Raw genomic sequence first — 72,089 nt, 5'->3', positions numbered from 1 at the left:
TGTCCTGAGTCCCTCCTGAGACAGTGGGCATAGACGACTGTTCCACATGGTGAGGTTCTCCTTGGGTGTGGTTGGGACACAGGAAGGGGCTATGTTGATTCTAAGCATTAAACAGCATATTTTCCACTTTCTTGATACGCCTCTGAAGACTCCTGTTGCCTGAGGATGCCCAGAAGAGGAGGGAGAGGAAAAAGCAGGAGTCAGGAATGGCTCTTTCTCAAGTAAGGTCATATTCTCAGTGGATTCTCAGTCTGTCCTTCGTGAAATACACGTATTTGGACTCGCTAATCTTGTCTGACTCTGGAGTATTCTGTCTCACACCTTTACATGCACACTCACCAGAGACCTTCCCTCAGAGTCTGTCATCCTCACTTAGATCCCATCTCCACATGATCCGGTGACCTGGCCCTTGTGAGGACGTTCCCCTGGGCACTGTCCTGGGCAGGGCTTCTCACGCACGGGTTGGAGACGGGGTCTCAGTGCTGTGGGGCAGCAAGGATTGCTAGGGCCCATCTGGATGTGCTGTCTGCTCTCTGTCAACCAGGGTAAGGAAGCTGCAGGTGGACGTCCAGTATTAACATGCACAGTACATTGTAAAATACGGATAGAGACCACTAAGGGGAAATCAGTTCTGACTTTGTGTAGTACATTCAAAAGTAATTGAGCCTCCTTGAAAATCTTAAGGATTTGGGAATGGAATGGAAAATTCAGAAAGAGACTTTGGGGCTAGGGTATGTTTCATTATACCATCTAACTGAAACTATGAAATCAACATTTTTTTTTTTTCCTGGCCATATGATGCAGCTAGTGGAGTCTTAATTCCCTGAGTAGGAATTGAACCTGAAACCCTGCAATAGAATATGAGTACTTAACCACTTGACCTCCAGGAAATTTCCCAACTTTCCTAATCTCAATGCAATATTTTGTTCATGGAATAAAAAGATAAACTTTGGTTTTTGTTAATAACTGGATACCTAACATTAAGGATTAAATCGTATTACTGTTTTTTAAATATATTTATTTCTTTTACTGGCTCTTCATTGCTGCAGTGGCTTTAATGTAGTTCTGTGTGGTGGCCACTCTCTAGTTGCAGTGAACGGGCATTGTGGTGGCTTATCTCATCTTGCAGCACAGGCTCTAGAGCAGGCTGGCTTCAGTAGTTCTACCTTCTGGACTCTAGAGCCTGGCTCAGGAATTGAGGCTTATGGGCCTAGTTACCCCTTGGCATATGGGATTGTACCGGAGCAGAATCAACGCTGTTGTCTCTTGTACTGGCCAATGGATTCTTTACCACTTTGCTACCAAGGAAGCCCTCATATTATTTTTAAATATAGGTATGTTATAAAGATTGTAGTTGGAGTCTTTTGTATGTTACTTTATGCTTATACTACTTTTTATTATTTTGAATTAGTATAAAATAATGTTGAGAAGGATTCCTAGTCCAGTGGAGAAGAATGTGCCTGCCAATGTAGGGTGCACGGTTCCACCCCAGGTCCAAGAAGATCCCTCAAAGCAACTAAGCCCATGCGGCGCAACTACTGAGCCTGTGCTCTAGAGCCCAGGACCATCACTCCTGAGCCCGCACACACTAGAGCCTGTGCTCCAAAACAAGAGAAGGCACCGCAGTGAGAAGCCCATGCACTGCAGCCTCAACTGGAGAAAACCCGCTCACAGCAACGAAGACCCAGCATAACCAAAATAAATAAGCTTTAGGGAAGAAATAGAATGTTGACATACTTAATGAAGTACAGTTGATTCAGTTTTTATCTCCCAGAGATGCTGAAATATACATGATTAAAATGTAAATGGGAGTGTCATCCCAGAATATGTCAAAAGGCAACTGGAGATGGGAATGGCCACCCACTCCAGTATTCTTGCTTGGGAAATCCTGTGGACAGAGGAGACTGGCAGGCTACAGTCCATGGGGTTGCAAAGACTTTGACATGACAGAGTGACTGAACAGCAACCTCCACACTCACCCAAGTGAGCTCTTAAAAACAAATCTAACCATCTAACTTTCCTCCTGCAGATTCTTCAGTGGCTTCCAGTAGCTTTTGGAATAAAGTCCTAAATCTATAGACCTTGCAGAACCTTTCAGAAATCAGGTGGCATCTACCTGGCATCACCTCTCCTTATTCCCTACATTGCTGTCACACTGGCTGACTTTCTGTCCACTAAATATCTTCCTGCCTCAGAGTCAGCACACAGGCTGTTCTCTCTGCTTGCCTCACTTTTCTATTTGCCATCTTGCCAATCCTAAGTGTTTCTTCCTCACGGAGACCTTGTCTGACTTCTCGATGTAGGTCAAGACTTTCTGTTAAATCTTCCCTTAGCACCAGGCCAGTTTCAGAGCACTTATTACAATAGGACTGTTAAAATTACGGTTGTAATTGGCTGACTGGCTGGTAGATTATAAGCTCCATCATGTTCACTGCTGTATTCCAAGTTCGGGGCACAGAGTTGTTGCTCAATAAATTTTGATTGAATGAAAGAAAAAACTATAAAGACAGATCTTCCTTTTATCAACCAATTGTGTGTTTACATGTGCATGCATGAGTGCATGGATATGTAACTCCATGGTTTTATTACAGAGCATCATGTCTAAAATATGTTTTATGCTTTGTAGCAGTTGCACTTGTATCTTAAGTATATTCCATGACCTTAAGTTTTTTCTACCTCATCACATGATTGATGGAAATAGTAGTAAGATTATTGACATGTTGTGGGTTCAGGGGGAGAGGGTGACCCTAAACAGTGACTATTTATACTGATCCATTGCATTTCAGTTTTCTTTTACTTGTTTAAGGTATTCTCAGGGAACTCTCTGTGGATGCACTTTCCTGCTCTGTTACTTAGCTTTTTATTCTTTGTCAGGCTTAACCACCTGACCTCAAGGGCTGTTGCCTCATTTCTTAACTTGTTGATGAGCGGTTTCTTACAGTGACAGAGTTTTCTCCCCATAAGTTGGACACAGATCTTTCTCTAACGTGGTGTTATGTTGATGACAAGTTCATATGTGTAAAGTGTTTAGAATAATGTTTAGTGTGTAGGATGTGTTGAAACCCCTATGGTCAGTGTGACAGTGTCATCATCTTCACAGTGTATGATCTCCTGTTCTTTTAAAGCCACTGTTGACTTTGTCATCTCTAAAGATACCGTTCTTGTTGTAACTCAGCTAGATAATAAATGTCACTCAATGTGTAAAATGTAACACTTCTACAGGGGCAACTCATTGTTGAATTTTATTTGTATGTTTTTCATGTATTGTCCACACAAATGACAAGTTCATGTCAATTGGAGTATATCATAGTCTTAGGAAAAAATAGGAAATTAGAGACCAATAGTGTGTTCCAAGTAGCTTTTAATAGATCTATCAGAATATTACTTCCACTGAATTGATCCTTACTCCTCTCACTTCTTCTCCTTTTGTGTGAAAATAAGAACCCTCCTCAGCGTCTATTAGTGAAATGTACTTTCATTTCAGACAGAGTTAACTGTCGAGGATGTGGACATCAAGTTCACTCCAGAAGAGTGGGAATGCCTGGACCCTGCTCAAAGGGCCTTGTACTGGGATGTGATGGAGGAGACCTACAGGAATAACCTGCTGTCTGTGGGTAAGGATCACTTCCCTGTGAAGTTGGAATCTGGTTTGGGGTATCTCTGCATTTTCCCTCTGTGTCTCTTGGGAGCCCCTGTTTTGCTTGACTGAGTTCACAGCCTTGTAGATTCAGAGGTGAAAAAGCTTCGTGATTGGCATCAGGAGTATAAGCTTGTCATTTCTTCAGGTGCTCTGCCCACTGTGTGATACACAAGGAGTTTTTCCACAGCTTGAGCATTTGTTAAGCTGATTTCAAACTTTGAAATACCCAATTTCCTTTTCCTTCCCCTGTGTTCTTGGTTCAGTAGTTCTTGGAAAGAAATTCGATATCTTCATGTGTGCGTGGTCTGTCACTGTGGTCATATCTGACTCTTCGGAACCCAATGGACCGTACCCCTCCAGGCTGTTTGTTCGTGGAATTCTCCCAGCAAGAATACTGGAGTGGGTTGCCCTGGCCCCGTCCACGGGGACCTTCCCCATGCAGGGATTGTCTGCATATTCCTGTATATTATAAGACTGATAGTGAATTAATTTGTGAAGAGTTTTTCTCTCTGTCTATAATGTCCTCATTTCTTGGCTAATAAAAGAGCTGGGATTCTACCCCTGCCAATTCAGGAGACAGAGGTTCAATCCCTTCTCTGGGAAGATCCCACATGTCACAGAGCAGTTAAGCTGGTATGCCACAGCTACTGAACCAGCACTCTAGAGACCAGAAGCTACAACTACTGAGCCCACAGGGGACAATTTCCAAAGCTCATGCAACCAAGAGAAGCCACAGCAAATGAGAAGTGGAGCACTGTAACTGGAGAGTAACCCCCACTTGCCAAACCTTGAAAAAAGCTCAAGCAGCAATGAATACTCACCATAACCAATATAAATAAATGAATAAACAAAAGTTTTTAAAGTAAATACATTTATTTTAAAAGGAGAGGTTGGATTTTGGAAGAAGCCACAGTACATGGCATTTCTTCTGAGCAAGAATTTCTGTTTCTGATCTGAATCTTACCTCCATTTTGGTAGCAGAGGAAGATCTCTGGATTGTGGAGAATGAGGTGCAAATGTCTGGAAACCAGATGAGTTGTAAGGTATCAACAGCATGATCAGAGGTCAGATCTCACAAGGAGAGAGAGGAAGCCACACCATTCATAGTGTTTGGGAAACTCCAAATGGGAAGTTCTGTGGGAAAACAGATGTTTAGTGTTTGGATTTTCCTTCTCCCCAACTTCCTCCTACATTCTTTAACATGTGAAATGTATACCACCTTCCAGTGGTGCTATATCACCCAAAAACCCAAAGGCAGGGTCTTTTCTTTTTGCTCTACTGGGTTTTTATTGTTCTGTGTTCTTTTCTCAGTTTGAGGTGAGGGAGCACATGGCTTCTCACTGCAGTGGCTTCTTTTGTTGTGAAACATGGGCTCTAGCCTGTCCATCATCAACTCCCGGAGCTTGTTTAAAGTCGTGTTCATCGAGTTGGTGATACCATCCAACCATCTCATCCTCTGTCCTCCCTTTCTCTCACCTTCATTCTTTCCCAGCATGAGGGTCTGTTCCAGTGAATCATCTCTTTGTGTTAGGTGGCCAGACTATTGGAGCTTCAGCTTCAGCATCAGTCCTTCCAATGGATATTCAGGACTGATTTCCTTTAGGATGGACTGGTTTGATTTTACTGTCCAAGGGAATCTCAAGAGTCTTCTCTAACACCACAGTTTAAAAACATAAATTCTTCGGCACTCAGCTTTCTTTATGGTCCAAAGTTCACATCCGTACATGACTACTGGAAAAATCATAGCTTTGACCACACAGACCTTTATCGGAAAAGTAGTCTGTTCATTTTAATATTCTGTGAAAATTGGGGCTGGTCTTGATAACTGCCTCCTGTACAGTGTCACGAACCTCAGTCCATAGTTCTTCAGGCACTCTATAGGATCTAATCCCTTGAATCTGTTTGTCACCTTCACTTTATAATTGTAAGGGATTTGGTTTAGGTCATACCTGAATGGTCTAGTGGTTTTCCCTACTTTCTTCAATTTCAGTCTGCATTTGGCAATAAGGAGTTCATGATGTGAGCCACAGTCAGCTCCTGGTCTTGTTTTTGCTGATTACTATATAGAGCTTCTCCATCCTCGGCTGCAAAGGATATAATCTATCTGACTTTAATATTGACCATCTGGTGATGCCCATGTGTAGAGTATTCTCTTGTGTTGTTGGAACTGTGCGTTCTCTTGGCAAAACTCTTGTTAGCCTTTGCCCTGCTTCATTTTGTACTCCCAAGTCCAAATTTGCCTGTTACTCCAGGTATCTCTTGACTTCCTACTTTTGCATTCCAGTCCCCTATGATGCAAGAGAAATTTATTTTTGGTGTTAGTTCTCAAAGGTCTTGTAGGTCTTCATAGAACCTTTCAACTTCAGCTTCTTTGTTATTAATGGTTGGGGCATAGACTTGGATAACAACGATATTGAATGGTTTGCCTTGGAAATGAATGGAGATCAATGCCTTTAGTGTTCCTTATGTTTCTAAGATCATCTTTGGGAATGTTCATGATTCTGTTCAGGATAGGTATGAGTTTTGGTATGATATCATATATTCAACATAAAATAATTTATTTATGAATTGTAATCAGTAGGATACCTGTGGTTCTTTGTATCTTGTAGATAAGTCTCAAATACATATGGTGAAGAAATTACAAGCAAAAGGAAACAGTGCAAAAAGAGAAATTGCTCAAAAAGTGATGTTTGGAAGAGCTGAAAGCCATGAAATCAAAGATGACTTCCTTGGGATGATACAGGAAGCTATTCGTGATTTTGAGAGTCTGTGGGCAGATAATGAAAGAAATGACAAAGGAATGTCTATATCCCGTAACAAAAATCTCACTGATGGAAGAGATCAGCAGAGTAGAAATGATACAGGAAATAAGCCTGTTGAAAGGCAAATCAAGCTTTCAAGATGAATTGCAGATAGTTCAATCTGAAGGAACAATTTTTAAATGTAGTCACGTTGTGACAGATATCAACAGTAGCACCTCAGTTTTGCCACCTCAGAATTCGTAGTGTCTGCAGAAGTGTTTCTCAGAAACATGAGAGTGCTGTCACACATCTCTCAGAACTGGCACCAGACCAGGAAGCACACAAGAAAAACCCTAATGAGTGTGACCTAACATTTCTTCAGGACTCAAAACTCTCTAGACATGAAAGAATCCATACAGGAAGGAAACCATATAAAGGTGACGTATGTAACAAGGCCTTTAATGACAATGCAACCCATGCAGTTCATCAGAGAAATCATACAGGAGAAAAACCATATAAGTGTGATATATGTGGCTGCTGCTTTAAACGAAATACATCTCTTCAAGTTCATCACAGAGTTCACACTGGAGAGAGACCATATAAATGTGATGTATGTGGCCACTGCTTTAAACAGAATACACACCTTCAGAATCATCGGATAATTCACACTGGAGAGAAACCATATAAACGTGATGTGTTTGGAAAGGCCTTTAGTCGAAAATCAAGCCATACAGTTCATCAGACCCTTCATACTGGAGAGAAGCCATATAAATGTGAAGTATGTGGCTGTGGCTATACTCAAAAGTCACAATTTGAAATACATCAGGGAGTTCATACTGGAGAGAAGTCATGTACATGTGATATATGTGGCAAGGCATTTAGTGTAAATTTAAGTCTTTCAGAAAATTTACATTAGTGAGAAGCCATATAAATGTGATGTGTGTGTCAAGGCCTTTAGTTGAAAATCAAGCCATACAGTTCATCAGACCCTTCATGCTGGAGAGAAACCATATAAATGTGAAGCATGTTGTCATGGCTATATTCGAAAGTCACAACTTGGAATTCATCAGGGAGTTCATACTGGAGAGAAGCCATATAAATATTATGTGTGTGGAAAGGCATTTAGTGCAAATACAGGCCTTGCAGTTCATTAGAAAATTCATACTGGAGAGAAGCCATATAAATATGATGTGTGTGGCAAGGCCTTTAGTGTAAATGCAAGCCTTTCAGTTCATTGAAGAATTCATACTGGAGAGAAGCCTTATAAATATGATGTATGTGGCTGTGGCTTTACTCAAAAGGGATATGTTGGAATTCATTGGAGAGTTCATACTGGGCAGAAACCTTACAAATGTAACGACTGTGACAAAAGTTTCAGTACACGGCCATCCTTTACTAAACATCAGGCAGTTCATACAGGAGAGAAAGCATGTAAATGACTTTATATGGCAGTCTTCAGTTCCAGGCATTACTTTGCAGTTCTTCAGAGAACTCATACTGGAGAGAGACCATATAAATGTGATGTGTGTGGAAAGGCCTTTTCTGTCTCTCTCTTTAGTTGGAAAGCAAGCCATGCACTTCATCAGATTCTTCATACTGGAGATAAATCATATAAATGTGATGTATTTGGCCGTGGTTATAGCCAAAGCACAAAACTTGCCATTCATCAGAGGGTTCACACTAGAGACAAACCATATCAATGTGATGTATGTGGCAAGGCCTTTAGGATAAATGGAAACCTTCCACTTCATCGGGAAATTCATACTGAAGAGAAACCATATAAATGTGTTCTATGTGGCAAGGGCTTTAATCAGACTGCAAAACTTGCAGTTCATCAGAGTTATCATACTGGGGAGAAACTGTACAAATGTGTGTGTGGAAAGGCCTTCAGTCAAACTTCAAGCCGTGCAGTTCATGGAAGAATTCATACTGGAGAGAAACCTTACAAATGTAACAATTGTGACAAACGTTTTAGAGCATCATCATCCTTAACTCGCCATCAGGCAGTTCATATCAGAGAGAAAGCATAGAAATGTAATTTTGTGGAAGAGTCTTCGGTTCCAGCTCTTACTTTGCAGTTCATCAGAGAACTCATATTGGAGAAAAATCATCTAAGTGTGATGTATATGACAAGACATTTCATCAAACTGCAAAACTTGGAATTCATCAGAGAATTCATACTGGAGAGAAACCATGTAAATGTGATATGTGTTGCAAGGCTGTTAGTCATACTGGAAACCTTGCAGTTCATTGAAGAAGTCATACTGGAGAGAAACCATAAAAATGAGATCTCAGTGGCAAGTCCTTTAATCTAAATGCGGTCCTTGCAGTTCATTGTAGAATTCATACTGGGGAGAAACCTTAGAAATTTAACAATTATGACAAACATTTTAGTGAACAGTCAGCTTTAACTCACAGCTGTGCAGTTCATGTAGGAGAGAAAGCATAGAAATGTGATGTATGCAGCCAGTGGTATATTTGAAATGACCGTATTAAAAATCACCAGATAATTCTTAGTGGAGAAAAATATTACAAATGGAACATTGGAGAAACATTTAGTGAAAACGTAATGAGTGTGGCAACACCTTTAATCTTGAGTTCAGGCATTATAATTCAACAGAATTCATACTGTATAGAAAGCATACAAATGAAATGAATGTGGCAAAGCTTCTAGTGCTTGCTCTACCTTAGACTGTTAGGCTGTTCCTAGAGGAGAGAAACCACATAAATGTAATTTATATGACAAACCCATCAGTCACAAGAAATGACTTTGCAGATTGTCTGAGAATCCATACGTCAATGAAAACTTAAAAGTGTAGTAAATGCGGTAAAGTATATCAACTTTTTGACACTCAGAAAAGTCAAATGAAATGTGCTAGGTGTGGCAAAGCTTTGATTCTTTGTAACTAACCATCACATAATTAATTAGAACTGAATTCTTACCTGCATAGTGCATGTGTTAAGTATTTTGGAAGCCATTTGGTTTTTACAAAATTGATCCTGGTGAGAAGCCATACATTTAAAGCGCAGTCAATCCCTCCAGTTTAGAGTGGAGGGGGTCATATAATGTGTGTGGCCAGAGCTTCAGTAACGGGCTGATCATTCCCATCATCAGATTATTCATAATATAGAGAGACCTTACAAGTGTACGAGGGTGGCAAATCCTTCAGGTGGCATTCAGGCCTGAAAAGACATCAGGTGATCCATACTGGAGAGACCATCCAAATGCAATCAATGTGGCCAGGCTTTTCAGGTGTTTACACCTTCGGCTTCTTGAGAAGATTCCCTGTGAAGCTATATGAATGAAATGAGTGCATCAGGGTTTTTAGACAATCTGAAGTTAGGATTCAGTAAAGAAGTCATTCTGGATAGAAAGCTTACAAGTGACAAGAGTGTGTAGAACCTTTACTCGGGGCTCACATCTCACCGACCATCAGATAATCCATCCTAGAGAGAACTTTCCAGTGTACAGAATGTGGCAAGGCCTCTAGGTACTGCTTCAAACTCAGGGTTCACTGAACACTTTATACTTAGAAATGCAATGACTATGATAGTTTTCGAAATTGCCTCTCACTCTTTAGGTATCTGAGAATATGTATTCTGGAATTAAATCACACAAATACAGTTATTTATGAAAAGGATTTTACTCAAATGTCTAAGTTGGGGAACATAAATGGAGCAGTGCTTTACAAATGCAATGGGAGTGGGAAAAGTTTAACCTTGGATTGAAGTATTAGGTAAGAGTCCATAGTGAAGAGGAGTCTTGGAAATGGATGGGCAAGGGCTTTCTCTAGGGTTCTGAGTGCACTAGACTTCAGAATATATGTCTTTCAGAGAAACCACACAAAATGTGCACACTGAAGCTTTAACCCAAAGATCAAAACTGTGGAATGTGAGAGGATTTATATGGAGAGCAAGCTTGCACAGGTAATGAATATTGTGTAGTTTTTTATATCAAATATTCACCTTGGACATAATGAAGTGATTCATGCAGGTCAGAAACTGTACAGATACACCAAATTTGGAAACACATTGAAGAAAACTGTATTTCCTCAAGATTCCCCCCAAAATTCATATCAGGGAGAATCCGTACAGCTGTAATGAATTTGGTAAAATTTTGGACAGTTCTTACAACAGATCACATAAGAGATAATTCATTTTAGGAATAAATAAGTCCTTTGTTTTCCAACAATTAACCTACTATATTACTACAGAATAATTATGTTAAGTATGTTCAAACTTAAAAACATGTGTGGAAATGACCCATTATCTTCAGTGTGTATTTAATTACTTGAGTTTTCTTGAGAAGGTGACATTATTTTTTATGACATTTCTGCAAGGTTTGAAAGCTTTTATAGCTTTCTTTGAGATTTTCATGATGGTCTCTGCAAAGAAATGAATAAGATGAAGGGGCAGACTTCCTTAGCTGTGGTTCATTCATATCCATCTTTCATGGATAAACAGGGCCACTAAAATATCAAATTCAATGGTGTGTGAATTAGAATCAGTGAGGGACAGAGAATCATATAAAAAGCTGACATCATTCTTAAAATGTTCAGGGTACCCTTCCATAGATAGGCCACCTTGGGTTATAGGACTGAATGCTGTACCATCTGACCATGAAAAGAGCAGGCTAGACATTCTGGGACTTGGACTTTTCTTGGGAGGAGAGTTGACAGGTTATTGGGGACTGACTATGTAGGAGAAGTTATACCAGGGAAATGCTGGTCGTTTTCTCCCTTAACTGGGAACTGCTGTTGTATATAAATGAACTGGGAATTCCTGTTGTATATGAATGATTAATGGAAACTTATTCTTTGACATTGAAAAGAGCAGTTTTCTTGAAGAAAATTTAGTCAAAAGAACCAGAAAAGTATGTGCGTGTATCTGCTTCAAATTAATTGCTGCCATTTACATTGTGCCTCTTCTTTATTCAGAATGTATCATAAGTCTTGTGCTGTAATAAAGTTTGTATCATTTGTTCCATAACTCTGAATGGATCATGCTTCTTTCTACAACACAGCTTTATGCTCAGTTCTTCATAACAGAAACTAGCAATGTACCAAAGGCTCTCAAGGTTGAAAGAAGGTAGAAGAATTTCTTTTCATGATGAAATCAAAGAATAGACAATTTTGGGACTATATACTAATAATTTGCACTTGAGTTATTCTGTCCATTCTGTCCATAGTGGAGCAGTTATATTTCCCCATGTCCTCTTTTGTGCCTGCTGCTGCTGCTAAGTTGCTTCAGTCGTGTCCGACTCTGTGCGACCCCATAGATGGCAGCCCACGAGGCTCCCCCCATCCCTGGGATTCTCCAGGCAAGAACATTGGAGTGGGTTGCCATTTCCTTCTCCAGTGCAGGAAAGTGAAAAGTGAAAGTGAAGTCTCTGAGTCTTGTCCGACTCTTAGCGACCCCATGGACTGCGGTCCACCAGGCTTCTCCATCCATGGGATTTTCCAGGCAAGAGTACTAGAGTGGGGTGCTTTTGTGCCTAGTTGAAACTAATAGCATGTGCCTAATTTACATGAAGTGAAAATAGGAATAATAAACGGGCAAAAATTAGGAAATAAAAAACTTTGGAAATGAGGTTAAAATGATAGGTCTTTTTGAGCTTGGAGCGTTCTGAAAGTTTTTTTTTTCTTTTCTTTTTTTGACTATTTGCTTATCATTGGCCGAATAGTTGTGGCTCACAGAGTCAGTAACTCCACAGCATGTGGGAATTTCCCCATCCAGGGATGTATCCCATGTCTCATGCACTGGCAGGTGGATTCCTTACCACTGTGCCACCGGGAAAGCCACGGAAATAATACAGAATTCACACTATATGATGGGAATTTTTTTGTTTGATAAACTGGAAATTTCTTACATTCAGTTCCCAACATATTGGTTCTTGTTACTTTGCAGTCACCTACTGGAAGAGGATGGAACCAACCCAAAGTTTGGCTTGGATATTGAGACAGATATAGCCGTATGCTAAAATGTTATGAGAATGTTAACTGCTGAAACTTTCTAGTGGGAGCAGGGTAGACTTCCAAGCTGTTGGGGGGAAAGCTTGATTAACAAGGAATGGTGACATTCGTGGAGTGTTAAGATGATTACTGATGGCAAGGAGGAGAAGGTACCTGCTCTGGTGAGTTACCAGTTGGTATCAAAGAAAGGAGGCCTTAGTCTTTTGTCTCAGCCTGCCCAGAGAGGCAGCACAGGAAGCGGTTGTTTTAAAGTCTAAAGGAAAGTGAAATTGAAGTTGCTCAGTCGTGTCCCACTCTGCGACCCCATGAAGCCTACCAGGCTTCTCTGTCCATGGGATTTTCCAGGCAAGAGCACCAGAGTGGGTTGCCATTTCCTTCTCCAGGGGCTCTTCCTGACCCAGGGATCGAACCCCGATTTCCCACATTGCAGGCGGACGCTTTACCCTCTGAGCCACCAGGGAAGTCTAAAGGAGTCAATAGTCAAACATGGAAAAACCACAGTGAGACTGTTTAAGAAAACACTTGAATATTTACTCATGCTGTGAATTTATAACATTCCTTTTCCTGCTGTACACATATGTTCCTTTGTTCTATACAGTTTTGAAGATAGTAGTAGCTTACTATTTACTAAACAGATAAATTACTATTTACCATCTCTTACCTAAGGAATTTATACAGTAGCCTAATGAACATTAATGTTTGGAAATATTTATTAGATCAGTTCAGTTCAGTACAGTCGCTCAGTCGTGTCCGACCTTCGTGACCCCATGAATCACAGCACGCCAGGCCTCCCTGTCCATCACTAACTCCCGGAGTTCACTCAGACTCATGTCCATCGAGTCAGTGATGCCATCCAGCCATCTCATCCTCTGTCGTCCCCTTCTCCTCCTGCCCCCAATCCCTCCCAGCATCAGAGTCTTTTCCAGTGAGTCAACTCTTCGCATGAGGTGGCCAAAGTACTGGAGTTTCAGCTTTAGCATCATTCCTTCCAAAGAAATCCCAGGGCTGATCTCCTTCAGAATGGACTGGTTGGATCTCCTTGCAGTCCAAGGGACTCTCAAGTCTTCTCCAACACCACAGTTCAAAAGCATCAATTCTTCGGCGCTCAGCCTTCTTCACAGTCCAACTCTCACATCCATACATGACCACAAGAAAAACCATAGCCTTGACTAGAGGGGCCTTTGTTGGCAAAGTAATGTCTCTACTTTTGAATATGCTATCTAGGTTGGTCATAACTTTCTTTCCAAGGAGTAAGCGTCTTTTAATTTCATGGCTACAGTCACCATCTGCAGTGATTTTGGAGCCCAAAAAAATAAAGTCTGACACTGTTTCCACTGTTTCCCCATCTATTTGCCATGAAGTGATGGGACCGGATGCCATGATCTTTGTTTTCTGAATGTTGAGCTTTAAGCCTACTTTTTCACTCTCCACTTTCACTTTCATCAAGAGGCTTTTGAGTTCCTCTTCACTTTCTGCCATAAGGGTGGTGTCATCTGCATATCTGAGGTTATTGATATTTCTCCCGGCAATCTTGATTCCAGCTTGCGTTTCTTACAGTCCAGCGTTTCTCCCAGTCCAGTGTTTCTCATGATGTACTCTGCATATAGGTTAAATAAACAGGGTGACAATATACAGCCTTGACGTACTCCTTTTCCTATTTGGAACCAGTCTGTTGTTCCATGTCCAGTTCTAACTGTTGCTTCCTGACCTGCATACAAATCTCTCAAGAGGCAGATCAGGTGTTCTGGTATTCCCATCTCTTTCAGAATTTTCCACAGTTTATTGTGATCCACACAGTCAAAGGCTTTGGCATAGTCAATAAAGCATAAATAGATGTTTTTCTGGACCTCTCTTGCTTTTTCGATGATCCAGCGGATGTTGGCAATTTCATCTCTGGTTCCTCTGCCTTTTCTAAAACCAGCTTGAATATCTGGAAGTTCACAGTTCACGTATTGCTGAAGCCTGACTTGGAGAATTTTGAGCATGACTTTACTAGCATGTGAGATGAGTGCAATTGTGCGGTAGTTTGAGCATTCTTTGGCAGTGCCATTCTTTGGGATTGGAATGAAAACTGACCTTTTCCAGTCTTGTGGCCACTGCTGAGTTTTCCAAATTTGCTGGCATATTGAGTGCAGTACTTTCACAGCATCATCTTTCAGGATTTGAAAGAGCTCAACTGGAATTCCATCACCTCCACTAGCTTTGTTTGTAGTGATGCTTTCTAAGGCCCACTTGACATTCCAGGATGTCTGGCTCTAGGTCAGTGATCACACCATCGTGATTATCTGGGTCGTGAAGATCTTTTTTGTGCAGTTCTTCTGTGTATTCTTGCCATCTCTTCTTAATATCTTCTGCTTCTGTTAGGTCCATACCATTTCTGTCCTTTATCGAGCCCATCTTTGCATGAAACGTTCCCTTGGTATCTCTAATTTTCTTGAAGAGATCTCTAGTCTTTCCCACTCTGTTGTTTTCCTCTATTTCTTTGCATTGATCACTGAGGAAGGCTTTCTTATCTCTTCTTGCTATTCTTTGGAACTCTGCATTCAGATGCTTATATCTTTCCTTTTCTCCTTTGCTTTTCCCTTCTCTTCTTTTCACAGCTATTTGTAAGGCCTCCCCAGATAGCCATTTTGCTTTTTTGCATTTCTTTTCCATGGGGATAGTCTTGATCCCTGTCTCCTGGACAATGTCACGAACCTCCGTCCATAGTTCATCAGGCACTCTATCTATCAGATCTAGGCCCTTAAATCTATTTCTCACTTCCACTGTATAATCATAAGGGATTTGATTTAGGTCATACCTGAATGGTCTAGTGGTTTTCCCTACTTTCTTCCATTTAAGTCTGAATTTGGTAATAAGGAGTTCATGATCTGAGCCACAGTCAGCTCCTGGTCTTTTTTTTGCTGACTGTATAGAGCTTCTCCATCTTTGGCTGCAAAGAATATAATCAATCTGATTTCAGTGTTGACCATCTGGTGATGTCCATGTGTAGAGTCTTCTCTTGTGTTGTTGGAAGAGGGTGTTTGCTATGACCAGTGCATTTTCCTGGCAAAACTCTATTAGTCTTTGCCCTGCTTCATTCCGTATTCCAAGGCCAAATTTGCCTGTTACTCCAGGTGTTTCTTGACTTCCTACTTTTGCATCCCAGTCCCCTATAATGAAAAGGACATCTTTTTTGGGTGTTAGTTCTAAAAGGTCTGGTAGGTCTTCATAGAACCGTTCAACTTCAGCTTCTTCAGCATTACTGGTTGTGGCATAGACTTGGATTACTGTGATATTGAATGGTTTGTCTTAGAAACGAACAGAGATCATTCTGTCGTTTTTGAGATTGCATCCAAGTACTGCATTTCGGACTCTTCTGTTGACCATCATGGCTACTCCATTTCTTCTGAGGGATTTCTGCCCACAGTAGTAGATATAATGGTCATCTGAGTTAAATTCACCCATTCCAGTCCATTTTAGTTCACTGATTCCTAGAATGTCGACATTCACTCTTGCCATCTCTTGTTTGACCACTTTCAGTTTGCCTTGATTCGTGGACCTGACATTCCAGGTTCCTATGCAATATTGCTCTTTACATCATCGGACCTTGCTTCTATCACCAGTCACATCCACAGCTGGATATTCTTTTTGCTTTGGCTCCATCCCTTCATTCTTTCTGGAGTTATTTCTCCACTGATCTCCAGTAGCATATTGGCCACCTACTGACCTGGGGAGTTCCTCTTTCAGTATCCTATCATTTTGCCTTTTCATACTGTTCATGGGGTTCTCAAGGCAAGAATACTGAAGTGGTTTGCTAATCCCTTCTCCAGTGGACCACATTCTCTCAGATCTCTCCACCATGACCTGCCCCTCTTGGGTTGCCCCTCGGGCATGGCTTAGTTTCATTGAGTTAGACAAGGCTGTGGTCCTAGTGTGATTAGATTGACTAGTTTTCTGTGAGTATGGTTTCAGTGTGTCTGTCCTCTGATGCCCTCTTGCAACACTTACCGTCTTACTTGGGTTTCTCTTACCTTGGGCATGGGATATCTCTTCACGGCTGCTCCAGCAAAGCACAGCTGCTGCTCCTTACCTTGGACGAGGGGTATCTCCTCACCGCCGCCCTTCCTGACCTTCAACGTGGGATAGCTCCTCTAGGCCCTCCTGCGCCCGCACAGCCACTGCTCCTTGGACATGTGGATGGTCCTCCTGGCCGTCGCCCCTGGCCTCGGACTTGGGTAGCTCTTCTCGGCCATTCCTGCTCCGTTGCAGCCTGGCACTCTGGGCCGCTGCTCCTGACTTTGGACGTGGGGTAACTCCTCTTGGCTGCCGCCCTTCGGGTGTGGGGTCCTCCTGGCTGCTGCCCCTGACCTCGGACTTGGGTAGCTCCTCTCGGCCGTTCCTGTGCTGTCGCAACCTGGCGCTCTTGGCCGCTGCCCCTGACCTTGGACGTGGGGTAACTCCTCTTGGCCGCCGCCCTTCCGGCATGAGGTCCTCCCAGCTTCTGCCCCTGACCTCGGTCGTGGGGTAGCTCCTCTCGGCTGCGCTTAGTGTGCCAGTCACAGCCGAACGGGTTTAGTGTGCCGGTCGCAGCCGCCCGTGCTTAAATACTAAATAGAAGTACAGTTTTCCAGAGGATATTAAAGTGTTGATATCATATTATAGAAATAAATAATATGCTCCATGGTTCATTGTCAGCTGTAGTAAAATTCCTGCCTTTTTTTTTTTTTTTTTTACGGTATTGTCATGGTTTTTGCCACACATCAACATGAATTGGACATAGGCATACATAGGTTCCCTCCCTCCTAAACCCACCTTCTTCCCCAGCCTATCTCTCCAGGTCTTCACAGAGCAGTAGCTCTGGTGCCCTGTGTCATACATCAAACTCCCACTGTGTGTCTATTCTGCATATGGTAATATACATGTTTGAATGCTAGTCTCCCAAATCATGCCACCCTATTTCTTTTGTTTTCTCAATAGCTTTTCCTTAGTATTCTTTTTTCCTGTCCACATGTTTTGAGCTAGATTTAATGTTTAATTTCTATTTCTTCCCTGCTTTACACTAACCAATACGTTAGTCTATAGGTTATTTTGAGACTTGTAAGATTAAAATGCACATAGGGCAATGACAGGGGACGTAGTACATGCCTTATAAATATGAAGAAAGTTCCTTTAGGACTTGAGTTCAGTCAGTTAATACATGTAGAAGTATTTATAAATAGTGCAAGTTGATAATTTTGGTGAAAATAAACTCTTCCCAAGACTATATTTTACAGTCTTCTTTGTTGTTCACATCTGACAGCTTTCTGGAACAACAAAGAGAAGAGAGAAAATACATTAAAATGTTTAAACAAAATGTAAACTACCTAATTACTGTCATTTGGCTGAATTTCTCTTCCATTGAGGAAGTATTGATATAAGTTTTACATATTATGATGTATACAAGTTTTTCTCAAAAATATTTGAAGCTATGTCATGAAAAGCATGGAAGAGAAACACTTTTTATAACGGAGAATGCAGTTCTCATTAAAGGGCTTTTTTTTTTTTTCCCTCCTTAATAATTTTTAAATTTATTTCTGGCTGTGGTGGGTCATCATTGCTGCACTGGCTTTTCTCTCCTTGCAGCGAGCAGGGCCTATGAATTATGTACATAAAATACATAAACCTGGCTGGGGCTTGCTTGGAGACGGGAGTCCTGACGCTCCTTATTTTGGTCAGTGCACAGCACTCAATGTCTTCTCCGTTTCCGGCTGTGCTGATTTGGTTTTGCTGCACGTGGACTTTCTCTAGTTGCAGCCAGCAGGAGCCACTCTCTAATTGCTGTGTGCAGGCTTCTCATTGCTGCAGCTACTCTTGTTGCAGAACACAAGCTTTAGAGCACAGGCTCAATACTTGTGTTGCACAGGCTTGTTGCTCCTAGACACGTGGTATCCTCCCAGACCAGGGACCAAACCCGTGTCCAGTGCATTGGCAGGTGTAGTCTTTACCACTAAGTGTCTTTCAACTGAGGAAATCCCAGTATCTTTCAACCAGGATCCTCGTGTAATTTTCACTGGGGGCCTATGTATGTTAATACATTGTCATATAAAGTTTGGTGTCCTCAACCAATAACTGGGTGATCTGAAACCAGGAGAGAATCGCCCAAACTTATCTGGACTTCCTGAGGAGGAGGACGGGCCCAAGCAGCCCTTCCTGGTCTACCAAGGCCGGAATGTCCAAAGCACAGAGCAGTGCCTGCCTTTCTCCGTCCTGCATTCCCCTCAGGGTGCACTGTCGCTGGGCCACTGCAGTGACTAATAAGCTTGATCCTTGAAGAAGTGGAATGTTAAGACATTTTTCACCTTAGGACTGTTAGTATGAAGTAGCCCATTCTAAGAGTTGTGTGTTTTACACTCTAGCCTGCCATTCCCACACAAAACTAGTTCTTATTTACTTAAACTGCTAACTTCTAATTCCTGGAATATTCCTGGGTGCAGCCACCACCCTACATTAATCCCCACCCCACTCCCACCTACCCCCAGCCCTGTGGCCACGCCTGGTTTTAGTTCCCAGGCCTCTGAATCGCTTCAGCCTCATCAGCAGGAAACCTTACTTTTGACAGTTATTATCCCACAGAATTTCCAGCTTTTATTTTGAAACTGTTACAGATAGTTACTTAAACTAATGAAGAATCAGTGGTGCAACTCAAGACGTGAAACACTGTGTGTGTGCTTAGTCCCTCAGTCATGTTAACTCTTTGGGTCCACATGAACTGTAGCCCACCAGGTTCCTCTGTCAATGGGGTTCTCCAGGCGAGAAGACTGGCGTGGGTTACCATGCCCTCCTCAAGGGGATGTTCCTACCCCAGGGAGTGAACCCAGACTTCTGCATTCTGGGTGGATTCCTTTACCATCTGAGCCACCAGTAAAGCACCAAGTACTTCTAAAGGCTGACAAAAGGCCTCGGCAACTAAAGGATGGAACATGCCAGTATCTGCTCTGGCCCACTTGGGCCCACCCCTCATGCCCAGAAGCGGAGTTCAAAGCAAATGGTAGGTGTAGTCACTGTTGGAAATGTGTGGTACTGTTTTTGTTCTTTTTTTCTTGTTAAACTGCGCCTCTGCTCCCTATCTGTGGTCCTGGGTCACTGGACTTTCCTACTCATCCACCCGTTCCTCCACCCCAAGTAAATTCAACTGTGGACATGAGAGGTTTGATTCCTTTCTGTGTAAAATCCTGACACACATAGTGCACAAAATATACAGTAAATTTTGGGGAAAATCATTTTAATTAAGACGACACTTAATAATTTTACAAATATCCTGAAATAAGTGTTCAGGAACTAGTTTAGAATTTCAACTTTCCAGACCGGTGATGGAGCTGGAGTTTTTTCTCCCGTGTTAGGGAGGCTTATTACTGTCCTTTTCTGGTTTATATGACCAGAGTAATAAATTGACTACAAAGACTCTTCATTTTAGGAGATTATTTTCAGTGATGCTAGGTACTTGTATCAGCACTAGAGTCCAAGAGAAATGTAGAATGGTAGCTGTGCTCTGTCGCCTCTGACTCTTTGAAACCCCATGGAGTGTAGCCTGCCAGGCTCCGCTGTCCATGGGATTTTCCAAGCAAGAATACTGGGGTGGGTTGCATTTCCTAATCCTGGGGGTCCTTGACTCAGGGATTGAAGCCCCATCTCTTGTAGCTCCTTCATTGGCAGGCAAATTCCCAACTGAGCCACTGGGGAGCCCTATTGTCTGATACTAGTGTAGAAAATTTTCTTTGAATTAAAGAAGTTGGTTTTTATTGGATGTTTTCCAGTCAGTGAAACCCAGTGGGGATAGGGCTGAATTTTGGACTGCTGACAAGTGTGGTGGATAGTGCTGTGTAATAGTGGGGAAAGATCCTAAGAGATTGGAGAATGTGAAGACATTTGAGGGATAAATTTACATGTTGTGCATTAAGGTTGATTGCCAGTGCTAGACTCAAGCCTGAGATGATTTTATGGGATGGGTGGGGCGAGGAGCAGTTATTGTTCTGTACCTCAGTCCTGTTCGGCTCTTGGCGACCCCATGGACTAAAGCAGCCAGGCTTCCCATCCTGCATCTCCTGGAGCGTGCTGAAACTTGTCCATCCAGTCGGTGATGCCATCCAACCATCTCGTCCTCTGTTGTCCCCCTTCTCCTCCTGCCTTCAGTCTTTTCTAGCCTCAGGAACTTTTCTGAGTCAGGTTTTCCCATCAGGTGGCCAACGTACTGGAGCTTCAGCTTCAGCCTCAGCCTCACTCCTTCGAATGAACATTCGGCACTAATTTCCTTTAGGATTGACTGGTTTGATCTCCGTGCAGTCCAAGGGACCCTCAAGACTCTTCTCCAGCACCACAATCCAAAAGCACCCGTTCTTCTATGCTGAGCCTTCTTTATGGACCAACTCTCACATCCCTACCTGACAACTGGAAGAACCATAGCTTTGAGTATAGGGACCCTTGTTGGCATAGTAATGCCATTTCTTTTTAACACTTTCTGGTTTTATCATAACTTTCCTTGCAAGGAGCAGGCCTGTTTTAATATTCTGGCTGCAGTCACCTTAAGAGGTGATTACAGGAAAAAAAAAAAAAAAGAAAGAGGTGATTACAGTAATGAATTGTTTCGCGCCGCCCCGCCCCGCCCCACCCACTGCCTCCGGAGGCCGGGCACCGCACGCCTCGAAGCCCCTCCTCACACTCCCGATGTCCCCACGCGTGTTCGGCTTTGCTCAACGCCCCGCCCCCCAACAACGCCCCGCCCCCAACAACGCCCCGCCCCCTGACGACCTGGCTCCTCTGAGTCCCCACCCCCAAGCCGCTCTGCCCTTTCACTGAGCGTGCGCGCAGAGTCCCAAACCCGGAAGCGGAGCGCGGCAAGTGGAGGTCTCTCAGCTCAGCGTGAGTATTTCTGTTTCTAATCGAACCTGCGCCTTCAGTCTCCTTTCCTCGTTACCCCGATTCTCAAGTTCGCTAGTGACTCTAAATCCCTGCGCCCGTTCCACCATCCCCAGCAAGTTCAGACGTCTTGGTGAGCGCCAAAGGGGCGCCTCCATTTTGCTTTAAAGTCGCTCTGAAGCCGCTTCCAGCTTTTGGTCCACAGAGATGCTGCGTTTCGCACCTCTTTCCTGCTTCACACCATTTCCTGACCCCTCTGCCCTTCCTACACCGCATACAATTCTCTTCGGCGAGGTGGGTTTATTAGCTCCGCGGTCCCTAGCCTCATCCTCTCGACCCCTGGCCGCGCCGACCGCCCCGACCTCTCCTCTCCCGGAGAGGCCGCGTTGTCTCCCGGGTCCTGGGATTCTGGAGAGCCCGCCCCGCTGCTGAGACCCCTTCTCTCCCAGCCCCTCTGTCCTCGCGTCTCCTCAGGCCGGTGTTTCTGCCCCGTAGGCTTTCTCTTCATAGTGACGTTGCCGTGACCGGTGTCGGGGGGAGGTGACCTGCGGCAGCCACGTGGCACCCGAGGTTCCGTCCCAAATTCCACCCGTTGCTGGTTGGCTTTTGCGGGAACCGGGCTTCTTAATCAGTCGCCATCCGTGTAAATAGTGGGCGAGGGGTTGTCAGGAGAAGCAGAGACAGCGACTCCTAGAGAAATAGAAAATGAAAAACATGAGGGAGGAGGGATGGCAATGAAGAGGATTGTGAGGAACTTGTGAAGAGACAACAGCATGAAAAACAATGGGCCTTGAAGGTAGAGGTTAGGGAAAAAGTTTAGAGAAAAGCAGGATTTCCTGAGAGTTAAAGGTGAGGAAGATAGGGAGGTGTTGTTCCGTCTCAGTCTTTGCGAACCCTGTTTCTTCCAGAGTTTGCTCAGATTCGTGTCCGTTGAGTCAGGGATGCTCTCTGACCATATCGTCCTCTGCCGCCCCCTTCTATAACCTTCAAGGGAGAGGGGTTGTGAATCAGGGGTCCCAAAGAGGGCGACAGTGGAGAGGCAGTTCACACAGAGAGCCCGCAAAGGGGATAGAAGAGTTGGGACCTTGACCTACAAACAATATCCTGCTGGGAGAGAAAGGGGGCTCCTAGAGGTTGGAGGAGCTGAGAAAGGAAGCTGAAAGGAAGCACAACCACTTGGGGGTGCCAGAGAGTTGGGAGAAAGGGAGGCCAGAGATGGAGGAAGAAAGGCTGAAATACAGGGAGATTGAGGATCACCAGGGAGGTTGGAGAGAAAGCATCTTGACGGTGAACAGATGGCAGAGAGAGGCCGGATGGGAGTCAGGGAAGAAGTAGAGAGGAGGACAGGCACAGCAGGAGAGCAGAGGGGAAGAGAAAGGGAGACGGAGAAAGAAGTAGGGAAACAGATAAACCAGATGAAGTGGAAACAACTATTGTGCAGGTGTGGCAGGGGACTAGATCCAGACGAGTGCTGAATTGATTGTATAAGAATTATTAAGTTGTGATACATTGATTTTTGGCTTTAAAATCTACTAAGTTTAAGACATTCTTTTTTAAATTATACAGATGAAAATGAGAATTGCAAAACTTCTGTCTGTGCATTTTGTAATTATCTGTATTAAAAGATAACATCCATGTGCAGAGGCTATAGAAGTTTAGGCTGCGGCAGTGTCTTGATTCTGTCAGAGGTGGATCAGCCCCTTTCCTTTTCCTGGTGTGGAGTAGAGCTTAAGAGTCACGACATAATTTAAGCAGTTAGTCTGATACTCCAATTTCCTCTCTTTTATGTGATCTCACATGTAGTGAGCTGAGTTGATCTGATGATGTTTCCCTCAGGTCCAAAAGTTGAGCAACAGTGACCCCTGAGATGATTGGCCAAATTGGGTGTGTGGCAGTTCTTGGAGGGACTGCCCAGTTAGTATTAGAATTTGAAATGGATCCCAGTCTTGCAACATGAAAAAGGACAATAGTAGGATGGAGGTGGGAGCATAGGCTCAGAAAGAGAATCATGAACCGTCTTCTGTGAATAAAGGTCGATGTGAAGGGAGGACTCTCACCTCTGCTGGCTTCCCTGTGTCCTCAGGGAAGCATCCTAACTCCTTAGGTGGCTCCCCAGCCCTTTGTCATCCTCAGGTCTCTGCCAGTGTCTCCAGCCCCATCCTGGGAGCTGACCCATTCTCATGGTCAGTCTGTCCTGGTCACATTCACTTAGTCCTTGTTCATAGACACCAAAACCTTCTCCGTCTCGGATCTTAGTTGCTAACGTCTAGCTTTGGTCATTGTATCACTGTTGCCCTTGCTCTTTCTCTTCGTCAGGTCTAGGCCAGAGAGGTCTCCCCATCTCCTTTGATATTTGCTGTCATGTTAACCAGATTTACTGCCTCTATATTAATCACCTTCATCAGAGATGGCCTTCTCCTTTGATTATTTGGAATGTTTCCTCTTTTCCCTTCATTGAAGGATGCCCCATTTTCCTCTTCCTTCCAGGATGTGTGCAACATCTCTCTTACAACATCTCACAGACTATGAATGTGTGTTTGGCTGAAGAATTCTCAGGGGAGATGGAGGTTACAGGGTAGGTGATGATGGTTCCCATATCTGTTCTGGACATTTCAACTCTAATTGATCCTTACCCCACGTGGAGACTTATTACTCAAAGCAAAAAGATGTGAGAGTCCTAAGAAGCCTGATCTAGTGTCTTGAGGCATCCCCATATTTTAGTCTGCAGTGTCACTGCTCACTGCAGCCCCCAGGTCTTCTAAGCTCTGTCCATCCAGGGGCCAGTGTCCATCTTGGACAGCAGCTTTGCCTTCCAGCAGCTCATCTGCCCATTGCAGCGGATGCTGAGTTTACTGTGGTTATCTTACATTTAGCTGTGAGCAGGTAGAACAGGAGCCAGTGAGATTGGGGCCTCTCTCATTTTGTGACTTCTTTATTGAACTCAGTTTGTGTATCTCTGAGCTACATAATGTCCACAGTCGCTGATAGGTTTTCCCAAGAGGACCAGGTTCTTCTTCTTCCATATTCAGTCCCAACGTCTTTGGATTTGCAGCTTGGGTGGATTTCTGTTGCAATACGCTCACCTAGTGGTCTCTGCTCTTTTTCAACCACGCATGGACAAGAGGTAGAAAAATGGGAGAAGGTGAAGGGAAGCTTCGTCGAGGTCTCCAGGAGGATTGTGAGAGCAAGAGTGGACCTTTTGATGAACCCAGTGAATGGGTGTGTGTGAGACAAGCGTTGTTGTGGGAGATGTTGGGCAAAAAGTACAGACTATGAGGTGTGAAATGAGTAAGTCCTGGGGAGGTATGTGCAGTATGCTGACCGTAGTTAATCCTATTCTGTTAGTGCATACTGGGAATTTGTCAGGAGAGTACATCGTCAGTGTTTTCACACACAGAACATGGGATTTTGGAGGTAATGGATGTGTTCGTTTGTGGATTGATAAATATTGCACGGTGTACACATATGTCACATGGTCACGTGGTGTATGGTATATGTACACATACCCCTTTAGTTAGTTGGTTCTCCCCCATCAGACACGCTCCTTGGGTTCTCATGTGGGGCCTTGCCCCAGGAATGTGCACAGAGGCGCAGATGATTCCAATTTGGATCCTGCATTGAGCACCAGGGCTCTTAGCCTCCACTTCTGAAACTGAGATCAGGCCCTGGGAGAGGGGAAGGCGCTCTGCCCTGAGTGGGGCTGGACCAGGGCCTGCTGTATGACCTGATGGGGATCGTGGGGTCACCAGAGGTGCCCCCTGCTGCTGTGTGCATGAGACCTCACCAGGAGGGGAGTGTGATCCGAGGGAAAGTGTGGGAAAGTCCCGTGTTGGACTCTGTGTGGGAATTGACCGTCCTGAGTCCCTCCTGAGACAGTGGCCATAGAAGGCTGTTCCACATGGTGAGGGCTTCCCTGTGTGTGGGGTTGGGGCTCAGGAAGGGGCTGTGTTGACTATAAGCATTAAACAGCATGCTTTCCACTTTCATGATAGACCTCTGAAAACTTGTGTTGCCTGAGGAAGAAGCCAAGAAGATGAAAGAAAATGTGTCAGGAATCCCTCTTTCTCAGGTAAGGTCATATTCTCAGTGGGTTCTCAGTCTGTCCTTCCTGAAATGCCCTTCTCTGGACTTGCTAATTGTGTCTGACTCTGAAGTGTCCTTTCTGACTCCTGTACATGCACACTCACCCGGGGCCTTCCCTCAGGGCCTATCATCTCCACTTAGATCCCGTCTCCCCATGATCTGGTGACCCAGCCCTTGTGAGGAGGCTCCCTTGGGCACCGTCCTAGGCAGGGCTTCTCACCCATGGGTTGGAGACGGGGTCTCAGTGCTGTTGGGCAGCAGGGATTGCTTAGGGCCCATCTGGATGTGCTGTCTGCTCTCTGTCAACGAGGGTAAAGAAGCTGCATGTGGAAGTCAGGTATTAGTGTGCACAATACTTGTTAAAATCTGGAAAAGAGGGGGAATTAGATCTGACTTTTTATAGTACATAAATGCTGGAGAGGGTGTGGAGAAAAGGGAACCCTCTTACACTGTTGGTGGGAGTGCAAACTAGTACAGCCACTATGGAGAACAGTGTGGAGATTCCTTAAAAAACTGGAAGTAGAACTGCTATATGACCCAGAAATCCCACTGCTGGGCATACACACCGAGGAAACCAGAATTGAAAGAGACACATGTACCCCAATGTTCATCGCAGCACTGTTTATAATAGCCAGGACATGGAAGCAACCTAGATGTCCATCAGCAGACACATGGGTAAGAAAGCTGTGGTACATATACACAATGGAATATTACTCAGCCATTAAAAAGAATACATTTGAATCAGTTCTAATGAGGTGGATGAAACTGGAGCCTATTATTACAGAGTGAAGTAAGCCAGGAAGAAAAACACCAATACAGTATACTAACATATATATAAAATTTAGAAAGATGGTAACAATAACTATGTGAGACAGCAAAAGAGACACAGATGTATAGAACAGTCTTTTGGACTCTGTGGGAGAAGGCGAATGTAGGATGATTTGAGAAAATAGCATTGAAACATGTATATTATCATATGTGAAACAGAATGCCAGTCCAGGTTTCATCCATGAGACAGGGCACTCAGGGCTGGTGCACTGGGAAGACCCAGAGGGATGGGATGGGAAGGGATGTGGGAAGGGGGTTCAGGATGGGGAACACATGTATACCCATGGCTGATTCATGTCCATGTATGATAAAACACTACAATATTGTAATTAGCCTCTAATTAAATAAATTTTTAAAAAATAATAAATAAAACTAAATGCACATCTCTTAAAAATCTTAGTGTTTGGCAATGGAATGGAAAGTTGAGAAAAAGACTTCAGGTCTATTGAGTGTTTCATTACCTTTTCTCATTTAAACTGAAATCAGGTTTACTAATTTTTTTTCTTTTTTTGGCTGCATGGTGAGCTTGGGTGGTCTTAGTTCTGTGAGTAGGGATTGAACCCAAAACCATGCAGTGGAAGTGTGGGATCTTAACCACTGGACCATCAGGGAATTCCCCAACTTTCCTAATGTTAATTAAATATTTCATTAATGGACTATAATAATAAAATTTTGATTATGTACTCATACACATACATAACTACATACCTCAAATTAAGGATAAAGTCACTTTTTTTTTTTAATATATTTTTTTTTGTTGTACTGGATCTTCGTTGCTTCAATGGCTTTTCCCTCATTCCGGCAAGTGGTGGCCACTCTCATTGCAGTGGGGGCTTCTCCTTGCATTGGCTTCTCTCATTTTGCAGCACAGGCTCTAGAGTGCACTGGTTTCAGTAGTTTCACCTGCTGGGCTCTAGAGCTCTGGCTCAGGAATTGAGACTCAGGGATCTAATTGCCCCTCAGCATGTGGGATCTTACCGGACCAGGCAACAAACCATGTTTCTTGCATTGGCCAGTGGGTTCTTTGCCATTGAGCCACCAGGGAAGCTTTGAAATTATTTTTAAACACAGGTGTTTTATACACATTAGAATAAATCTTCTGTATATTATGTTCTGCTTGTATTACTTTTTATTTTTTTGAACTAGTATCCTTTTATTTTTTTGAACTACAATAAGATAATGTTGAAGACTTCCCTGGTAGTACAGTTGATAATAATGTGGCTGCCAATGTAGGGTGCATGGGTTCTATCCCAGATCCAGGAAGATGCCTCAGAGCAACTAAGCCCATGTGCCACAACTACTGAGCCTGTACTCTAGAGCCCAGGAGCCATAACTCCTGAAGCCCGCACTGTCTAGAGCCTGTGCTCCAAAACAAGCGAAGCCACTGCAATGAGGAGCCAGGCACTGCAGCTGCAACTAGAGAAAGCCTGCTCACAGCAACGAAGGCCCAGCATAACCAAATAAGCTTTAAAAAAGACATAGAATGCTGATAAACTTATTGACGTACAACTGATTGATTTTTAATGTCCCAAAGATGCTGAAATATACAAGTAAAAGAAAATGGGAGTATCATCCCAGAATGTGTCAAAAGACAACTCTTTGGAGTACGAAATGGCCACCCTGGCAGGCTACCACGGGGTCGCAAATAGTCTGACACGGCTGAGCAATTGAACAACAGTGACCTTCACACACAACAGAGTGAGCTCAAAAAAACAAATCTAAACCTGTAACTTTCTTCCTACAGATTCTTCAGCGACTTCCAGTAGCTTTTGGAATAAAGTTCTAAACCCTAGACCTTGTAGAAATCAGCCTCTACCTGGCATCACCACTCTTTGTTCCCTGTGTCCCAGTCACACCGGCTGGCTTTCTGTTCACTAAATATCTTCATGCCTCAGAGCCAGCACTCAGGCTCTTCTCTCTGCTTACAAAACTCTTCCATTTCCCACCTTGCCAATCCTAAGTGTTTCTTCCTCACGGAGACCTCGTCTGTTTTCTTTATGTAGGTCAAGACTTTCTGTTGAATCTTGTCTTAGCACCAGGCCTATTTCAGAGCACATATAACAATAGTGATGTTAAAATTCTGGATGTAACTGGCTGGTTGGCTGCTGTATTGTAAGCTCCGTCATGTTCACTGCTGTATTCCCAACTTGGGACACAGAGTTGATTGTCACTAAATTTTGATTGAATGAAAGAAAAAAGACAACTGTTCTTGTTTCAGTCAGCTGTTTGTTTACATGTGCATGCAGGAGTGCATAAATATATAACTCCATGGTTTTTATTATAAAACATCATCTGATAAATATGCTTTATGCTTTGTAGCAGTTGCACTTGTATCTTAAGTGTATTTCATGACCTTAAGTTTTTTCTACCTCATCACATGAATGATGTAAATAGTAGTAAGATTACTGACATTGTGTGGATTAGCAGGCAGAGGGGGTGATTCTGTATAGTGATCATTTAACTGTTCCATTGCAGTTCAGCTTCCTTGAACTTGTTTCCTGTATTCTCTGGGAACTCTCTGTGGATGGTCTTTTACACTGTTACTTAACTGTTTATTTCCTTCAGTTCAGTTATCTCTCCCAGCCACCTGAACTCAAGTGCTGTTGCCTCATTTCTTAACTATTTAACTTGAGTAATTTCTTAGAGTGACAGAGTTTTCTCCTCAGTAAGGTGGACACAGATCTTTCTCTAATGTGCTGTTACGTTGATGAGAAGTTCATATGTGTAAAGAGTTTAGAGTAATGCTTAGTGTGTATGAAGTGTTGAGACACCTCTGGTCAGTGTGATGATGTCAGCCTCATCACAGTGTGTGTTCTTTTAAAGTCACTGTGGACTTTGTTGTCTCTGAAGACACCAGTCTTACTGTAACTCATCTAGATAGTGAATGTCACTCAGTGTGTTGAGTGTAACACTTCTGCATAGACAACCCACTGTTGATTGTAATTTGTTTTTCATGTCCACACATATGACAAATTTCATGTTGATTGGAGGATATCATCATCTTATGAAAAAACAGGAAATTAAATTAGACACCACCAATTTGCTCCAAATAGATTTGCATGGATCTATCAGAATATTATTACTTCAGCTGAATTGACCTTACCTGTTTCACTTCTCCTTTTCTGTGAAAATAAGAACCCTCCTCAGGGCCTGTTGGTGAAATGTGTTTTCATTTCAGACACAGTTGACCTTCAAGGATGTGTTCATAGATTTCACTCCCGAGGAGTGGGAATGTCTGGACCCTGCCCAGAGGACCTTGTACAAGGACGTGATGGTGGAGACCCTCAGGATCCTGCTGTCTATGGGTGAGGAGCACTTCCTTCCAAAGTGGTGATATACTTTGGGGTACCTCTGCATGTTTCCTCTATGTCTCTTGGGAGCCTCTGTTGTTCTTACTGAGATCAAAGCCTTGTTGACTCTCACATGTAAGCCTTCGTGATTGGCATTGGGAGTTCAAACTTGTCCTTTCTTCAGGTGATCCGCCCACTGTGTGATATACAAGGAGTTTTCCCCATGCTTGAGTGTTTATAAAGCTGATTTCAAACTTGTGAAGGATTGAACCCATGCCTCCTGTATTTGCAGGCATAGAGCCACCAGGATGTTAAGGAAATTAAATAAATAGTCTTGTTTAGGCTTCAAAACAAAGCAGTGCATTTCTCTGACCTTCCTTCTAACCTGTCTGGACACACCCTGACTGTGAGTGTGTGACTCACACACTCTGCTTGCTGTGAGTGCAAGGCTTGTGGCACCATAAATAAGTTAGGGGACAAATCTTGAGTTTGTTCAGCCCTTGGAGGTGCTCTGACCAACCAAGCCCCAGGCTTAGCAGCATCCAAGTTTTATAAGACAAAACAAACAGCATTAAGGTGAAACCAGAGCTGCTGTTTCCTCACAGATTGATGATGATATCAGTTCATGTCCTGGGATTATAAGCAGTAACCTCAAACTGCAATCTTTGAAGTCTCACCCATGGAGTGGACACACTGCCTGGGACATTTTCCCAATTGAGACTCCAGATGTGCTGTGTCCTGGGACTTCCCAGCACTGTTTGAGTCTGGATCTTGGTCAGAAGCCAATTTGATGATGTATCCTCTGCTGTTTCTATTTCTCTTTGCTTTAAATGGTAGTATATTGAGAGTCAGCTAGATAATTCTATCTATATTATGTATTATTTATTTGTATAGGGATTCCGTGGTTTCTCAGATGGCAGAGAGTCTGTGTGCAATGCACAGACCCGTATTTGATCCCTGGGTTGGGAAGATCACCTGTAGAAGGAAATGGCAACCCACTCCAGTATTCTTGCCTTGAAAACTTCGTGGCTGGTTGAGCCTGGTGGGCTACAGTCCATGGGGTCACTAAGGGTCAGACATGAGTGAACACCTTCACTTTCACTTTTTTCATTTGTATAGCACACATGGCTTATTTTATTAATAAATCCTTTGACCCTGAGATGAATGTGAAAACTTTTGGCAAAACATTAATTGGTGCTGTGAGTAGGATTTGTGAGACAAAATGCCACTCTGTAGGAAAAGAAGAGATTAAGATTGATGAAGTTTTTATCCCAAGATGAAAGTTCATCTTTACTCATTAGCTAATAAATGGGATGTATTCACTGGATTATGTGAGAATTGGGACCTTAAATTCAGTGGGCTGAACCCTTAGAAGTTACTGAATGTTCGTGACTCTCGCCCCTTGAGAAAGGATAGGAATCTGCTCTGCTGGATGAGAGGCTGGATCTTCCTCTCTCCTAGTGTGAAGTACATAAGGCTAACTTAAAATTGTCTGAAGAGAAGTTACAAGTGGAAACAGAATTATGTGATTAGTGAGGATGATTGTCCACATTACAATGTCAAATTATATTTTAGCTGATCAAATCTTCAGTTTTTAGGTTGGCTCTCTATTGAGCTGGCCCACAGCTCCAATAGTGTCGCCTACTGCCCTTTCTCTCTCCATTCTCTGTCCTGTTGTGGACTTTCACGCCTCCCAGCCCTTCTGTCTCCCTCTTTTATCAGCTAGTCCGCTTCTACTCCCCCTGCCTCTCAGTGGGGAGGATGAACCCAGCTTCCCCCACTCCTACCCCCACTCTAGGAAGTTTCTTTACCCTTCAGATTCTTCTGATCAAACCAATACCCCCGTCTCCCCAGAGCGAAAATCCAAGATTCTTATCAGCCCATCTGTCCCTGTTATCACAGTCAATTTGAGCACGATTTGGTCAGTATTTTAGCCATGAAGCTATGACTGTAGAAAGGAAAGTAGCTTTTTTGATACAGGATGGCCTTGCTATTCTTTAGACTCTGGAGAAAACATAACTCCTATGAGTCTACTGCCTTTATTTGTCAAATTGGAATATTAGTGCTGTTAGGTTGCGTAGAATATTGCCTCTTTTACAGGAAAGATCAGGAATTTTTTTTTTTTTGGCTGCAGCATGCGACAGGCAGTTGCATCTTAGTTCCCCATCCATGGACGGAATCTGCGCCCCTACAGTGGAAGCACAGAGTCCTAGCCATTAGAGCACCAGGGACTTTCCCTCAAAGATTACTTTTGGGTAAAAATACATTAACTTTTTGTCATGCTTATTGTGACATGTCCCTTTGTCTACATTACATCATGTATGTTGTTAATTTGCATTTTATTCCTGACAGTGTTATCTCTGACTCTGGGTAGTAAGTTTTCAAAGTATATTCCTTTCTTGTGATAAGAATACATTTTTAAAATAATTTATTTTTTATTCATTTTTGGTTGTGCTGGGTCTTCGTTGTGATTCAGGCTTCTCTGTACTTCTGGCAAGCAGGGTCTACTCTCTGGTTACAATGCACAGGCTTCTCACTGCAGTGCCTTCTCTTGTTGCAGTATGTGGGCTCTAGGTGCCCAGGCTTCAGTAGTTACAGGTGCCAGGCTCTAGAGCATAGGCTTAGCTGCTCCGAGACCAGCACTTGAACCTATAGGCCCTGCATTGGCAGGTGCATTCTTTACCCCTGAGCCACCAGGGAACCCCAAAGCATGTTCCTTCACATGTATGTTGGGGCCAGTGAACTGGATAAGTTAAGGTTACTGTATAGATATGGAATGGCTGTATTGAATGGCTGTTGTGTAAGTAGAGAATATTTCATTTACTAATTTTTTTAATTTAGAGATGATGGTCTTTCTGAATGTATTATCCAATGTAACTGGTATGAACTACTTGTTAATGTCATAAAATGGCCTATATGTCAATATACTGATAGATTTATAACAGATATTTATAAAAGTGTGTTTTGTTTTGGTTTTAAATCATATGAGGGAACTCCCTGGTGGTCCAGTGGCTAGAATTCAGCACTTTTAACTACTTGGGCCTAGGTTTACTCCCTGGTCATGGAATTAAAATCCCACAAGGGACGTGGTATGACCCCCCCAAAAAAATTGTTTTAAATGAATCCTTTATTTCCTAATGCTGTGTTTCTTGTGCAACTGTAAACTGCCCTTTTGTTCCTTTTTTTGTTCCATCACTAAGTCATGTTTGAAACTTTGCAACCCCATGAACTACAGCACTCCAGGCTTCCCTGTGCTTCACTATTTCCCTGAGTTTGCTCAAACTCATGTCCATTGAGTCAGTGATACCATCCTACCATCTCATCCTCTGTTGCCCCCTTTTCTTTCTGCCCTTGACCTTCCCCAGCATCAGGGTCTTTTCCAGTGAGTCATCTCTTTACATCAAGGAGTCTATGTATTAGACCTTCAGCTTCAGCATCAGCCCTTCCAATGAATATTCAGGGTTGACTTCCTTCAGGGCTGACTGGTTTTATCTCCTTGCAGTCCAAGGGACTCTCAAGAGCCTTCTCCAGCACCACAGTTCGAAATCATCAATTCTTTGGCACTCAGCCGTCTTTATGATTCGACTCTCACATCCATACATGATGACTGGAAAAACCATAGCTTTGATGTTGGCAAAAGTGATGTCTCTGCTTGTTAATATGCTCTCTAGGTATGTCATATCTTTTCTTCCAAGGAGTAAGCATCTTTTAATTTCATAGCTGCAGTCACCATCCATGGTGATTTTTGAGCCCAAGAACATAAAATCTGGCACTGTTTCCTTTTTTTCCCCATCTATTTGCCATCAAGTGATAGGACCAGATGCCATGGTCTTAGTGTTTTGAATGTTGAGTTTTAAGCCAACTTTTTTTACTGTCTTCTTTCACCCCATCAAGAGGCTGTTTAATTCCTCTTTGCTCTCTGCCATTAAAGTAGATTCATATGCATATCTGAGATTGTTGATACTCCCCTGAAAATCTTGATTCCAGCTTGTGTTTAATCCAACCCGGCATTTTGCATGATGTACTCTGCATATAAGTTAAATAAGCAGGGTGACAATATACAGCCTTTACATACTGCTTTCCCAGTTTTGAACCAGTTAGTTGTTCCATGTCCGGTTCTAATTTTTGCTTCTTGTCCTGCATACAGGTTTCTCAGGAGACAGGTAAGTTGGGTATTTCCATCTCTTTAAGAAACTGCTCTTTATTTTTTACATTATTCATTATTTAGTTTCTTTTGGATTATTTACCATTACAATATATTGTCTAGTCTTTGCATGCATACTTAGTCTTTCAGAGGTATTGGACTCTTTGTGACCCCATGGACTGTAGCCTGCCAGGCTTCTCTGTCCATGGAATTTCTTTCAGGCAAGAATACTGGAGTGGGTTGTCATTTCTGTCTCCAGAAGTTCATCCAGATCCAGGGATTGAATTCTAGTCTTTTGCATCTCCTGTAGTGGCAGGTGGATTATTTACCACTGAGAAACCTGCGAAGCCCTGTCTGTTCTTTAGTATGTAATTATGTATAAATATGTGTATATTGTGTATAATGTATTTTTTTCCTCCTCAATTATGAGACAGTAGTATGTTTACTACCAATTAAAGCCAAATAGAGTGTGCTTTGGGGTCATGGTGTGATAATACCCTTTTCTTTGAGAGCTGACATAGATTTGAACTATATGAATGTTTTTGTCATTGTGTATTTGAAACTAGCCTACTGTAAAATTAATTTGAATTACAGGTGATCACTCTTTTTTAACTTTTAAAATTTTATTTATTTATTTGGCTGTGCTGGGTCTTGGTTGCTGCACGAGGTTTTCTCTATTTGTATAGAGCAGGTGCTACTCTATAGTGCGATGTGTGAGCCTGTCATTGCCTTGTCTTCTCTTATTTTGGAACACAGGCTCTAGGTTGTGATGGCTTGTGTAGTTGTAGTATATGGGCTCAATAGTTGTAGCTCCCAGGCTCCCAAGCATAGGCTTAATAGTTGTAGCTCATGGGCTTAGTTGCTGCACAGCATGTGGGATCTTCCCAGGTGAGAGATTGAATCCATGTTTCCTGCATTGGCAGGCGGATTCTTTTCCACTGAGCTACCAGGGAAGCCTGATTACTCTTTCTTTATTAAACACTATTCCTTTAGTGTTTCTTTTATTTTGAAAATCATCACTGGGAAGATTCATAATTCTGTTCAGGATGGGTATCACTTTTGGTGTAAGATCATGTGTTCAACATGAAAGAATTTATTTATGAATTATAATTAATAGGATACCTATGGTTCTTTATATCTTGTAGATATGTCTCATACACATATAAGCCAGAAATTACCGACAAAAGTAAACAGTGATAAAGGAGAAGTATTTCACACAGTGATGTTGGGAAGACCTGAAAGCCGTGAAATCACAGATTTTTTCCTCAGAGAGATCCAGGAAAATTTGCATGAATTTGAGTGTCAGGGGAGAGATGATGAAAGAAATTACAAAGGAATGTCTATAACCCAGATCAAAAATCTCACTAACGAAATTGATCGGCACAGTAGAATTGCAGTGGGAAATAAGCATGTTGAAAATAGGCACGGATTAAGCTTTCAAGATGAACTGCCGATACTTCAACCTGAAGGGAAAACATTTGAATGTATTCAAGCTCTGAGGAGTATCAACAGTAGCACCTCAGATTTACCACTTCAGAGAACTCCTAGTTTCTGCACCAGCATTTCTGATATATGTGAGAGTGCTGTTATGCACCCTTCAGTACTGGCACAAGACCAGGAAGCACACACAGGAAAACCTTACAAATGTACTGAGTGTGTCATGACCTTTGTTCAGGACTCAGAACTCCCTGGACATCAAAGGATCCATAGAGAGAAACCATATAAATGTGATGTATGTGGAAAGGCCTTTAGTCAAAATGCAAGACCTATAGTTCATCGGAGAATTCATACTGAAGAGAAACCCTATAAATGTAATGAATATAACAAAGCTCTCAGTGCACATTCAGCCTTTACTGACCATCAAGCAGGTCATACAGGGGAGAAACCATATAAATGTAATTTATGTGGCAAAGCCTTCAGTCACATGTCGTATTTTACAGTTCACTGGAGAATTCATACTGGATATAAACCTTACATATGTAATGAGTGTGGCAAAGCTTTTAGTGCATATTCAGACTTAACTAGACATCAAGCAGTTCATACAGGAGAGAAACCATATAAATGTGACATATGTGGAAAAGCCTTTAGTCAAAATGCAACACTTACAGTTCATAGGAGAATTCATACTGGAGAGAAACCATATAAATGTGATATATGTGGCCGGTGCTTTACTCGAAATGCACACCTTGGGATTCATCGGAGAATTCATACTGGAGAGAAACCATATAAATGTGATGAGTGTGGAAAAGCTTTTAGTGCACGTTCAGACTTAAGTAAACATCAAGCACTTCATACAGGAGAGAAACCATATACATGTAATTTATGTGGCAAAGGCTTCAGTCTCAGGTCTTATTTTACACTCCATTGGAGAATTCATACTGGAGAGAAACCATATCAGTGTGATGTATGTGGCCAGTGCTTTAGTCGAAATTCATACCTTAGGAATCATCGGAGAATTCATACTGGAGAGAAACCCTACAAATGTAATGAGTGTGGCAAAGCGTTCAGTCAGAGTTCAGGCCTTATAACTCATCAGAGAATTCATGCTTTAGAGAAACCATATAAATGTGATGAGTGTGGCAAAACTTTTAGTGCACATCCAGACTTAACTAAACATCAAACAGTTCACACAGGAGAGAATCCATATAAATGTAATTTATGTGGCAAAGCCTTCAGGTACAGGGCTTCCTTTGCAGTTCATCACAGAACTCATACTGGAGAGAAACCATACAAATGTGATGAGTGTGGCAAAGCTTATAGTGCACGTTCAACCTATATTTACCATCAAGCAATACATACAGGAGAGAAACCATATAAATGTACTTTGTGTGGCACAGCCTTCAGGTACAAGACCGACTTTTCAGTTCATCAAATAATTCATAATGGAGAGTAACCTTACAAATGTCCTGAGTGTGGCAAAGTCTTTAGTCAGAGTTTAGTCCTTACAGTCAATCAGAGGGTTCATACAAAAGAGAAACCATGTAAATATGATACGTGTGCCTTACTCAAATTGCACACCTTGGAATTAATTGGAGAATTCATACTGGAGAAGAATCTCACAAATGTAATGAGTGGCAAAGCCTTTAGTGCATGTTCAGCCTTAACTGACCATTAGGCAGTTCATACAGGAGAGAAACCATAGACATGTAATTTATATGCAAAGCCTTCAGTCACAGGAATCACTTTTCAGATCTTCTGAGAATCCATACTACAGTGAAAACTTACAAATGTGATGAATGAAGTAAAGCATATCATCTGTTTGACCCTCAGAAAAGTCACACTGGAGGAAAACCACACAAATGTGTTGTATGTGGCAAAGCTTTGATTCTATGTTCAGACTTAAGTAACCATGAGGTAATTAATTCTGAATTGAGATCTACCCACATCGTGAATGTGGCAGGTGTTTTGGAAGGCATTCATTTCTTACAAAGCAAGAGAAAATTCATGCTGGAGAGAAGCCATACATTTAGAGTGCAGTCAATCTTAAGTGGCCAGAAGGTAATTCTTATGGAGGGAACCATATAAATGTAATGTGTGGCCGGGTCTTCAGTAACAGGCCTCATCATTCACATCATCAGAGAATTCATAATGCAGAGACACCTTACAAACATAAGGTGGGGCACAAACTGGAACGTACTTTACAAATGCATTGGGGGTGGAAAAAGTTTCACCTTGAGTTGGATGCATTTGACAACAAGAGTTCATAATGAAGAGGAGTCATGGAAATGTGTGGGCAAGGGCTTTATCCAGGCTCCACGTGCACTAGACCTCAAATTACACGTCTTTCAGAGAAACTACACAGATATAATGTGCACACTAAAACTTTAACCCTAAGTTCAAATCTGTGAAACATGAAAGAATTTATATTGGAGAGCAAGCTTGTACAGGTAATGAATGTTGTATAGTATTTTTCATCAGATATTCACACTTTGGGCATAATGAGGTAATTTATGCAGATCAGAAACTGAACAGATATACTGAATGTGAAAACACTTCTAAAAAAACCAGTATGTCTTCAAGATTCACCAAGAAATTCATATTGGGGAGAATCCTTATAGATATAATGAATTTGCTAAGTTTTTAGACCAGTTCTTACAGCAGGCCACACATCAGACAATTCATATTAGGAATAAATAAATCTTTAGTTCTCCAACATTAACCTCCAATACTGTTGCAGAATAATTATATTAAATATGTTGAAACTTATGGCATGAGGTGTATATTAAATATGTTGAAACTGAAGGACATGTAGGAAGATAGCCCAATATCTTCAGTGTGTAAAGTATTTAATTAGTGGAGTTTTCTTGAGAAGGCCATATTACTATTGAGAGGGTAACAGGCAGGAAGGCCAGGGGTCTCCAAACGGAGGAAATAAGCTGCAAGTGTCAGACATTTTTATCTCTTTTAAGCAGCAGGAGGAAACAAACAAGTGATATTTTTTTCCTTCTCTATACAAATTTAAAAGGTTTCCCTTAAAATACTGAGTTGCTATAATGACACCTGGTTTCACCTGAAGTTAACTATTCTCAAACCTTGAGTTAACCAATGCATTTTTCTTATGGAAATGTTTGTCTTAAGCTATGTTAATGTACTGTGCGTTTACCCCAGACTCTGTCTTCAAGTCGGTTCTGCCTAATGGCTCAGAACCTACTTGACAAACCAGTGTGTTATACTCAGATATTGTTCCCCTAATCTATGTAAACGAAACTATTTGTATAGTATTCTGCCCTTTCTACAAGATTCAAGTCAATCGTTTTATGGCTCGGGATGACTCATCTGGTGCCAGGATTATCCCAAAATACATCTTATGGATGAGGGGCCTGGTGCCATTCTGAGTTTTAAGACATTCCTTTCTTTCATTAACAGACTGCTGGTGACTATATAACATCCAGCTGAAGAGTAGCAGGGGGGTACTCTTTCTGCCCCCTTCTGATGCCTATGTCAGAAGGTTTCTGTATCTCCTTTATACTTTAATAAAACTTTATTACACAAAAGCTCTGAGCGATCAAGCCTTGTCTCTGGCCCCGGATTGGATTCTTCTCCTCCAGAGGCCAAGAACCCCGGGGTCTTTTCGTGGTTCAGCAACAGCCTTTCACTATGACTTTTCTGCAGTAGTTTGAAAACCTGTAGCTTTCTTACAGGGCCTTTCATGATGGTCTCTGCAGAGGAATTAGTAAGACGAAGAGGCTAACCTGATTAAGTGTGGTTCATTCATATCCATCTTTCCTGAGAAAACAGGGACACTGAATTATTCAATTCACTGTTGTGTGAATTGGCATCAGGTAAGGGCAGAGAATAATGTAAAACTGTGCCATAACTTATCATGCTTGTTATGTTCAGGGCACCCTTCCATACATAGACCACAGCGTGTTGTAGGACTGGGTGCTATACTATCTGACCATTGAGAGAGCAGTTATCTGAGTGGAAATTTAATCAAAAGAAATCAAATAGTATGTATATGTGTATGATTGACATTTAACTGCTGCCATTACCATTTGCTACTGTTTTATTCAGAATGTATCATGGATGTCCTCTTGATTCATAAAATGTAATCACTTTCTCCACAACCCTGGATGAATCATGTTCTTCCCACCAACAGGGTTTTATCCAACCTCAGTATTTTGTAACATATGGTAACAATGCAGTGTTAGGCTCTTGGGGCTGAAACAATCTATGAGAATTGCTTTCCACAATGGAACCAAAGATCACGCACTTTGGGAATTACATATTCATAATTTGCACTTGAGTTACTCTGCTTCAGAACATTCAGACAGCTGTAATTTAAATACCATAGCAGTGCATTTTCAGACTCAAAATATATTTAAATAGAAAAACTGTGGCGTTCCCCAGCAGTCCAGTGGTTCAAACTCTACACTTCACTGCAGAGGGGACAGATTTGATTCATGGTCAGGAAAGTAAGATTCTGCAAGATGCCAGGAAGCCCGCCCCACCCCCCACCCCCCCACCAAAAAAAAAGTACAAAAATTTGAACTTAGAAATTTTAAAGATCTAATTGAAGTTGAATGTTTCATGAATCAGGCGGCACCCTATCTAGTTCATTCAGAGGTGCTCAAAGGAACTGTGCAACATGGAAGGCTTCCGTAGGTAGAAACTAGATAGGACAAGAAAATTATTTGCAAACATATTGCTTCAGGTTTGGTCTCCTGTGCAGGGGTGTAGGCAGGAGGAGGGTGTAGCCAGTGTCTTGCCCTGCAGATTACTGCACTAGTGTCCTGAAATTCCAGTCAGTGACTCCTGGTCACATTTTTAAGCAGGCAGACACCGCAGTGAAGTGTTGATTTGCCCTCCTGGAGGCAGTGGCTCCACCTTGGGCCTGTCTCTTCTTTTTAACACAGCCTGAACCTTGTGATGCATCAGTGAGTGTGCCCTGTATGAATAGGTGTCTTCATGTTCTTTCTGTATTGCTTGACATGAAGAGTTCAGTCATGAAGGTGTGTCGAACTCTGTGACCCATGGACTGTAGCCCGCCAGTCTCCTCTGTGGAATTTCCCAGGCAAGAATACTGGCGTGGGTTGCCATTTCCTCCTCCAGAGGATCTTCTTGACCCGGGGATCAAACCTTTGTCTCCTTCATTGATAGGCAGACTCTTTACTGCTGAGCCAGCTGGGAAGCCCCAAATAACAAGGTGAGTCTTTAAATTTTAATGATAGATATTCTAAATCTAGTATCAAGGCAGGAAAATGAAAAATACCCATTTTTGAAATGTCATTTGTACCACTCTACCTGAAAGTGAGAGATAAAGGCTTGTAGATGGGAAATTATTTTAAAATTTTATTATGTAAACTTTTTTAGGTTTGTTTTGAAAGACATGAAACAGTTTTTTCTTACTATCTTCAATTTTTACTTTTTTATTTCCACACATAAATGTTCAGTAAAGATCACTCTAATGTAATGACTTCCTTCACTCTTATGATAACTTCACAAACATAGCCATGTGTATTCTTAATTTCTCAGCCACTGTGCAGCAAGGCAAGGCCATGAGACCAGTTTTGCCAAATACAGTGTGAGTGCAAGTGATGCATTACTCATCTGAATGATGTTATAAATAAATCACCCAGGCAACTCCCTGGTGAACCAATGGTTTGATTTATGTGCTTTCACTGCCTGGAGGGCCTGAATTCAAGCTTTGGTCAGGGAACTAACATTCTGCAAGCTGCATGGCATGTCCAAAAAAAAAAAAATCACTAAGACCCTTTGTCAATCTCCAACTGGATTAATTGACCCAAATGTGGCCTAGCTATTGCTCCAAGCAATTACTGATGCAATATCAGTGTAGTTTTCTACCAGCCTGTAAATTGTTTTTTTTAACTTAAGGTCTGTTTAATGTGAGGATGATTCACTTGTTTATTTTGGGCTGTGCTGGGTCTTATTTGTTGGGCTCAGGGCTGCTCTCCAGTGGTGCTCGGGCCTCTCATTGTGGTGACTTTTCTTGTTGCAGAGCACGGATCTAGGTCATGTGGGCTCAATAGTTGTGATGCTTGGACTTAGCTGCCCTGTGATATATGATGTCTTCCTGGACCAGGGAGTTAACCTGTGTCCCCTGACAGGTGGATTCCTAACCACTGGACCCACAACAAAGTCTCTTATCTAATGTTTGTATAGGCACCTGTGAGATCCATTGAGGGGAAGCTGAAACCACAAATTCTCCCAGACTGAATGTTTTGTTTGTTTCTTTGGTTTTAAATTACGGGGGTTCTTAAGGTTAACCATTATATGTCTTTGTAGTCACCTTTTAATTTGATCTTTTCAGAAATACAAATAAAACTATTTATAAGAAAGCTGTTTCTGTGTGTGTGTGTGTCTGTGTGTGTGTTTGTGCGTGGGCGTGCACGTGCGCACTAGGTCACTTCAGTCCTGTCTGACTCTTTGCGACCCTAAGGACTGTGGCCTCCCAGGCTCCTCTGCCCTTTTGTCTCCTGCACTGGCAGGCATTCTTTACTACTAGTGCCTCCTGGGAAGCCGAAAGCTGTTGCTAATGAGCTCTAAAAAATGTCACAGTTTAGAGGTTTCTCTTATTTAAAGGATCCACCATCTGGCTATTGAGAAGTAATAGCCCAACAGCCCCTCAAGGCGATAAGACATGTCACCACAAGAGGGTGCAAAGAATGGACCTTCAAAATAGTCTAAGAAAGTGAAAGCCCTTGTCCAAGCAGACAAAAGGAAGGTTAAAATAATGGCAGGGACCATTAATGGCTGGGACCCCTTATGACAAATTCCCCTGAGAGCTGGTCCAGTCTATTTGGCTGCCAAATATAACCCTGTGTGTACCTTCCAGACCAAGTTCTCAAAACAGAACAAAATGCCTAAAAAGATCGGGTAGAACATTGATATCACAAAGGTACAAGGAGAGAAATGCAGGTTCCTCTTGGAAGGACTTAATCATTTAGGGTCAGAATTCTGAAAAGATGTTTCACAAAACTGGCTTTCTGTAGCCAGTTTTGGAATGTCAAAAAGAGCTCTCCTGTTGGCCAGACATAATTTAAAGCAGCTCCCATTTTTAAAGCAGAATTTCCTTAGTACCCAGTTAAGTACCCCCAACTATAAATTCCATACCTACATAAAGCTGGCTCAGGTTTGCTTAGAGGTGGGAGTCCTGATGCTTCTTATCTTGGTCAGTACAGATCACTCAGTGTTGGTTTTTCTGCTGTGCTGGATCTTTTGCCTTGCATGGGCTTTCTTTAGTTCCAGCAAATGGGGGCTACTCTGTAGTTGCTGTGTGCAGGCTTCTCATAGCTATGGCAGTGAGCCTACTGTAGCCCACTAGGCACTAGGAGAAAAAATAAAAGTCACTCAGTCGTGTCCAACTCTGACCCCATGGACTGTAACCCTCAGAGGAGCCTGGTGGGGTTGCAAAGAGTTGGACATGACTGAGTGACACTTTCACTTTTTCTCCTAGTTTTCAGATCTCCCAGTTATTGGTTGATCACCCTGAATTTTCCTTGGCAGTGTATTAACAGACTTAGTTCAAACACACTGAGTGGGACTCTCAAACTTATCTGGACTTGCTGAGGAGGTGGCTGGCCCCATGAGGCGCTTACTGATGTACCAAGGTCAGTATCTCCAAAGCACAGACTGGTGCCTGTTTTTCTGCACTGTCGGTGGGTCACTGTAGTGTCTAACGAGCTTGATCCTTGAAGAACTGGGATGTCAAGACACTTTTCTCCTTACAGGTGTTAGTAGGAAGTAGCCGGTTGTAAGAGTTGTGTGTTTCACATTCTAGCTTGTCATCCCTACACAAATCCAGTTCTTTACTTAAACTGCTTAAATTAATTCTAATTGCAGTAATATCTGGGTTTCGAGGTCCACCCACCACCCTACATTAACCCCCAGCCCCACCACCACACCAGGTTTCAGTTCCCAGGCATCTCAATCCCTTCAGCCTTATCAGGACTCCTGTTAAGAATAAACCTTACTTTACAGCGTAATGATCCCACAGAATTTTAAGTTTTTACTTTAAAACTGTTCTGTGACAGTTACCTAAACCAGGGAGGAATCAATGGTGCAACACAAGACACGGAAGACCCTAAAATATTTCTAAGCAGGTCAGGAAGCAACAGAACTAGACATGGAACAACAGACTGGTTCCAAATAGCAAAAAGAGTACGTCAAGGCTGTATATTGTCACCCTGCTTATTTAACTTATATGCAGAGTACATCATGAGAAACGCTGGGCTGGAAGAAGCACAAGCTGGAATCAAGATTGCCAGGAGAAATATCAATAACCTCAGATATACAGATGAGACCACCCTTATGGCAGAAAGTGAAGAGGAACTCAAAAGCCTCTTGATGAAAGTGAAAGAGGAGAGTGAAAAAGTTGGCTTAAAGCTCAACATTCAGAAAACTAAGATCATGGCATCTGGTCCCATCACTTCATGGGAAATAGACGGGGGACAGTGTCAGACTTTATTTTTTTGGGCTCCAAAATCACTGCAGATTGTGATTGCAGCCATGAAATTAAAAGACGCTTACTCCTTGGAAGGAAAGTTATGACCAACCTAGATAGCATATTCAAAAGCAGAGACATTACTTTGCCAACAAAGGTCCGCCTAGTCAAGGCTATGGTTTTTCCAGTAGTCATGTATGGATGTGAGAGTTGGACTGTGAAGAAAGCTGAGCGCCGAAGAACTGATGCTTTTGAACTGTGGTGTTGGAGAAGCTTCTTGAGAGTCCCTTGGACTGCAAGGAGATCCAACCAGTCCATGCTAAAGGAGATCAGTCCTGGGTGTTCTTTGGAAGGAATGATGCTAAAGCTAAAACTCCAGTACATTGGCCACCTCATACAAAGAGTTGACTCATTGGAAAAGACTCTGATGCTGGGAGGGATTGGGGGCAGGAGGAGAAGGGGACGACAGAGGATGAGATGGCTGGATGGCATCACTGACTCGATGGACGTGAGTCTGAGTGAACTCCGGGAGTTGGTGATGGACAGGGAGGCCTGGCGTGCTGCGATTCATGGGGTCGCAAAGAGTCGGACACGAATGAGCGACTGAACTGAACTGAAACCCAGACAAGCTGTCTTTTGGAACCAAAGGAAGAACGTGCACCCGCTTGGCCCCGCCCCTCTCGGCAGGAACCTTCTCAGTGGCCTCTGCTCAGGCCCAGCCCCCAGCTCCTCTACCCTCTTTACCCAGGTCCGCAAGTTTCAAGCAAGTTCCAAAACCGTGACTGAGGAGCTGAGGTCACTTGTTGGGAACATGAGGTACATTTTTTTCCCCCTAAACCGTGCCTGGGTGTCCCCTCTTCTCCATTTGGGAGGTCTTTGGACTGTAAAATTACCCTCACCTGCTTCTCCACACCGAGTAATTTCAGTTTTGGCCCTCAGAGGCCGGACTCATGTATGGATGTGAGTATGGATGTGAGAGTTGTGCTACAAAGAAAGCTGAGCACCGAAGAACTGATGCTTTTAAACTGTGGTGTTGGAGAAGACTTTTGAGAGTCCCTTGGAATGCAAGGAGATCCAACCAGTCCATCCTAAAGGAAATCAGTCCTGAATATTCATCAGAAGGACTGATGGTGAACCTAAAACTCCCAATAGTTTGGCCACCTGATGCGAAGAGCTGACTCACTGGAAAAGACCCTGATGCTGGGAAAGATTGAAGGCAGGAGGAGAAGGGGATGACAGTTGATGAGATGGTTGGATGGCATCACTGACTCAATGGACATGAGTTTGAGTAAACTCCAGGAGTTGGTGATGGACAGGGAGGCCTGGATTGCTGTAGTCCATGGGGTCACAAAGAGTCAGACATGACTGATCAACTGAACTGAACTGAACTGAACTGAGCACCATGGGAGAAACTGGTCACAAAATGCCTCCCAAACACTAGCTGAAATGAAAGTCAAGAGGGAAGGGATGGAAAAATAGCTCTTTGCATCAGGTGGCCAAAGTATTGGAGTTTCAGCTTCAACATCAGTCCTTCCAATGAACACCCAGGACTGATCTCCTTTAGGATGGACTGGTTGGATCTCCTTGCAGTCCAAGGGACTCTCAAGAGGCTTCTCCAACACCACAGTTCAAAAGCATCAATTCTTCCGTGCTCAGCTTTATTCACAGTCCAACTCTCACATCCATACATGACCACTGGAAAGGCCATAGTCTTGACTAGACGGACCTTTGTTGGCAAAGTAACATCTCTGCTTTTTAATATGCTGTCTAGGTTGGTCATAACTTTCCTTCTAAGGAGTAAGTGTCTTTTAATTTCATGGCTGCAGTCACAAAATACAGTCGGAATCCATAGTCATTCCCTTCACTGTCTGCTTGTTCAACTCTACTCACTTGACCTTCAAGCACCTGATCACAGCCAACTCCCAAATTAAACATTTCATTTCACCATTTTGCCATTTCAGTTTTTTTCATGGAAGTGAACCCCACCCCTAAAGAAACTCAGCTTCTTCGTGTTTATGCTGCACCTACTTTGTGCACGTCATGGCATTTATGAGCATCATGTCACGAAAGTTTGAAAACAACCCACTGATTCATACGTGCCTTGGTGTAAAGAGGACAGACAGCTTCTGGGAGCACCTGTTGATTTACCAGATGGGATGCTGACCAACCTATGAATCAATGAATAAGGGCAAAGAGATCTTTAACATTTACTTTTGAAGACCAGTGGGCCCTGACTGCAGGAGCCCCACAGCGATAGGGAAAACAGAGACTTCACTCTTAACAGGTGCAGATGAAGGCTCATGCACACTGAGACAAAGCTGAGATGAAGGGCAAAACAATCGTTTGCTAGGATCCTGGATGGTGAGACCTGCCTGCTGGTCTTGAAGGATCTCTGGGGGCTGTGGGGTGTGCTGTGGCTCACTGTGGGGACCCAGATCCTGAGGGCAAACTATGAGAGAGCACTCATCTGCGTGAGGTCTCCATCTTAGCCTGACATTAGCTCCACTCAGAACCTGTAGGCTACAGCAATGGCGCCCCTAAGGCCAAAGGATGAAAGGGCCAGGATGCAGCTCTAACCATCAGCAGACAGGCTGTCCAAAGACTTCCTGTACACATGCCTTTCAACGTAACTCTACCCACAAAAGGGTCAAGACCCAGTTCTAACCACCACTGTGTAGGCACACGCCTCCAGACCAGCCTAAGCCATCAAGGTTGTTCAGCCAGTCAGTCGTGTCCGACTGTTTGTGAACCCATGGACTCTAGCATGCCAGGCTTCCCTGTCCTTCACCATCTCCTGGAGTTTGCTCAAACTCATATCCATTGAATCGGTGATGTCATCCAAGCCTCTAGTTCTCTGTCGCCCCTTTCTGCTCCTGTCCTCAGTCTTTCCCAGCATCAGGGTCTCTTCCAATGAGTTGGCTCTTCACATCAGGGGGCAGACACCAAAAGCAAGAAAAGTAGGGCCCCACAGCTTGAAAACAGAGTCCACAAATAACACGTGGGACACCACCCTGGGATTAGATGTCCTCTGGCCCTTGGATTGGGAGAAGGGTTCCTGGGATATCTCCTGCAGGGGGCCATTTCTCCAAGGTCAAGAAACGTAACTACGCTACCAGATAGATTAAAATACAAATAGAAATTTACACAAAAGGAGGTGACAGAGGAATATGTTTCAGAGGGAGGAACGAGACAAAACCCCAGAAGAACTAAATAACATGGAGATAGACAATCTACCTGAAAGAGTCCAGAGTAATGATGGTAAACATGATCAAAGAACTTGGGAGAAGAATGCACGACCTGAGAAATGGGAAGTCTTTAATGAAGACTTAGAAATATATAACAACCAACCAAACAGAACTGAGGAATATAGTAAATGAAAAAAAAAAAACAAACCCAAAAAAACAGAAACTAAAATGAATCAGAACAGGCTAAATGAGGCAGAAAACACATCAGTGAGCTAGAAGAAAGAGTACTGAAAATCACCACTACTGAACACAATAAAAAAGAATAAAAGGAGGACATTTTAAGAGACCTCTGGGACAACAAGCCACTAATATTTGCCCTGTAGGAGTCCCAGAAGAAGACAGGAAAGATAGAAAACAGCTGAAACCACTCTAATCTGGGAAAGTAAACAATCACCCAAGTCTAAGAAACACCAAGAGCCCATATCTAAATAAAAACTTCATAGTAAGGAGAAGCCAAAAATCTGTAATAGATACACAATCAAAATGCACATGAAAAAACCCTCAACATCCTGAGACTGTCCACTGTGTCAGGCTCCTTGGTGCACCCATTTACCAGGTTGAATTCTGCCCAATGCATCAGTCATTCAATAAAGCTAATTAGGGACTTCCCCAATGGTTCAGTGGTTAAGAATCTGCCTGTCAATGCAGAGCATATGGGTTTCATCCTTGGTCTGAGAAGATCCCACATGCCACAGGGCAATTAACAGCGTGTCCATGCTTTAGAGCCTGTGAGCTGCAACTACGGAGCCCTCGTACCTAAAGGCTGTGCTCCCCAACAAGAAAAGCCAACACACAGCAACTAGAGAAAGCTTGCATGCAGCAACGAAGACCCAGCACAGGCAGAAAAAATAGAAAAAGAAAATTAGTCCTTCAAGTTTATTTGATGCAATTTTTATACATTAATGGAAGTTGGTCTAGAATGCACTGCTGTGCTATTTGGATTACAGTCACATGAATGTTCTGGTATAGAGTGTAGAGAGAGTAACTTTAGTTACAAATTATGACTATGTAACCCGCAAATTTTATGTTGTTTGATTCCATGGTGACAAGAAATTGTTCTAGACTATTTAAACCTGAGAGCCGAATGGTGCCTTCTTAGCTGCTGTTATAAAGTACTGAAGTGAGACAAAACTGTGTTGATGGAATAAACATGATTCATCCAGGGTTGTAACACAATGTTTATATTTTATTCATGGAAACAGGAAACTGATACATTCAGAATGTAGTTCTTTGAATACAACAGTAGCAAATGGTAATGACAGCTGTTAAATGCGATTCATACACATACACATATTACCCTGGTTCTGATCAAATTTGATGCTCAAAATAATTGCTCTGTGTCAGGGGATGTTCAACTTTAAGGGATCCAATATGTTATTTTCTTCTTTTGTGTGCCATTTCTCAAGGACTCTCTATTCCTTATCAGTTCCTGGAAAACAGTAATGAGCAGAGCTGCACACAGTTCTCAGGACTGAGATTGTGAGAAAGGGCACCTGCTTGGATTCCTTTCAGTGACTCCCTTCAGTGACCTTTTACTTAAAGGTAATCTATTCAGTTATGCCCCTCTTCCTCAGGATATGGAATGCTTTCTGGCCCTTTGAAGATTGTTATTTGCTTGGCTTTGTTTTTGCTCAATTTTTTTTTTACTGCCTAAAGCTGCTTTGTATGAAGATATATAAACATGCGTTTCTGCAAATAAAGCACTCTTGTTTCACTCGAGACTTGGGTCCCCTGCTTCCTTCTCGTTGACTCCATTTCCCAGGTCCCAGTCTACAAAGATCGTGACAAGTGGTGCCCAAACAGGGACCTGGTGAACACCCTTGGCAAGTGGATGGAGTGACTGTTAGGACCTATGGAGGTTGGTAAGTGAGGGGTTATAGAGCAAACGGCGGGAAAGCCCCACCACTTTTCTACTTTACTTCATCATTTATTTAAGGTTCAAGGACTTTTGGTTTTGTGTCAATGGATAGAGGCTTGTCTCCAAACAGTGGTTAAATATAATCCCTGGTTCCCTGATGAAGGCAGTTTCGATTTAGAAATTTGGAACTGGGTTAAAGAAAATGTTGAACAAGCTGCAAGATGGGGAGAAAATATTCCAATAAATTTCTGGCCCTTGTGGACCAGCATTAAAGCTGTGATCTTGCCATTTCAAGGCAATTCTAGCCCCCCTGATATTCGTCAACAGGCGGAATGCTCATTATACGAATATGAATTAGATGATAAGACTTTACAGAAGGCCCAATTAGAGCAACATAAAATGTTTCAAAACTGTCCCACCATCCCTGCTCCGGCTGTCCCAAGCGCTCCTCCTCCTCCTCTTGTAACGGTCCTGAAACCGAAGGTCCCCTCAATTAGAGGACAAAATTAATCTGATGATGATTCTTCTGATGCTGTCTGACACTAAAGCCAACATTACTTTTTTTGATGACAATGATAAGCCCCTAACACACACTCATATTTATGAAAACAGACGATCCACTCATTCTCCTTCACGACGAAGGCTTTCTGATTTACTGGCTTTGCAATCTCGAGTCTCTGAAGCTGATGATCTTTTTGCCTTTCCTGGTTAGGAAATGTTTATGCTCAAGGGCAACAAATACTGCAATATGAAGGCATTGATTTTTCTCACATGCAACAATTGAAAAATGCTGTAACTATGTACGGCCCTCATTCACCTTTTACGAAAGAACTTCTAAATGCTATGGCATCTTCTGTTGGAAATTTTATTCCTTATGATTGGTGAATTTTGAGAAAAGCTCTTCTTAAACCACAAAAGTAACTTCAATGGATAATGTGGTTTCATGATGTGACCCGAGATCATGCCAATTCTAATGCTTGAGCTGGCACTCCCCCAAACCAAATTACTTTAAAAATGTTAACCAGTATGGGGCAATTTGATTTGGTGAAAGCTCAGATACAATGCCCTCCTTTGTTGCATGAGCAATTGAAAGAAGTTGCCCTTGAAGCTTGGGATCGAATTACTCATCAAGGGGAACCTAAAAGTAACTACACAAAGATATTACAAGGGCCTAATGAAGCCTATGCTTATTTTTAACCTAGACTGGGAGTTGCTATTTCCCATAATATTGTCGGAGAAGAGACAAGAGTGCAATTAGAAAAACTACTTGCATATGAGAATGTGAATCAGGAGTGTCAAAGAGCCATCACTCCAATTCATGAGACCAGGAATGTTATTGATTATTTGAAGGATTGTCGCAACTTAGGATCAGAAACTCAGACAATGCAAATGTTAGCTGAAGCAATGGCTGCTGCCTTTAAAAAGGGGAATGAAGGTTGTTTTGTTTGTGGAGATAAGAGCCATTTAAAAAAGAACTGCCCTAAAAACACACACACACAAATAAAACTACTAAAAAACTTCCAGGAGTCTGCCCTCAATGTCATAAAGGGGTACATTGGGCTAAAAAATATCGATCTAAGTATGTTGAAGGGAACCCTATTTCAGGAAACTCAAAGATGGGAACTCCCCGGGTCCCCATCAACAAAAACCAGGGGCAAACTCCATCTTTTCCCTCAACCTTCAACATCCAGCAATGCTGCTGTTAATATACCAGCCCTAAATGATTTTCTTCTTTTTCCTCAAGCAGTCCCTTCTAGAATACCTACCGGACTTATGGACCCCTACCCCCACAAACCTTCGGCCTTATACTTGGCCAAACTAGTCTGACTTCTAAGGAAATGGGTATCCACCCTGAAATAATTGATTCAGATTATAAGAAAAAAGATTCAAATTATGATGTCCTCACAGATACTATGACAATTCAAAAAGGGGGACAGAATTGCCCAATTACTTCTTTTACCTTACGTTTGTATTAACTCCTCTAATGGTAATCGAAAAGGTGGATTTGGGAGTACAGATCAAAAGCAATCCTTATGGACATCAATAGTATTTGAATATGCACGACTAAATATAAATATCAAAATTAATGGCAGAAGATTTTCTGGTTTTCTTGATACTGGATCTGATATTACCATTATTTTCAAACATTTATGGCCCAAATATTGGCCTATACAGAGACTTTCTCGCCAAATTGCAAGGATTTCTCAAACCAAAATACAAGAGGTTTATCAAAATGTCCAAATATATGCATATGAGGGACCAGTAGGCCAGCCTGCAACATTACAACCTTATGTGATAGATGAACCCCTTAATTTAATAGGAAGAGATTTACTTATGCAATGGCAAACTCAAATATATATTCCACATTTTTCCTAGGGGCTACCACTCATTTAACAAACAATACAATTATTAAAATAACTTGGAAAAATGACGAGCCTATTTAGACAGAGCAGTAGCCCTTTACAAAAGAGAAATTTGAAGCTGCTAAAGAACTTATAGATACACAATTGAAACTAAAACATATTAAGGAATCTTGTTCCCCTTGGAATTCTCCCATTTTTGTAATAAAAAAGAAACCTGGCAAATGACATCTTTTAACAGATCTTCGAAAAGTTAATACATCTATGAAACCTTTGGGTGCATTACATCCAGGAATTCCATCACCTACCACTATTCCTCAAAACTGGTATATTATTATTACAGATTTACAGGATTGGTTTTTTACTATACCTTTACACCCTCTAGACCCAGAGAGATTTGCTTTCTTTCTTATCATAATCATTTCGGGCCTCATAAACGGTATCAGTGGACTGTGTTGCCTCAAGGAATGATGAATTCTCCCACCATGTGTCAAAATTATGTAGCCAAAGCCCTTGCCTGTGAGAAAACAATTTCCTGACTTTCTTATTATTCATTATATGGATGATACATTGTTTTCAGCTCTATCTATTTTAGAAACTCAACAGATGTTTGACATAGCTCAACAATGCTTAAAAGCTTCTAAATTAATCATTGACCCTGAAAAGATTCAAATATCTACACCTTACTATTACTTAAGATTTGTTGTTAATAGACAACATATTACTCCCCAACTAACACAGATTAGTGTTAATAAATTATTAACCTTGAATGATTTTCAAAAACTTTTCAGTTCAGTTCAGTCGCGCAGTCGTGTCCGACTCTTTGCGAACCCATGAATCACAGTACTCCAGGCCTCCCTGTCCATCACCAACTCCCGGAGTTCACTCAGACTCACATCCATTGAGTCAGTCATGCCATCCAGCCATCTCATCCTCTGTCGTCCCCCTCTCCTCCTGCCCCCAATCCCTCCCAGCATCAGAGTCTTTTCCAATGAGTCAACTCTTTGCATGAGGTGGCCAAAGTATTGGAGTTTCAGCTTTAGCATCATTCCTTCCAAAGAAATCCCAGGGCTGACCTCCTTCAGAATGGACTGGTTGGATCTCCTTGCAATCCAAGGGACTCTCAAGAGTCTTCAACACCACAGTTCAAAAGCATCAGTTCTTCGGTGCTCAGCCTTCTTCACAGTCCAACTCTCACATCCATACATGACCACTGGAAAGACCATAGCCTTGACTAGACGGAAGTTTGGTGGCGAAGTAATATCTCTGCTTTTGAATATGCTATCTAGGTTGGTCATAACTTTTCTTCCAAGGAGTAAGCGTCTTTTAATTCCATGGCTGCAATCACCATCTGCAGTGATTTTGGAGCCCCCCAAAATAAAGTCTGACACTGTTTCCACTGTTTCCCCATCTATTTGCCACGAAGTGATGGGACCAGATGCCATGATCTTAGTTTTCTGAATGTTGAGCTTTAAGCCAACTTTTTCACTCCCCACTCTCACTTTCATCAAGAGGCTTTTGAGTTCCTCTTCACTTTCTGCCATAAGGGTGGTGTCATCTGCATATCTGAGGTTATTGATATTTCTCTTGGCAATCTTGATTCCAGCTTGTGCTTCTTCCAGCCCAGCGTTTCTCATGATGTACTCTGCATATAAGTTAAATAAGCAGGGAGACAATATACAGCCTTGACGTACTCCTTTTGCTATTTGGAACCAGTCTGTTGTTCCATGTCCAGTTCTAACTGTTGCTTCCTGACCTGCATATAGGTTTCTCAAGAGGCAGGTCAGGTGGTCTGGTATTCCCATCTCTTTCAGAATTTTCCACAGTCTATTGTGATCCACACAGTCAAAGGCTTTGGCATAGTCAATAAAGCAGAAATAGATGTTTTTCTGGAACTCTCTTGCTTTTTCAATGATCCAGTGGATGTTGGCAATTTGATCTCTGGTTCCTCTGCCTTTTCTAAAACCAGCTTGAATATCAGGAAGTTCACGGTTCACGTATTGCTGAAGCCTGGCTTGGAGAATTTTGAGCATTACTTTACTAGCATGTGAGATGAGTGCAATTGTGCAGTAGTCTGAGCATTCTTTGGCATTGCCAAAAACTTTTAGGCAATATAAATTGGATTAGACCCTCTTTAGACATTACAAATTATCAACTGACTAATTTAACACTTTAAAAAGAGATCCCAATTTAAATAGCCCTCTTTCACTTTCACAAGAGGCACGAGAAAAACTCTGTTTAATACAAAATAAATTGCAAAAAGAATTTCTTACTCATATTAGACTTGATTTACCTCTAGAATTATTTATACTCCCCTCTCTCCATTCTCCCACAGGACTTTCTACCCAACAAGAATACCCAATGAATGGATTTATACCCATTTTAGAGGGACAAGGTCACTTACACCCTATCTTGATTTGATCACTCTAATCATTATCAATGGAAGAAATAGAACTAAGACTCTAATTGGCTCCAATCCTCATAAAACTGTAGTACCTGTTAGTAAATCTCAATTCGAGAACACATTACAAACTTCTACCGATTTCCAAATAGCCTTTCTGGAATATTTTGGAGAAATTTCACTTCATTATCCTTCTAACAAACTCTGGAATTTCTTCAAAAATACTGAATTTATTATCTCTCGCATTGTCACATCACAACCTATACCTCAAACTGATGTTTTCTATATAGATGGGACTAAAAACGTCAAAGCCTCATTCTGGTCTCTCAAAGAATATAAAGTCTTTTATACTAAATTTCACTCTGCTCAACAAAACGAATTATATGCTCTCATTCAGGTTATTCACCTACATTCTTATCCTACTAATATAGTTTCTGGCTCCTTATATTCAGTTTTTGTATTAAGAAATATAGAAACTTCTACCATAAATTCTAATCAATCTATTATCCAACAACTTTTTCTTGAACTACAGTCTATTGTTAAGAACCACACTTCCCCCATTTATATTACCCATATTCGAACACATTCTTGTCTTCCTGGCCCGATGGCTCATGGCAATGAACAAGCTGATAAACTTGTCTCTCTTGCTACTCCTGAAGAGCAACATGCTGTATTACACAATAATGCTGGCTCATTACATCAAATTTGGAAAATTCCATATGGATATGCTAAAGAAATCATTAATAATTGCTCTACTTGTAGGGTCCTACATCTTCGATCCATTGCACAAAGTATCAGTCCTCAAGGATTACAACCCAATCAGTTCAGTTCGGTTCAGTTCAGTCACTCAGTTGTGTCCGACTCTTTGTGACCCCAATGAACTATGGCAAATGGATGTAACTCATTGCCCTGAACTTTCTCCCTCTTACTTCTTACATATCTCAATCAATAAAAATTCTCCCTTTAAATGGGCCACACCTTCCTGAGGTGAAACTACACAACATGTTATAACCCACTTATTAACTTGCTTTACAATAATGGGAACACCTAGTTCTATAAAAACAGACAATGGCCCTACCTACATTTCTAGGCAATTCAACAATTTTTACAGTCATTTTCTATTAAACATATTACAGGTAATCCTTATAACCACAAGCACAGGGCATAGTTGAACGAGCACATCACACACTGAAACTACAAATAAAAAAATTAAAAAGGGGGGAATACACAGGAACACTTCTATCTTCCTTATCTGTTATGGTCTTTACAGACTGGGACCTGGAGACTGGAGTCGATGAAAAGAAGGCGAAGAAAAGAAGGATGTGGGGGACGCAAGTCTCAAGTAAAACAAGGGTACTTTATTTGCAGAAACGCATTCTTATATATCTTCAATAAAATGATTACTCAGCCATTAATGAAATTCCATCAGTTGCAAAAAAATGGATAGTCCTGTAAGTAAAAGGCCACTGAAGAGAGTCACTGAAGGGAATCCAAGCAGGTGTTCTTTCCCATGATCTCAGTCCTGAGACCGGCGTGCAGCTCTGCTCGTTCCTGTTTTCCAGAACTGATAAGGAACATAGAGTCCTTGAGAAACGGCACAGAAATGAAGAAAAGACAACATATTGGGTCCCTTAAAGTTGAACATCCCCTGACAATCCCCCATTTTTTCATAATTGGGGGTGACTGTAGATACTTTTTGTGAAAAAGGCCCGGACCAATTGCGTTTGTTTAGTTCGAACAATTTTAGTTGAAAGGCATCAGTATACTACAAATATAATCACCAGGATAATTATCAGTGTTATAACTCCAGATCCAATACTATGTGTAATGCTTTGAAACCATCCTCGAGTGTCTAGCCCAGATAATTGATCAGCTAGCTGTTCAGCTAATGTATCCAAACTGTTGGAAGAGGGTAGACTCTTAGAGAAGGTTTCAAAGATTTCCTTTTGTAATAATTGTACATTTAAGGAAGCATTATCATGTATGTCTTGCAAATGAAATTTGATTTGTTCCCTATAGTAGGCACTATAGTTGAACAATATAGAGATCAAATTGCCAACATCTGCTGGATCATGGAAAAAGCAAGAGAGTTCCAGAAAAACATCTATTTCTGCTTTATTGACTATGCCAAAGCCTTTGACTGTGTGGATCACAATAAACTGTGGAAAATTCTTCAAGAGATGGGAATACCAGAACACCTGATCTGCCTCTTGAGAAATTTGTATGCAGGTCAGGAAGCAACAGTTAGAACTGGACATGGAACAACAGACTGGTTCCAAATAGCAAAAGGAGTACGTCAAGGCTGTATATTGTCTCCCTGCTTATTTAACTTATATGCAGAGTACATCATGAGAAACGCTGGGCTGGAAGAAGCACAAGCTGGAATCAAGATTGCCAAGAGAAATATCAATAACCTCAGATATGCAGATGACACCACCCTTATGGCAGAAAGTGAAGAGGAACTCAAAAGCCTCTTGATGAAAGTGAAAGTGGGGAGTGAAAAAGTTGGCTTAAAGCTCAACATTCAGAAAACTAAGATCATGACATCTGGTCCCACCACTTCATAGGAAATAGATGAGGAAACAGTAGAAACAGTGTCAGACTTTATTTTTTTGGGCTCCAAAATCACTGCAGATGGTGACTGTAGCCATGAAATTAAAAGATGCTTACTCCTCGGAAGGAAAGTTATGACCAACCTAGATAGCATATTCAAAAGCAGAGACATTACTTCGCCAACAAAGATTCGTCTAGTCAAGGCTATGGTTTTTCCTGTGGTCATGTATGGATGTGAGAGTTGGACTGTGAAGAAGGCTGAGCGCCGAAGAATTGATGCTTTTGAACTGTGGTGTTGGAGAAGACTCTTGAGAATCCCTTGGACTGCAAGGAGATCCAACCAGTCCATTCTGAAGGAGATCAGCCCTGGGATTTCTTTGGAAGGAATGATGCTAAAGCTGAAACTCCAGTACTTTGGCCACCTCATGCAAAGAGTTGACTTATTGGAAAAGACTCTGATGCTGGGAGGGATTGGGGGCAGGAGGAGAAGGGGACAACAGAGGATGAGACGGCCGGATGGCATGACTGACTCGATGGACATGAGTCTGAGTGAACTCCGGGAGTTGGTGATGGACAGGGAGGCCTGGCGTGCTCTGATTCATGGGGTCGCAAAGAGTCGGACACGACTGAGTGACTGAACTGAACTGATAGTTGAACCAAATAGGGGTTTTACAAAATTGAGTAGAATTCCAGTCACATTTTAGTGTAACTTGTTTTTGTAAATCAATTAATTGATCTGTGACTCATTGGATGGCTGTTTTTATGTCATGTATTTCATCTTGAACTTCCTCATTTACCTGAGCCTGACTGGTCCACACAGTATGAGCATCTTTGGTCCAATTTTGAATACAGTTGTGTGTTTGAATTGAGGTTTGTAAAGCAATGCCTGTGACAGCGGCAGTAGTGCAAATGGCTATTAATTACAAAATGCCAAGAATTAACCATCCAGTGAATTGTTTAGATAGTCGAAGCAATTTAGTAATTAGCCAGGAGGCAAGTCCTACCATGGGACCCTCTTCCCAGGGTCGTTGGAGATCTACTGGCAACCACAGACTATGTCGAGATCAAAGAATCAAAAGGGATTCGTTTTTCAAAGAAATAGAAGAATTAAGACAAGTGTACAATTTGCAATCTATATAAGTCAGAGAACATAAAGTCTTATTAAACTGAAAGTTCTCTATAGCTATAACAAAAGGAAGGGGAACACAAGCTTGTATGAAATATGAATGATTATTACAAAAGGAATAGTTAGTATGACTACAGCTGGTCCCCATGAAATATCCAGTCCAAGTTTCAAGTTCTTCAGTGCTCACGGCAAGTTTCCAGATGTCCCATTGTTCAGGCCTCAATCCATTTATTGAGGACAATTCGAGAATGAGGGGGTGCCATTCCACCGTCAAGCCAGCCAAGAAGTCCTTTGTCATGGTAATGTTCCATCATAGTATTAGGAACCTTTTATGCTACTTGAGTAGCATAATCACATACAGTGCTGTTAATATCATCTGAAAAGTTAGACAACCACATACCATGGGATCCCCAATCAACAATGGTGTAATTGGCCCCAAACATTAATTTCCCTGATTTAACTTGACATCTGTCCCAATGAACAGGAGTATATTTAAAGTTCTTATATGTAAACCCTTGCATAATGATTTTTGTCCTTTTCCTAGAGTTTCAGTAGTGTTGACATGGTTCTCATAGAAAGAAAGGGCAGTAAACAGTCCAAGCAATGTCTGAAAGTTCTTTGGAGGAAGAATGAAAGCCCATGTTTGTCGGCTAACGTTAATGCATAATTCTGCTGGACCCATGCATAGAGGAAGGACTTCATACCTGAGAGAAATATTAATTATTCTCCCTTCTTCCTCAGGATGAAAGGGCCCCTCCAAGCTCTGAGGAGGAGGCATATGTACTGAGTCATTGGTGGATACTATCGGTCCTTTATCTGTCCATTCTACAACCTGCAATAAAGGGGGGTTGGGTATAAAGGCCCAGTAAATATGATTAATTAATTCAGCTTGAGCAGGGGAGGCAAAAGCAAGCAAAGCAAGCATAGCAACAAATATATTTTCTGGATTCCAAGGCATTCCCTGTTGAGAAACCAGATTTTCAGCTTGATTAGTAAGGGTTTTTATTTGTCCCCAAGTAGGGAGATCATGAGGTCAATGACACTGAGGTCGGTGCTTCTTGGAGATTTTTAGAGCCGCCATGGCCTGTATTGGAATTTTTTCATCCCGGGGGTTTTGTCTTTTCGTCTTTATTTTGAACACCGGAGGCTCCCCTGGGGCAGATCTTCCAAAGAGGAAGCCAATTGAGTTTGTTGGATCCATCTGGAGAAATACAAACATACCCCTTTCCCTGTAAGATTAATTTCCCAGATTTCCATTGCTTAGTTAGCCCATCTTGATACCAAATGGGCAGAGGAAGAGAGGTATCCTTCAATTCCTTGAAATGTTTTTCTGCTTGTGTCAAGATATCTCCTTGTGGTAAGTTTAAAAAATTCAAAAGAAATAAAGCTGTATTAACAATAGTTATAGGATTAGAGAGTATATAGTGTTGAGATCTAGTAAAGTCTGCTCTGGATAAGGAATATAGAAATGTTCCTGTGTATTCCCCCTTTTTAAATTTTTTAATTTGTAGTTTCAGTGTTCGATGTGCTCGTTCAACTATGCCCTGTGCTTGTGGATTGTAAGGAATGCCTGTAACATGCTTAATAGAAAAAAATTGTAAAAATTATTTGAATTGCCTAGAAGTATAGGCAGGGCCACTGTCTGTTTTTATAGAGTTAGGAGTTCCAATTATTGCAAAACAAGCTAATGGGTGGGTTATGACATGCCGTGCAGCCTCACCTTGAAAAGGTGTGGCCCATATAAAAGAAGAATTTGTGTCAATACAGACATGTAGGAAAGAAGATGGAGAAACTTCAGGACAATGAGTTACATCCATTTGCCATAATTCATTGGGTTGTAATCCTCGAGGATTAACACCCTGTGAAATAGGTTGAAGATGTAGGGGTCTACAAGTAGAGCAATTATTAATGATTTCTTTAGCATGGCGGTATGGAATTTTCTAAATTTGGTTTAAGTAGCCAGCATTATTGTGCAATAGAGCATGTTGTTCCTCAGGAGTAGCAACAGAAATAAGTTTATCAGCTTGTTCATTACAATGAGCCATAGGGCCGGCAAGGCAGGAATGTGTTCAAATATGGGTAATATAAATGGGGGAAGTGCAGTCCCTAATAAGAGATTGTAGTTCGAGAAAAAGTTGTTGAATAATAGGTTGACTGGAAATTATAATAGAGGTTTCTATATTTCCTAATATAAAAACTGAATATAAGGAGTCAGAGACTATATTAATAGGGTAAGGATGTAGGTGAATAACGTGAATAAGAGTATATAATTCGTTTTGTTGAGCAGAATGAACTTTAGTATCAGTTCAGTTCAGTTACTAAGTCGTGTCTGACTCTTTGCAATGCCATGAATCGCAGCATGCCAGGCCTCCCTGTCCATCACCAACTCTTGGAGTCTACCCAAACTCATGTCCATCGAGTTGGTGATGCCATCCAGCCATCTCATCCCCTTCTCCTCCTGTCCCCAATCCCTTCCAGCACCAGGGTCCTTTCCAATGAGTCAACTCTTCGCATGAGGTGGCCAAAGTACTGGAGTTTCAGCTTCAGCATCAGTCCTTCCAATGAACACCCAGGACTGATCTCCTTTAGGATGGACTGGTTGGATCTCCTTGCAGTCCAAGGGACTCTCAGGAGTCTTCTCCAACACCACAGTTCAAAAGCATCAATTCTGCAGCACTCAGCTTTATTCACAGTCCAACTCTCACATCCATCCATGACCACTGGAAAAACCATAGCCTTGACTAGATGGAACTTTGTTGGCAAAGTAATGTCTCTGCTTTTGAATATGCTATCTAGGCTGGTCATAATTTTCCTTCCAAGGAGTGAGCATCGTTTAATTTCATGGCTGAAGTCACCATCTGCAGTGATTTTGGAGTCCCCCCAAAATTTAGTATAAAAGACTATATATTCTTGAGAGACCAGAATGAGGCTTTGGCGTTTTTAGTCCCATTTATATAGAAAACATCAGTTTGAGGTATAGGTTGTGATGTGACAATGTGAGAGATAATAAATTCAGTATTTTTGAAGAAATTCCAGTTTGTTAAAAGGATAATGAAATGAAATTTCTCTAAAATATTCCAGAAAGGCTATTTGGAAATCAGTAGAAGTTTGTAGTGCATTCTCAAATTGAGATGTATTAATAGGTATTACAATTTTTCATTCCAATCCCAAAGAAAGGCAATGCCAAAGAATGCTCAAACTATTGCACAATTGCACTCATCTCACACGCTAGTAAAGTAATGCTCAAAATTCTCCAAGCCAGGCTTCAGCAATATGTGAACCATGAACTTCCTGATGTTCAAGCTGGTTTTAGAAAAGGCAGAGGAACCAGAGATCAAATTGCCAACATCTGCTGGATCATTGAAAAAAAGCAAGAGAGTTCCAGAAAAACATCTATTTCTGCTTTATTGACTATGCCAAAGCCTTTGACTCTGTGGATCACAATAAACTGTGGAAAATTCTTCAAGAGATGGGAATACCAGAACACCTGATCTGCCTCTTGAGAAATTTGTATGCAGGTCAGGAAGCAACAGTTAGAACTGGACATGGAACAACAGACTGGTTCCAAATAGGAAAAGCAGTTCGTCAAGGCTGTATATTGTCACCCTGCTTTTACAAAGGATTGGACACGAGTTCTCTTTGTTGCAAGGCAGATTCTTAACCTGGAATTCCTGTGACCACCAGGAATGTCCTGTGAAAAATCAGTGATTTGAAGGAGATACCTGCATTTGTATAACCAATATTTCTTTATTCACAACAATCATTTGTTGTAGAAATAACCTAAATGTCTGTTGACAAATAAGTCAATTATAAAAATGTGTGTGTGACAGCCTTCCCAGGTATTACTATTGGTAAAGGACCACCTGCCACTACAGGAGACATGAGACGAAGGTTTGATCCGTGGGTTGGGAAGATTGCCCTGAAGGGGGGCATGCCAATCCACTCCAGTATTCTTGCCTGGAGAATCCCATGGACAGAGGACCCTGGTGGGCTAAGGTCCATAGCGTCACAAAAAGTAGCACACGACTGAAGTGTCTGAGCACACAGCACATGAGACAGACGGACCTGAGGCCCTTTACTGCAAGGCTTGCTCTTGGACAAATGTCTCCTTGGGCTGCTGCTGCTGCTGCTGCTAAGTCACTTCAGTCGTGTCTGACTCTGTGCGACCCCATAGACGGCAGCCCATCAGGCTCCACTGTCCCTGGGATTCTCCAGGCAAGAACACTGGAGTGGGTTGCCATTTCCTTCTCCAATGCATGAAAGTGAAAAATGAAAGTGAAGTCACTCAGTCTTGTCCGACTCAGCGACCCCATGGACTGCAGCCTACCAGGCTCCTCCATCCATGGGATTTGCCAGGCAAGAGTACTGGAGTGGGGTGCCATTGCCTTCTTGGGCTACAGAACACAAAGACACTGTAAGGGACCAGAGAAACTGTAATCACGCACATGCGCAGTCAGGGCAATTCTGAACAAAAAGAAATTAAAAAGCCACAGACCAGCTGCTATTTCTGAGGTTCCAGAAGCAAAAGCAGGGCTGTGCCCATGATCTCAGCCCACAACAGCCCCAAAGGAAGGGGAGGGGAGGGGCAGATCACCTCAGCTTCCGTCCTGCCTAACCCACCAATCCCCCCCTACCCTCACACCATTTAGGGGACTGGCCTACCTCCCCCTCCCACCTGTTGGAAAACAGCCAGGGCACCTACTTTTTCTTGCTCTTACTGCAACAGGAGCCCCAATAAAGCCTTGTCTGTATTTGTCCTCTGGTCTGTTAATTACTTCTATTGATTAAAGACCCCAAGTTTCCAGGTAAGTTATGTAGACACACACACACACACACACACACACACACACATATATATATAAGGACATATTATTCAGCCATAAAAATGTAGATTTTTGTCACTTAAGACAACTTGGATGCATGTAGAGAAGATTATTCTAAGTGAATTAAGACAGAGAAAAACATGTATGTGCTAGCTTACATGTGGAATATGAAGAAGTGACACTTAGTAATACCAGACAGTAGGATGGTGGTTATCTGGAAATGGGACATGGTGAAGATACATGGGAGATCTTGGTCCAAAGGTAGAGACTTTCAGATGCAAAATGAGTATGTTCTGGGGAGCTCTGTGCAGCTTGCTGACTATAGTTAATCCTACTTTGTTACTGTAGCTTGAAATTTGCCGAGAGAGGAAATCTTGTGTTCTCACCACACACAAAATAAACATGGGAATTGGGAGTTGATGTGTGTTTTGAGTTGCTAAGTCATGTGCAACTCTTTTGCAACCCAGTGGACTGTGACCCACCAGGCTCCTCTGTCCATGGGTTTTCCCAGGCAAGAGTACTGGTATGGTTGCCATTTCCTTCTCTAAGAGATCTTTTTGAGGTGGGGATTGAACCCTAAACTCCTGCACTGGCAGGCAAATTGTTTGCTACTTAGCCACCACAGAAGCCCATTTTGATTACTGGATTGTGATAAATATTTCACCGTGTGCATATGTCATGTCATCATATTGTGCACGTTATATGTACACATACCCTTTTCATTAGACAATTCAACCTCAATAAAACTGGAAAAGTGGGGAGTATGCAGGGCTTGATTTCTTGAGTGGTGCTCATCCAGGCTGTAAATTACACCAGTGAGGCATTTTGCAAATACCTTTGTACCCTGATTAGAGATTTCCCTTCAGAAAGTCTGGGTGGGGCTGATTCCCAGTGATATTTAAGGGGCCCCAGTGCATCTAGCCTTGAGCATCAGGATTTTTGAGTCCTTCACTCCTGAAGGCTGAGGTGCTCCACTCTGCATGAGGATGGACTAGGGCCTGGTCTATGACCTCAAGGGAATTATTGGGTCAGCTGAGGTCCCCAGCACTGCTGTGTGTGTGTGACCTCATCTGGAGGGAAGTATGGTTGAAGAAAGTGTGTGAAAACTCCTTGTTTTTCTCAGTGTGGGTGTTTACTGTCCTGAGTCCCTCCTATGACAGTGGGCAGTAGAGGACTGTCTGTTCCACATGGTGAGGTCTTCCCTGTGTGTGTGGTTGGTGCACAGCAAGGTAATGTGTTAATTGTAAGCATTAAACAACATTTTTTCAACTTGCATGACAGACCTCTAAAGACTCATGATACCTGAGGGAAAAGCTCAAAAGATGAAGAAGAAGAAAGAAAAGAAGACAACTACTTTCATCACAGTTGTCATATTTGGAAGATATAATCAGAAAATGGGAAAATACTGGCTGCTCTCTAATTTTATCTGGCACCTCAGAACCTGTATAGAACTGTCTCAGTCCCTGTCTGCTTCTTGAGATCCCTCAGCCATTTCTGCTGTTCTCCTTTTGCTGCCATACACGTTAGGGTGTGTGGAATAGCCTGGTGGATTGGATCTTCTGTGACTGTTACTTAGGAAAACTGTAAGGACAGCAGTCCAACAAAGGGAAAATGTGTGAATCTTTCAGGGTTTTAACTTGGCATCTCTGGGTGGACCAAATAGTCCCATCTCAAGGTCTTATGACATGAGACCCCCACATCTTGTAGTTTTCCGCTCTTGTACTGGTCTGTCTAGTCTGAGAGTGTAGACTCTTCCTGACTTTTCTTTCTCCTTCTTCTTCTTCTTGTTGCTCAGTCATATCCGATTCTTTGCAACCCGTGGACTGTAGCCCATCAGGCTCCTCAATCCATGGGATTCTCCAGGCAAGAATACTGGAGGGGGTTGCCATTTCCTTCTCCAGGGGATCTTCCCGACCCAGGGATCGAACCCAGGTCTCCCACATTGCAGGCAGATGCTTTAACCTCTGAGCCACCAGGGAAGCCCCCTTTCTCCTTAGTTTGTATAATTTTTCCTTTTAAATTTGATTTTGAAGTATGTGGTTCTAGGGTCTGAAGTCATGTCCAGTTTCTTTGCTGTGGTAATCCACCTGTGTTTAAGGGGCAGCTCCTCATGGACTCTTTGCGGTGTGGATTTACTGGGTAAGAGAAAATTTTTAAAGGAGAATACTTTCCTTTATTGGTTGTAATATTTTACCGCTGCATACAGAATTACCGCTTGAAGCTACTTAGTATAGTGGTCAGCGTGTTCTGTGATATGAGAAAGCATCTGAAGACCTTGACCTGTACATCTTTTTCTGGCTTTGATTGATGTCAGAAAAGCCTGCGTGAAGGGCACTGTGATGGTGTTGTTCACGTGTACTATCACCATGCCCTCTGAGCCTCACCAAGAGGTGTAGGAACTTCTCCTGACAAGGGTATTGTCCAGGTTCACACCCTCATATTCGTGAGGCTGTTGACTAAACTGTTGCTGATGCTGCATGCTTGTCACCTGGGTGCTATTGATCATTCTGCCTCCACACTTAATTTTGTAGTAACTTAATGACAGAGCTTACGTAGTGGAGTGATAACTTCAGTGATGAACCATCATTTGTTTTTTTTCCAAGGCATTGCTACTTTCCTTTTTTAATATTTTTATGCATTATAAATGAAATTTATAAAGTTTCTATTTTATGTTACTCTTTGTATTTTATTTGCAATATGTGGGATGGTTGGTTGAGAAAGCTCCCTCATCCCTATGGTGGAATTGGTGATCAGTACTTTTTAGAGTTTTTTTATGTATTCTTGATGTTAAACTATTATTGAATATATGATTGGCAAACTCTTTGTATTATAGTGTATGTTGTTTTCTTTTTTTGATAATTAGGATGTGTGCAATTTATCTCTTTATTTTGGTGGCATGAGCTTTTGCTGTTGTATCTGATAAATCACTGGTGAATCCACTATCAAGAATCATTTTCTGTTCATTTACTTATAGGAGCCTTATACACTAGGGACTGAGTTTTAGGTCTTTGAAGCATTTTGAGTTAATTTTTGTTTATAGTGTATAATAATGCTCAAGCTAAATTCTATATGTGAATATCCAGTTTTCACAACACCTTTTGATTCGTAGATTGCCCTTCCCCCATTACTTGGTCTTGACACTATTGTGGAACATCATGTGACCTTACAGACAAAAATATTTTTCTGAATCTATTGTGTTCTGCAGGTGTCTGCCTTTATATCAGTACCATACTGCTTTGATTAGTGTACTTTTGGAATCAGTTTTGAAATAAAGAGACATGAGATGTCTGACTTTGCTTTCCAGTTTGTTTTTACTATTCATTGTCTTCCACGATTCCATAGGAATTGCAGGATCGATTCATCTGCTTCTTAAGAAAAGCAGAATTTGGATTTCACTAGGGATCATTTTGAATCTTTTGTTAGCTTTGACTAGTATTGACATCTTGACAATATCAACTTTACATCCGTGAAGCCTGGGGTATTGACATTTATTTGATTCTTCTCTAATATTTTTCAGAAGTCTTTAGTTTGCAGTATAAAAATTCTTCCCTTTTTGTATAATGTTAGGATTAAGTATTCTTTTTTAATTTTCTTGTCAATTGAATTACTTTGATTGTTCATTTTTAATGTTTAGAAACCTAGTTGGGTTTGCATGCCGATGTTGTATCTTGTAATTTCTTTGAAGTCTTTATTTCTATACTTTTTTTTTTTAACGTATTAATGTTGCAAAATGTCTATTATGGGTATGTCATTTTGTAGGACATAGTTAGAAAGATATTTTGTTTCATAAAAACGGTACTATTGAATTTTTTTCTCTATGGTATATATATTATAATTCTAAATAGCAACATATTATTAGATAAACTCATTTTGGATTTTTTAGCATTACAATATATTGTATGTTCATTGGCATTTTTGTGTACTGTAAGTATGCAGAATATATCTGTAGTAGAATACATTTTTCTCCTCAATTATGAGACTGCAGCATGTTTACTGTTAATTGGTACATGCTTTGAAGTCATGGTGGAAAAATTGCATTTTTTTTTGTGAGCTGACATGTTTTTCTAGTATATGTGTTTTTGTCATAGGCTGTTTCCAAGTATTCCTCCCTAAAATCAATTTGAATTATCTTTTACAACTCTTATTTTTAGTAAAGAAGTTTATTGCTCTAGTGTTTCTCAGAATTTTAAGATCATATTTGGAAAGTTTCAAAATTTTTTGAAAATGAAAAATATTACATAGTTGGGAAAAAGTTTATAACTGTGATATAAGTATTACTTTTGGTGTAATAGACACTGAGACACTTATTGATTAATTTTAGTGAATGGATTCTTTATGTCTTGTAGATATCTATCTGATACATGTGGTCAACCAATTACAACCCAAAGCAGAGAGTGATACAGGAGAAGTATTCCAAACAGTGATCTTGGGAAGACCTAAAAGTCATGAAATCAAACATTTTTACCTCACGGAAATCCAGGAAGACATGTATAACCTTGAGTGTCATTGGAGAAGTGGTGGAAGAAATAACAAAGGAATGCCTATAACTCATGATGGAAATCTCACTGATGGCAGAGGTCAACAGTGAAGAAAGGATGTGGAAATCAAGCCCTTTGTAAATAGGCTTGGATTAAATGTGCAGGATAAACTGCAGATATTTCAAACTGATGGGATAATTTATGAATGTAATGAAGTTACAAAGTCTGTCAACAGTAGTCACCTTCACCACTTCAAGGAATACCTCCTGGTGTCCAAACTAACCTTTCTAATATATTTGGGAATGATTTTTTGCATCCTTTATTACTGACACAAGATCCAACAGCATACCGGGAAAGAGCTTCCAAGTGTATTGAGTGTAGGAAAACCTTTAGTCATGTCTCAGCTCTCAGGAATCATCAGATAATTTATTCAGATGAGATATTACATAATTGTGACATATGTGTCAAGGTCTTCAGTACAAATTCACACCTTGCAGTTCATCAGAGAATTCATAAGTGAGAGAAACCTTACAAATGTGATGAGTGTGGCAAGGTCTTCAGTCATAAAACAGCCCTGCAAATAATCAAAGAATTCATACCGGAGAGAAACCTTTCAAATGTAATGAGTGTGGCAGAAGCTTTAATCGCTTCTCAAATCTCTAGACACCAGATAATTCATATAGGAAATAAATTATATAAATGTGATGTATGTGACAGTGTCTTTAGTCGAAAACCAAACCTTACAGATCATCAGAGAGTTCATAGTGGATAGAAGCGAAGAAAAGTGGGAGAAGGTTATAAGTGTAATTTTTGTGGTAAGCTGTTTACTTACAGTTCACACATTTTAATTCATCAGAAAATCCTTATGGGAGAGAAACCTTACAAATGTAATCAGTGTGGAAAGGACTTTAGTGAAAAGGCAACCCTTGCAAAGCATCAAATAATTCATACTGGAGAGAAACCTTACAAATGTAATGAGTGTGGAAAAGCCTTTAGTCAAAAAGCACATCTTCAGCTTCATTGGAAAATACATACAGGAGAGGAACCTTACGAATGTAATGTGTGGCAGGTCTTTCAGTCGAAATTCACAGCTTACAAGTCATTGGAGAGTGTATTTTGTAGAGAGACCTTTCAGATGTCTTGAGTATAAAAAAGCCTTTACTCAGGTCTCAAACCTAACTAAACATCAGAAAATCCATAAATGAGAGACATCATCCAAGTGTGATATATGTTGATCTTTAACTCTCAGAGTTCAAAAGAAACTATACAAATGTCATGAGTGTGGCAAAGCTTCTGTGTGTGGAAGCCTCACAATCAGATAATTCATAGAAGAGTGGAACATTACAAATGTAGGGAGTGTCTCAGAGTACTTAGTCTGAATGCATACCTTATGATCCATATTGGAAAGAAACATTAGAAATATAATGAGTGTGGTAAATTCTTCAGTGTACTTTCAGGCCTAACTTGCCATCAGATGATGTATAGAGGTGAGAGCCCTTGAAAATATAATTGAGGTTGCAGTGCTTTTGGCAGTGGTTCATATCTTATGCTTCATGAGAATATTTACACTGGATCGAGCGCAGATGATATTGAATGTGGTCAGGCCATAGAAAATCTACTCATTCTCAAAAAGTTCATCACCAGTGCCAGGAACATGAGCAACCTTTTCTCATTGGTTCCCTTGCACCAGTAATCAAGTTGTGTGTACTGCACCAAACAGTACTAATGAACTGAATTTTGAATAGCTTTTAAGTTGTGCCTTAGACTTACCAGGGATGCCCTGGTGGCTCAGGTGGTAAAGCATCTGCCTGCAATGCAGGAGACCCGGGTTCCATCCCCGGGTCAGGAAGATCCCCTGGAGAAGGAAATGGCAACCCACTCTGGTACTCTTGCCTAGAAAACTCCATGGATGTAGCCTGGTGGGCTACAGTCCATGGGATTGCAAAGAGTCGGACACGACTGAGTAACTTCCCCACTTCCCCTTAGACTTACCAAATACTTCATGATTTAAATTGCAGTGAATATGGCAAAGCTTCATGTTATTGTTCATTTATCACTAGATGGCAGAATATTTATCTTGAAGAGAAAGCACACAGATGTAAAGTGTGTGGCAAGGCTTTTACCCAAAGATCACAAGTTGGGGAACATACTGGAGCAACACCTCCCAAATGCAATGAGTATGGGAAAACTTTTATGTTGAGTTCAGGCATTAGGAGTTGAACCATCTGATCTTGAGAGTGTTCAGTTTCTGACCATGAAGCCTAGCCATGATGAAAGCTCAGTTTATGAGTATTGGGATGGACTGGGTACAGATCCCAGGTGCCAAGTCATAGTGATGGGAGTTTCTAATCATGCTGAGGATTTTGACTGAGCTATAAAGAAAAGAATGCCTATGAGATTTTGTATCAAACAGCCTGCTCTGAAACAAACCTAAGTGTGGGAGCTGGCTACTACAGTGCATCTAAGAAGATATTGCTAAGATTGATATATTTTGACATGTGTTTTTGAAAATAATGTGTAATCTGCCGTTTTTGAATGTTCTGAAAATGTTGATTAGATCCCATGATTTGATGGGGGTATGGAGTTCATCCATAAATCCCAAATCTTCGGAAGACTGTATTTTTCAGACTTTGTTACCCACATTTGAGAAAACGTTGTTGTTGTTCAGTTGCACAGTCATGTCTGACTCTTTACAACCCCATGGACTGCAGCAGGCCAGGCTTCCCTGTCCTTCACCATCTCTCAGAGCTTGCTCAAACTCATGTCCATTGAGTTGATGATGCCATTCAACCATCTCATTCTCTGTCGTCCCCTTCTTCTTCCACTTTCAATCTTTCCCAGCATCAGGGTCTCTTCTAATGAGTCAGCTCTTCACATCAGGTGACCAAAGTATTGGAGCTTCAGCTTCAACATCAACCCTTCCAGTGAATATTAAGGATTGATCTCCTTTAGGATTGACTGGTTTGATCTCCTTGCAGTCCAAGGGACTCTCGAGTCTTCTCCAGCACCACAGTTCAAAAGCATCAGTTCTTTACCACTCAGCCTTCTTATGGTCCAGCTCTTATATCCAAACATGACTACTGGAAAAACCATAGCTTTACTATACAGACCTTTGTGGGCAAAATAATGTCTCTCCTTTTTAATATGCTGTCTAGATTTGTCATAGCTTTAGAAAATTAAGACCTTAAATATATTACAACTTGCAAATAAAAAGTGAAAAATTCTAATTATGTTCATACTGAACATATAATCAACTTGAAATTACATTATGGATATTATTTAGTTTAGTGTAATTTCCTAAACAAGTTTTTGGGAAAGATACTTAACAGTCAGGCTTCCCTGGTGACTCAGACAGTAAAGAATTCGCTGCAAGGCACAAGACCTGGGTTCGATCCCCGGGTTAGGAAGATCCCCTGGAGGAGGGCATGGGAACCCACTCAAGTATTCTTGCCTGGAGAGTCCCACGGACAGAGGAGCCTGGAAGGCTATGGTCCATGTGGTCGCAAAGAATCCAACACAGCTGAGCGACTAAGCACTTCCTCCAAAGTATAGAATAGAGTATTTTAAAGAATAATGCAGTTCTCATCAAAAGAAAAAAAAATGTTTTTTTCTCCTATTTTGCTTTCTCTTTTTAGGTTATCTACATGGTGACTGCAGCCATGAAATTAAAAGACGCTTACTCCTTGGAAGAAAAGTTCTGACCAACCTAGATAGCATATTGAAAAGCAGAGACATTACTTTGCCAACAAAGGTCCGTCTAGTCAAGGCTATGGTTTTTCCAGTGGTCATGTATGGATGTGAGAGTTGGACTGTGAAGGAAGCTGAGCGCCGAAGAATTGATGCTTTTGAATTGTGGTGTTGGAGAAGACTCCTGAGAGTCCTTTGGACTGCAAGGAGATCCAACCAGTCCATTCTAAATAGGAGATCAACCCTGGGATTTCTTTGGAAGGAATGACGCTAAAGCTGAAACTCCAGTACTTTGGCCACCTCATGCGAAGAGTTGACTCACTGGAAAAGACTGATGCTGGGAGGGATTGGGGACAGGAGGGGAAGGGGACAACAGAGGATGAGATGGCTGGATGGCATCACTGACTCGATGGACGTGAGTTTGTGTGAACTCCGGGAGTTGGTGATGGACAGGGAAGCCTGGTGTGCTGCGATTCATGGGGTCGCAAAGAGTCGGACACGATTGAGCGACTGAACTGAACTGAACTGAACTGAACTGAAATTGTCTTGCTCTTTAAGGCTGTGGTTAGTGACCCAAATGATCACATCCCTTAAGTCCTCGATCTCAGACACCCAGGTACTGACCCTGAGTTTGTTGAACTCAGCACTATGCTGAGTTTGCTGTTTTGTAGGGCGTCAGTAGGGAATAGCCCATTTATACCCAGGGAGAGTTTTGTATTTGTAATATAGAGACTAGTCCCATTCTTGTTTCTTGAAAGTGCCCAAGTTCCCAGATCCCTGAATTGCTTCAGCCTCACTAGCAGGATCTGAGCACAATATGCTGTGAAAAACAGCTTTTTATTGAGAATAAATCCTTTTAGTCTTAAGAGGAAGTATCTTGGCTTCCGACAAAACTTGAAGCTTTTACCTGAGCACTGTTATAGACAGTAGCTTAATCCTGTCAAGGTTAACAGGCCCCGCCCCTCCCACGAGCGGTGCGCACAGCGGGTGCTCGCCCCGCCCCTGGTCGGAAGCCGCGGCTCTAATACCGAAAGCCCTTGCACACAGACCCGGAAGTTGGAGAGCGCGGAGCCGAGGTCCCCGAGCGGCGCCTAAGCTTCCTTCTAGAGTAAGTTTGCAGAGCCCGCCACCACCCCCCGCCCCCGCGCCGGCTCACTCGTCCTCAGGGTGTGGGAATTCTCAGCGACCTGAAAACCCTGGCACCCGGTGCTCGGCCCCGAATAAACGCTGCCGCTGCCATTGCGGCCCAGTTATCTTTTCGTTTGGGTTTTAAGTGTTGCTGAGGCGGTTTCGGCCCTCGGTCCGGGTGGACACCGCCTCTGGCGACATGTTCCTGCTTAAAACCCTTTTTTACCTCTGGCCTCTCCAAGTAAAGTCCTCTCTCGCGAGTTGGAGTCGCGCCCCACCGCGTCTCCAACCTTCTCGCGTCGCCTTCTCGACCGCTGGAGGCAGAGCCCGTCGTCCTCGCTCCCGGAGAGGCCGCGCCCTCTCCCTGGGCCTGGAATTCCGGAGAGCCCGCCCCGCTCCTGAGCCCTCTCCCTCCCAGCCAGCCCCTCTGTCCTCGCGTCTCCTGAGGCCGGTCCTTCTGCCCCGCAACCCTCCCCCCCCCCCCCCCTTTCCTGTCAGCCCGTCTCCTCACCCCGCGTAGGGTAGGTGACCTGGTCCAGCCATGTGACCGCCAGTGCTGTTCCATGCCCAATTCAACTCGGTCGGAAAAGGTGGTCTTCCGGTCCGGGGGCGTCTCGTTCTGTCGCCCACTCAGTAAATTCAGGAGGCAGGAGGATCAGGAGAAGCAGAGTCAGAAGGACTGAGAGAAATGACTGTAACTGAGAGAAAAGCGTCAGGGAGAACCAATGGGAACACTGAGAATGGCTGAGGGACTTGTAAAGGGATAGTCAAGTCAAAGAGGTTAAGCCTTGAAAATAGCCAAGTGAGTAAAATAGAGAAGTATTAATAAATTAAAAAGCCAGATCTCCAGGGACTGGAAAGCAGCATAGGAGAACTGCCCTGTATCAATGATGGGAGCGGGAGGCGAAGGGCGATGAGGGACGTCAGAGGTGGAGAGTCCCTAACTGGGTTTTG

At 42.1% G+C, this 72,089-nt stretch overlaps 1 protein-coding gene and 1 pseudogene across 1 annotated transcript; both read left to right on the top strand.

Moving 5' to 3' along the window:
• The first annotated feature begins 21,156 nt into the window (after positions 1-21,156).
• Positions 21,157-41,366, top strand: LOC102274913 (zinc finger protein 665). Its single transcript, XM_070367001.1, has 4 exons — positions 21,157-21,230; positions 25,220-25,296; positions 29,317-29,443; positions 34,718-41,366. Exons 2-4 carry the CDS (start codon positions 25,261-25,263, stop codon positions 36,463-36,465), a joined length of 1,911 nt encoding a protein of 636 aa, XP_070223102.1. The 5' UTR covers positions 21,157-21,230; positions 25,220-25,260; the 3' UTR covers positions 36,466-41,366.
• A 15,901-nt stretch (positions 41,367-57,267) lies between these two features.
• Positions 57,268-71,818, top strand: LOC138987032 (zinc finger protein 665-like; annotated as a pseudogene).
• Positions 71,819-72,089: the final 271 nt, after the last annotated feature.

Source organism: Bos mutus, unplaced genomic scaffold (genome assembly GCF_027580195.1).
Source record: "Bos mutus isolate GX-2022 unplaced genomic scaffold, NWIPB_WYAK_1.1 CTG471, whole genome shotgun sequence".
Classification (NCBI taxonomy): Eukaryota; Metazoa; Chordata; class Mammalia; order Artiodactyla; family Bovidae; genus Bos; species Bos mutus.
The sequence above is the reverse complement of the archived record's forward strand: the minus strand, read 5'-3'. Positions and strand labels throughout refer to the sequence as shown.

What these genes read in the sequence shown, in the direction of transcription:
- LOC102274913 (XM_070367001.1), top strand. Translation starts at nt 25,261, where the DNA reads ATGAAAGAAAATGTGTCAGGAATCCCTCTTTCTCAG. An exon ending in CAGGAATCCCTCTTTCTCAG is followed by an intron (nt 25,297 to 29,316) that starts GTAAGGTCATAT and finishes TTTTCATTTCAG; the next exon opens with ACACAGTTGACCTTCAAGGA. An exon ending in CAGGATCCTGCTGTCTATGG is followed by an intron (nt 29,444 to 34,717) that starts GTGAGGAGCACT and finishes TATATCTTGTAG; the next exon opens with ATATGTCTCATACACATATA.